The following is a 72,089-nucleotide window of genomic DNA, read 5'->3' as shown; positions in this document are numbered from 1 at the left end:
ATGAGGATTAGAGATTCTAGTAGTGAGCAGTCAAATGTTGTGGCAGGTACACCTCCATTGACTCAGCATTATGTCCATCCTGGTGTATCACCTACACCTATACCTACACCTACACCTACGCCATATGAGACATCTGCTCTAGCACCGGGACAGAGGGACAGAATTGACAGAGTCATAATTGAGCCAGATGGGTCATCGTAAGTTTGTTTCGTTATCTATTTGTTACTTTATTTTACTTATTTGAGCATCTTTAATATATTATTCATGAACTAACATGTTCATTATGTGTTTTCCAGGTGGTATCCTGCGAAGGATGTTGTCCGAGCTTTAAAAGACTCTGTGAGAAGGCTTTTTACACAGGCTTATCACTCTTGGAGTGAGATCCCAAACAGTATACGTCAGGCGATGTGTAATGAATTTACGTAAATAATTTTTTAGTTAAGTTTATTAATTTTAGTATCCTTTACTTTTTTTTTAATTATCTAATGTTATTCATTTTTTTCAGACTATATGTACTTGGGAACCGAGGTTTAATATGGTCATTGCGATCACATTTGAGAGGAGGGCATCTGTGAGACTGTCTAGCTGGCTGAAAAAAGCTCGGGATACCGATCAGTGTCCGGGTTGGATGTTGACTCATGTGTTTGATGAATTGCATCAATATTGGAACACAGATAAGTTCAAAGCAATGTCCAACAAGCCAAAAAGGCTAGAGGCAGTCTTAAGGGTGACTCATTGCACACTGGAGGTGCAAAGAGCGTTAGAACAATTACAAGAGAGATGGTAAGTTCTAATTCAAACTTTTAAATATATAATTAGTTGATTAATATCGTTATAATATAAATTTCATTTTTATTTATAGGAAAAAGAAATGGGGTGCACTCCCTTGTACCAGAGGTTTTCAAGAAGACTTATGTGAAGAAGAAAGAAAGTGAGTCAGATCTGGATGTGTGGATGGAGGAAAAGGCCGAACGAACTTTTTAAAGTTATTTAATATGAATAATATATATTAATAGTGAATATATTTATGATGTATATATATATATATATATATAAATATATTGATGTCAATTTTTATATTTAATATGCAGAATGAGTTTAATCAGTATGTCAATGAGAATCTAGATAGTTCAGTCCAAATGAAACCTCAACTGTCCAGCCAAATTTGGACAGAAAAAGTGATAAGGGGGACACACAAGGGTATAGTCTATGGTCGAGGATCTTAAAACGATGTAAGACGACTCCAGTTAGGCTTGCAAGGTATTGGATCGTCACGTGAAGCTGAGGCACTTGACGATGTTCAGATTGTTGATCCCAATTTATGTGGCACAAATAGAATTTCGAGAGTACTCACAATTTTTTATGTTGTTTAAATATTTTAAGTTACTAATTATTGTGATTTATAGTACTCTTTACATAATTTTTAAATAATATTGTTATTTTCTTTGTCTAATTTATGTGGCACTCGTAGAATTTTGAAAGTCAACCAAATTTTTATTTAATTTTTAAATATTTCAAGTTAATTATTATTATTTATAGTAATTTTGCGTAACTTTCAAACATATAATAGACCAAAATACATATGGCATATAAATTGAAACAGATAGGGTACTAATTTTTCAGAAATATCCTCAGCTAGAAGGCATGTCGATGAATTGTTTGCTTCCAGTCAGTAGTCGCCTCTATATAGTTAAATATTTTAAGTTATAAATTATTGTGATTAATAATAATTTTATGTACTATTCAAATATATGACATATCAAAAAGAAAAATAAAAATAAAGAAATTGAAATTGAGAAAATACTGAATTTTCAAAAAACCCTCAATTAAAAATAAGCATATCAACGAACAACTATATGCTCCCAACCGCTTTTATATTAATAGTAATGTGGAAGAAAATTTCACCTTTAACTAATACGTGAGTTCTACTTATAGTCACTGGTGATATTCTTTTTTCTTTTTCTTTTTTTTAAGAAGAAGATTTTATTCAAAATGCATATAGAACCACGTCTATTACAATATTTAACAATGCCCTCAATCTCCTTAGTCTCCCAGAAATGACAAATTGAGTCATGCTTGAAGATAGTGAAGGGCAGAACGCCACGTCTATTACAATAGTTCTTCTTCTCCTCCTCCTCCTACTACTGCTGCTTCTTCTTCTCCTCCTCCTGTTGCTGCTGCTTCTTCTACTTTTCCTCCTGCTTCCTTTTCTGATGAAGTCTCTTCTTGGATGGAAATACCTTCGATATTCTCTAAACAATAACATTCTTTATAATATCTTTGTTCCTTCTCATTTTCATTTTATTTTAGTTTACTTTATGACTTATTAACTATATTTTATTTTCTCCCTAAAATTACATCAATCGAGCATCTTTGTGATAAGTTCATTCTTTCAATTTTGGTGAATCTCCAACTTATCTAAGGTAAGAATCTCCTTAATTAATCGAATTGACTTGTGAAGTTTGTAAGCATCTATTGTTAATCGATTTGTCTTTTACACCATTTTAGCATAAAGTTAATATCTCAAAAGGTCACTCAACTTTGATAATTTATCTAGTAAAGTTATTGAACTTTATTTTGTATAAATAAAATCACTCAACCAAATTTATCATTTAAAAAGTTGACAAAGCAAAATAAATTATTTTTATGCCATATAAATATAAAATTTATAAATATATAAAATTAAAGAAAACTTATCAAATTTTTTTTTTTACTGATAAACTTAATTAGTGAAAACTATATTATGGTATTAGCAAAAATCCTCTGCCTTACCGTAGCAATATCGGGGAAATAACAGTAATTATTTTTCGATCAGATTCAATTTAAATTTTGATAGCTGAAAAGTGGAGGAAAGAAAACTGTCGATAATACGAAATTTGGACAGTTAGAGGCGTATCTAGAGGAGGTTTCGTGGGTTCACGTGAATCCATACTCCCCTCTCTAGATTATATATAGTAGTGTTATATTTTTTAAAAATATTTAAATATAAAGGTGTAAAGTCACGTTAAAAGTAACATATATAAATATGACGATGATTGGGTGCACCTCTCTAAGTACAGATAGAAATTTAAATCCTATATATCCATCTTATTTTTGTTAGTAACACCCCTCCAAGTGGTTATCAATAATACTTTTGGCATTTCAATCAATTTTTCTTTTGTTTTTTTGCTTTAATCTTTCAAAATTTTCAAGTGTGTAATATTGGAAATTCCTAAAAAAAAACTTAGCACGGTAAATTTTTTATATAATAAATCAAATGTGTATATTGAAATTTAAAACTAGTAGTATTATATATGTAAGACCTATAATATTTAAAATTTAATAGTTTAATGTTAAGAACGTAAATGTCAAACCGACCAAATTTATATATTAGATGCATCTTTTCATAGTAGTGCACCCATCCTTCTAAAATCCTAGATACGCATGTGCAACAAGTGTATCTTTAGTTCAATATCAATATCTTTTAGAGCAACAAGGTTTTCTTCGATTGAATTTCCATTGATGGTTTTGGGTGATGCTAACAAACATCTCGATTTATTTATGAATTCTCCTTAAAAAATCAATTTTTTTTACCCCTGAATATTAGTTTTAATTTTTCAAATATATTAAATGTTCATCCATTTTTGTTCTTTCTATTACTCAGCTGAACTGTAACTTCTTCTCCGAATTTGATAACGGTTTTGTATTATTTTTGTGATGGTTACAGTGATTCGGTGACTAAAACCTTGATTTAGAAGAGGAAATGGATGGTGATATATTTTTTAATAATAAATTAAGTTAAGTGATTTTATTGATATAAAAATTCAAGTTGAGTGAATTTATTGATACAAAATAAAATTTAATGATATTTAATGATTTAACTAGATAAATTATTAAAGTTGAGTGACTTTTTAAGATATTACCTCTTTTAGCATATAAATATATCTTTAAGGTCTACTCTTGACCTTTTGACTTTACTTCATTGTTGATAGGTTTAATATGAGAAAATTGAAAATAGTGAAACCACATTTTAAATATAAATTTGGTGTTTATTTGCGAAGCCGCATTTTAAATATATAGTTTTATAACCCTAACAAATCATTGTTGCGGTAGTTTTCTAAGTCCTACAGTTACATATATTGCGATCGATTTGCGGTGTTTTTTTGAAGAGAGTGGTTTTTAGGGTGGTTATAAACCTCTGTTAGTTAATTTATCAAATTCTTAATACATTCATTTTGTGACTGTTATAACCTCCGCAATTTTTTGACAAACAATTAGCATTTCGTTATTTATACAATTAGATTACAATTAATATGAATTTTATGATTAATAACTAAAACGTGTACATTCATATATAAGAAACAAAAAATTTATTCAATACATCTATAACAAAAAGAAACAAAATGTATTTTAAGGATCATAAATCTCTTGAAACACTTGAATGGAAAAAATATAACTCATGTAAATTAAAGTTGAAGTTAAAATGTATTTTAAGGATTGTAAATCTCTTGAAACACTTGAATGGAAAAAATGTAACTCATGCACCATCAAAATTGGAGTCAATATGTATTTTAAGAGCGCGTTTGGATTGGCTTAAAAAGTAGCTTATAAGTAAAAAAATAAAAAGTTAAACTTGAATGATTTTTAAGAAAAATAAATAATTGAGGGAGATCTATTTTTGGTTTTTGACTTATTTTAAGTCATTTTAAACTTATTTTAACTCATTTTTTACCTAGTCAAACACTTCCTAACTCATTTTAACTCATTTTTGACTTATTTTAAGTTATTTTTTATATTTTTTCAAACACTTTAAGAAGTCAAAAACCGACTTAAAAGTAGGTTTGACCAAATTTAAGCCAATCCAAACACTCTCTAAATCTCTTGAGACACTTCAATGGAAAAAAATGTTACTCATGTACAGTCAAAATTGGAGTCGAAATATATTTTAAGGATTGTAAATCTTTTGAAATACCTGAATGGAAAAAAAGTAACTCATGTACCATCAAAATTGGAGTCAAAATATATTTTAAGGAACGTAAATCTCTTGAAAAACTACATATTATGCAATTCATTTTTAGACTTAACTTAGCCACGAAGTAAAAAAATTTAATTATCGCCTATAAATTGTGCGACTCTCTTCTCTATGTTTTTCAAGCTTATTCAGTTAAACCAACTTTTTTCCAAAGTTTTTATAAGGACAAAAACTAAAATTATACGCCGACAAGATACCGAGACAATGATGACAGAGGCAACTTTCAAAATGGAAATGACAAATCTTGTCAAGAAATCACGTAAACAGTCAGTTATAACAGGAGAACAGGTTGTCATTCTTGCTTATTCCCCAAATGGTAAACAATTTTTTTATGATTCCTCTAAAAATTCTCACAAAACAGATAGGTCTCTAATTCAAAAAGTGAAGATGGTTGTTGCTGCTAAAAAATGATGTGAAGGATAGGTCATTGAGTCATTGGAGAAGAGTTTATCAAATCTTGTTTTATTTAATTTTGGTTTGTCGGTTAAGTCCATTTGTTTTGATATTTAAGTCTTATTATGGGTTGATTGTTGTCCTTTAATTTGTAGTCATTTTATGATGTATTTTTTCTTCTCTTAGGATATTTTAATAAAATGAACTCTTCTCTATTAAAGATTGTGACTTAAACTCATGAAATAAATAGTTTGATGCATTTCTTGAATATATCATTTTTTAAAATAATTGAGCTACTTAATTGTGTGAATACTTTATGAAGTGACAGATTCACTATTGCTTTAAAAAGAAATAAAAAGAGGATCATTTACGAAGAATTTACAAGGTAAAAAGTTCTATTTTTATTGGTATAGTTAAAAGTGGTTAATTTGCATCAGGTTTTCTTCACCCACTTCTAAGGATGTTCATGGAAAATTGTAAAACCACCAAACTAAAATTAAAATCAAATTAAAAATGACATTTTATTAGTTTGATTTGAATTTGAATTTTGAAAATCGATAATTTAGTTTAATTGTAATTCAAGTAAGTAATAAAAAAAATTGAACCAAATCACCCCCATCTGTCTCTCTCTCTTTATATATATATATATATATATATATATATATATGTTGCTCTTCGTGATGATAGAAATTTATATTTTAGACAATCTTTGATGGGTTCGATTGAGTCCACTGTGGCATATGGTCCTGTATATTTTAATACTCAACCTAATTTGCAATTATCTTTGACTGGTGTTAATATTCTTGATGCTTTAACTTTAAATGTTAAAACGTATGGTTATAATTATGCACCTGGATCTGAATTAATATGTTTATCATATAGAATTTATTTTAAATTGCTATCTACGTTAAACCTGAGATGTAAGTTATATGATACATCTGATCAGACTATTTTGGTAGAAACTAATTTTGTTAAATCTAAGGTCACTACTAGAAGACCTATAAAATGGGAAGAAATTAATTTTCCAACAACTTGGACACTGAATTCTGTTATTTCCCCTAGTCAGATGACAAATGCTGTCACTAATTCTGAGTATTCTAATATTACACAAAATCCTGATGATAGAATTTGCATTCAATTTGATGATAAAAGTGTTCCATATAGTAGACATTCATTTTCTGATAGAAGATTGCCTTCTATTCATCACATCTCCCCAATTGAACCTGTGTATGGTACAGCTCGTAATCGTGCTGCTTCTTTACATACCATACCTTCTACGGTTTCTTTTCCTATTATATATGCTGATCAAAATAATAAACTTGTTAATAAAATAAAGATTGTTCCTCAAACAAATATTGTTCAAGCTAATGCTAATTCTTTTGATATTTCTGATAAAGATATTCCTTCTGTATCCGAAATGGATTTTGATCCTAATAAAACTTAATGATGAATGTACACCAAATAGATTTTAGTCCAGGTTTACTGGTGTAACACCCCAAAATAATTTTGAGTTAAGACTTGAACCGTCTTTCATTGTGAGTAGGATTTTACTAAAGAAATTTAAAATTTCTTAAGTATTAAGGTCAGGTCACTAGATGTATCACCTTGAGTTCCAAAAAGAATCGAATTGGAAATAGCAAAAATCTAAAATTTTGCATGTTAAGCTAAGTATGAGTTATGAGTTGACTTCAAACGACCATAACTCCTAGCTCAGAATTATTTAGGTGTGCTACAAGATACCTTAGGAAAGATCTTTGAATTATATTTCCAACGCCACCGATTTTGCTAAGTTTCGAGTTTAGATGAGTGAGATATGGTCTTTTGAAGTTAGGCTGTCCAATTAAGGAAAGTTAGCCGAAAATAGTGAGGAGTATTTTGGTCTTTTCCTTACCCAATTAGATTTAATTTATTTTTAGTAAGGTTTTAAGGGTCTAATCCTATTAGGTACAGTTTTATAATCCTAAAATTAGCCTAGGGTTTTAGTTGAGAGTTCAAGAAGAGAAAAAAGGAGAAAAGAGGAGATGATCAAAGCGTTCGTCGAGAGTCTTGTGTTTTATTGTGGATTTTTACCATGGGTTTAATCCCTAAGAGGTATGTAAGCTTCCATAGTGTTGGGTTAGTTCACCCACATGCCAATCATGTTATTTTCAGTGAAATTTCGTTCTTGATATTGAAAGATTAAAGTTATTGATGAGTTCTTGATAGGTGTTCTGAAGTTCATTCTAAATATTGTTGTGTTGGTGTTTTGATGATTTCTCGAGATGAAATTTAGTAATTTGAGTGTTGTTTTGAGTATATTAGAGTGTACTTAAGTTAAGTAATCAAATCCAAGTGATTGGGGAAGAAACCGTTCGATTCTAGGCGAGTTAGGGTGAGAAAACGAGCAAGGAAAATTCATCGGATTTTCTGGGTTGGGGTCTGGCGCGATGCGCCAGCTAGAGCGCCCCAAACCCTCCTCTGAAATTTAAGGGTTGGCGCCCTGCGCCACCCATAGCGCCAGGGTCTCCTGCCCTATCCAGTTTGTCGTTATTTCCCCGTTTGAGTTCGTTTAAAGTGCACCTTCACTCCTTTTCGATTCTAACTACTCTAAGCTACTTCTAAACACGTAGAAATCATTCATAACATGATCATAATCTTGAATTCATAATTCAAATTCAAGGTAGAGCTAAGAGTTAAGTTTTGAGAGTTCTTTCGAACATTCTAAGAAAGTCCCTTTGAGTCTTTTTGTGGAGTCTTCTACAACTTCTAGTAACTTGTTTTAAGACTTGAGCAAGTGAGTGTGAGGATGAGGAGAATGTACTCATGAGTCTACTTTGTCATCATGAGATCTTTCATATCGTGAACCATAACTCTTGAATTCATAATTCACATTCAAGAGAGAGTTAAAAGTAGAGTTCAAGAAAGTCATTGAATTCAATTGTGAATCCTTTGAGATCAACCATCGATTTGAACTAAGTCTTGAGGTAGTAAGTAAGAGAATGAGAAGTTTCGTATACATGAGTTCCATGTAGGTTGTAGACCTTCTAGTCGAGTCGTTCATGCCCATAAATTCCGTATAGACTCCATAAATTGAGTATCATTGAGAGGGGTAATACCTTCAACTTCTAAGTCTTGAGTATTGAGTTCCCAATCCTCTTTGAGATTAAATTTCTAATCATGGGACTATTACATGCTACCCATGAAGTCCTTGAGTTGAATTGTTCATGCCCATAATTCTGCATGAACCTTATAAGTTGAACAATTTTGATATGAGAAGTATCTTTAAGTCCTTGAGTTGAGTAGTTCATGCTCATAATTCCGCATGAATCCTTTGAGTTGAGTATTCTTGCAATGAGTATTATCATTAAAGTTCTTGAGTTCTATCTATGATTATTAAAAACCTTGCATTGAGTCGTTCATGTCCATCATTCTGCATGAACCATATTTTAAGAAGTCTTTTACAAATGTTTAAACTTTGTTTTAAGACTTAAGCTTTGAAGTTGAGTAAAGTTTAAGAAGAGGTAAGTATATACTCAAAAAAGTATATCGGGACTATGTATTCCCAAATAGTAAATATTTTCACATTTAAACAAGAAAGGAAAGTGAGATTTCCAAAAGAGTTTTGAGTAAGAAAGGGAACATCGATTCCAAGAGAACTTTTAAGCTAAGTTTTGAGTAATTATCTCAAACCAAAGAAAGAAGTTGTTTTAAAACATATGAGCTAAGTATATTTTTGGGAGTAGTATTGAGCACTAATATGGGGATGCGAGTTCATATTAACTCAAGTCTCCATAAACCATGTAGCCATCATGGGTAGTAATGAGTCATACTTTTTAGATGATCACATAAGTTAAGCTAGTGGATCCACTAAGTTAAGCATACTATATGACGGCAAAGTATAGGACAATTCTGGTAGCGTGGGCAAGACGTTTTATCACCACTTAGGCTCATAATGGTGGTTGTCGGTTAGAGAAACTCCCACATAAACTATATTACTTTATTATATAAGTAAAGTTGAGTTTGTTATTTCATTTTCTTTAACGAACTAAGTTGTTTTTAGTGTTTTGTAAAGCTTTCCATATATTGCATATGTATTATTGCTTTATATTGAGTTGAGTATCCAGAGTTGAGTGCCCAGAGTGAATATCATATCTTGAGTTGAATATATAATCTCTGAGTTGAGTATCTTATCCTTGAGTACTTCTGAGTTGAGTAAGTTGTGTAGTTTTGAGTATCCTTGAGTATTCCTTGAGTTTAGAAAGTTTAAGAAGAGGTTAGTATGTTTCCTTTTTTTATCAAGTTTCAAGCTTATGTTTATGCTTTAGAATTCCTCTTACATGCTCGTACATTCCACGTACTAAGCCATTTGGCCTGCATCTTCTCATGATGCAAACACAGGTATTCAGGGTCATCAACAGGAGCTTCGTTGATACATCTGAAAGTTCAAGTTAGCTATTGTGAGCCTCCTTGTTTTCGAAGGATTTCATTTACTTTTCAGTTTAGTCAGGATGTCGCGGGTCTTGTCCTGACTTCCATATTTAACAGTTAGAGGCTTCATAGATAGTCAGTATAGTTGAGAAGTCTGTATTATTTATTTTATTAAATGGTTTAAAGACTTAAGTTGCCTATTTTATGGAGTTGAATAATTTATTTTTATTCAGTTTTCTTTTGAGTTCAAGCTTGTGTTTAAGTTTCATGAATTTTTTTTCAGTTTTTAAGCTTTGTATGCTTGAGTTATTCTTCCGCTTGAAGTCAGCCAGGATGAGGGTTTGCTTGGGGACCAACAATGATTCTTGAGTGTCGGCCACGTCCAGGGTGTAGGCTCGGGTCGTAACAACTGGCAAGAAAGTACATTCAGAAAGAATTTTCGAGTAATAAATGGAACCAGTTTAAAACATTTGTTTTTTGACACTTATAGTGCTAATGATTTGAATAATATTTCTCAAGAATTTTATGAAACTTTTGCTCCACATAATCAAATTATGTATTTTGTACCCTAGTTTATAACCACTTATTTACCTTTATACATCAATGTTCTTGAAATATCTTATAAAGATGGTTCTGGTAATATTATGAAGGTTGTCTATCCACCTCAGTCATCTTTTATTTTACCAAATAATATAGGTATCACCTTTACTGCCTTTCAAAAATTTGTTGAAGAAGATGTTGCGGCAATTAACATTAATGAAATAAACAATTTAATTTCCCAAAATAATTATTTGGGTCTTTATGTTAAAGTTTTGGGTGAACATATTAGTTCTCTTGATAAAAAGTTAGATGAATTAACTGATTTAGTAATCCAAATAAAAAATGATATAAAGACTTCTGATACGGCTTCTACTTCTAAAAGCAATTCAGAAGCTCAAATTGTTTCTACTCATGTGCAAAGTCCCCCTGAGATTCGGGATTTTAAATTTAAATCATTAAATATTTAGAAGAACTTTTTGATAGAAAATTGTCAGGTTTAAGTGCAAAGCCTATTGATTTGTCAGACAATTTTGCAGATGAAATGAAAAAAACTTTTGATTTTAAAAATCATGTTTCTTTAGAATTTAATAAGCTTCGTGGTTATCCTAAAAAGAATAATAATACTAAGTATGCCCATAAACCAAACATGCATACCTATTATTATTCTAGACCAACTCCTCAAGATGTATTAATAGAGAAACAAGATTGGAATCAGACTAATACCTCTTATAGTGGGTCTGAAATTTACGAATGGAATCTTGATGGTTTGACTGATAGACAATTAACTTTTCTTGTTCACAGAATGCTTATGTATGCATCTATTTGTAAAAGTGTTAAAAACACAGATAGAAATATTTGCAAAATGATTATTGCAGGTTTTACTACCCAACTCAGAGGTTGGTGGGATAATTATATGAGTATTGAGAAAAAAACAGCACTGATAAATGTTATTGTTGATAATGAAGGTGTTGATAACTTAGGCATGGCTCTAGTAAAAAATAGATAAGACGATGTTTATACTTTAGTCTTAACCATTTTAGAACATTTTAATGGTAGATTTACCAATCAGTATAAGTCTGTTCGTACCTTATTAAATGGTCTACATTGTAGAACCTTAGGTGAATTTAGATGGTATAAAGATACTTACATGTGTAGGGTGATGGAATTGCCCGAAAATAGTTATGAGCATTGAAAAGCTAAGTTTATAAACGGCCTTCCAACTTTATTTGCCGAAAGAGTTAGAAAAGCTCTGAGAACTAATCATGGTGAAATTCCATATAAGGATTATACTTATGGTAAGTTGATAGAAATTTGCACTCAAGAAAGGAATAAATTTGTGCAATGAATTAAAATTATCTAGACAGCTTAAGATGGATAAGCTTAAACAAAGATCTTAGTTAGGAGACTTTTGTGCCCAGTTCGGTTTACCTGTTAATTCTGTTGATAGCAAGAAGAAAAAATATAGGGATTCTAACTCTGATAAACCTTATAGGAAAAAGAGGTGTAGATATAGATCTAAGGAAGAGCGCTACGCTAGAAAAGTTTTTTGTAAGTCTAATAGATTTACCAAAAATAGGTCTAAGCGTGATCTCGCTAAAATTAAGTGCTATAGATGTGGAAATTTTGGTCACATACCACCAAATTGTAAGCTTGAAAAGTTGAAATCCTTAGAACTTGATGAAGGAGCTAATGATAAAATTTATAGTTTGTTATATACTTCTGGTTCTGAGTCTGATTATTATTCTGATTCTGAAAAAGATATTGATTTGCTTGATATAGCTGACAGTAATCAGCATGATAAAACGAATACTTGCAATACCTATCATGATGATATATGTTCTTGTGAAAATGATGAATTTTATAAATTGCAATCTCAATTTCAAGATTTAAATGTAAATATTGTTACATCTGATAATGTGATAGAACTTTTGAAAGAAGTCACTGATAATGATCTTCGAGAAAAAATTATTCATTTAGCTGCAAATAATAATGCTAGTTCAAGTTCCTCAAAAAATTCAGAAAAATAAAAGAATGATTTTGAATTTGATTATGCAACACCTTATTCGTTGTCTAAAATTAATAACAGACTTAATAAACAGACTACTCATACTAGAGATGTAACATCTCGCAAATTGAAAGAACTAGAAAGAGCTAGAATTAGAAAGAGTGATTTTTGGAAATAATAAAAAATCTTGAAAATTGGTTAAGTTAAGTTAAGTTTGAGTTTTTGGTCAACTTCAAATGACCATAACTCCTAGCTCAAGATGAGTTAGGTGTGTTTTCAGAAAACGTAGGAAAGATCTTGGAATAATCTTTCCAACGCCGCTGAGTTTGCACGATTCCGAGTTTGTATGAGTGAGTTATCCCCATTGGAAGTTGGGTTGTTCAAATAAGGAAAGTCCAATCCGGAATTTAGAAGGGTATTATGGTCTTTTCACCACCCAATTGATTCATTACGGTTTTGGTAATTAAGTTGGGGTCTAAATTGATTGGATTCAGTTTACGCTTTTGAGAAACAAGCTAGGGTTTTGAGAGAAGAGAAAAGAAGAGGAGAAAAGAAGAGAAGGAGCAAGGAATCGTTAAGTTCTTGAAGATAGGCGCCAAGCATGCTTATTTTCAGCGAAGTTTGTTCTAGAAAGTTGAAAGTTGATGAATCTTGAATGGTGTTCTTGAAATTGGCCTTCGTTCTTGAGTTAGGTTGAGATTGAGGAGTTCCTTGAGGTTAAAATGTTGTTTCCTTGAGTTGTTTGATTTAGATTCTTGTGTATACATACTGGGTATCTGAATCTAAAGAGAACTTGAGAATAGTAGTCGAGTTTAGGCGAATTGGAGCTGGAAAACGAAGAAGGAAAAAGTCGGACAAGGAACAGGTAGCACGTCCACGTCGCGAACCTGTTCCTTTAGATTTGACAGAATTGCTTTTGCGGAGCGGAGCGATCACGAACCGTTCTGCCTCAAAAGTTATTTCGCGACCAAATATTTTAATTCACCTCCACGTCGCGGAGTAGTTCCCTAGCAGTGATTTCTTGATCGTTTTTCATGATTAACTATCTAAAATCATTCCTAAATATCATGAGATCTTTCCTATCACAAATCACGATCCTTGAATCCATAATTCAATTCAAGGAAAGTTAAGAGTCAAGTCAAGAGAAGTTAAGAGTCAAGTCAAGAGAAATTAAGAGTCAAGTCAAGAGAAGTCAAGAGTCAAGTTAAGAGAAGTTCATAAAGTTTTCCAAAAGTCTTTTACAAATGTTTTAACTTTGTTTTAAGACTTGAGTTTTGAGTTGAGTAGAGATAAAAGTGCATTTCTTCAAAAGAGTATATCGGGACTATGTATTCCCAAAGAGTAATTGTTTTGATATTTAAACAAAAAAGGAAACTGAGATTTCCAAAAGAGTCTTTGAGCTAGTTTTCAGTAAAGAGTAAGAGTAAAGTTCATTCTTCAAAGATTATTCGGGAACTAAGTATTCACAAGAGTTAAATTTTTCACATTTGAGCAAGAAAGGAAACTGAGATTTCCAAGAGAGCTTTTAAGCTAAGTTTTTGAGTAATTATCTCAAACCAAAGAAAAAGTTTTGTTTTTACAAACATATGAGCTAAGGTATATTTTGGGAGTAGTATTGAGCACCGATATGGGGACGAGCTTGAGTTCAAATAACTCACGTCTCCATAAACCATGTAGCCATCATGGGTAGTAAAGGATCATACTTTTTAAATGACTCCTTAAGATACTTTTAGCATAAGCTAGTGGATCCACTAAGTTAAGTAGTTCTATATGACGGCAAAGTATAGGACAGTTCTGGCAGTTTGGGCAAGACGTTGTATCACCACTTAGGCTCATAGTGGTGGTTGTCGGTTAGAGAATCTCCCACAGAAACTATATTACTTTATTATATGAGTAAAGTTGAGTTTGTTATTGCATTTTTCTTTAACGAACTAAGTTGTTTTCCACTGTTTTACAAGATTTCTATATATTGCATATGTTTATTGCTTTATATTGAGTTAAGTTATTCAGGAATTGAGTAAAGCCAATGTAAGTGTTCCTTTCAGATCCTTTTCAAGCTTAAGTTGTGTTTAGCTTTCCAACTCGCATACTCGTACATTCAATGTACTGATGCCAGTTGGCCTACATCGTCTTATGATGCAGACGCAGGTAACCAGGATCAGCATCCAGCGCCTTGTTGATCAGGTTGAGCACTCAGAGTCCTTGCATTCCGGAGGACTCTTTTATCATTTGCTTTCTAGTTTTTAGTTGTTAGGATGATCGGGGGTCCTGTCCCGACATCCCTCTTTGTTTTAGAGGCTTCATTGACAGACAGTTAGTAGTTCAATTGTCTTTACATTATCATTTCATATGTTAAGACTTGAGGTGTCATTTTGGCCAAGTTGAATGTTTGAATTTTTAAGCATTCTCAATAGTTTATTATTCAAGTGAGTATAATGTTATTGATCATTATAAATATGCATAGAGTCTTCCGCTGAATAAGTAAGCCAGGACAAGGGTTCGCTTGGGGCCGACAATGGTTCTTGAGTGTCGGCCAAGTCCGGGGTATAGGCTCGGGGCATGACAAACTTGGTATCAGAGCACAGAGTTCAAGATTCCTAGGGAGTCTATGAAACCGTGTCTGTAGAGTCCTAGTTATCGGTGTGAAGCGCACCACATCTATAATTAGGAGGGTGCAACATTTAGGAATTCTTTCACTTCTTTCATACTCACTTTGTGCGATAGAGCGTATCTCTATAAAAGTCTCTTTCTAACTCGTGCTTACACGTAATCGATTTTGAGCTAGCCTATGGTCGAGAGTGCCTTCATGAGGCGTTCCTTTTCTCGTGAGCTAAGAGAAGCAAAGAGATGGTTGCTGACATGAGGAGCAGGATGAGTTTATTCGTAGTTGGGTTGACTCGTCTGTCATGTAAGGAAAGTAAGGCAGTCATGTTACTAGCTGACATGGGCATAGCAAGGCTGATGATCCATGTGCAACAAGTTGAGGAGGACAAGATGAAGGATAGAGAAGGGTTTAAGAATAAGAGGGCTAAGGCATCAGGGAATGAATCCGGGTTGCAAAAAAGTAATGTGAACTGGTCTTCTTTCCAACATAAGCAGAAATGACCTGCTCCATCATCTGCTAGTGCACCTGCACCAAGGAATAAATGTGAGTACAATAGTCAAAAATCTCAGAACTTCAGAGTTAGACCTGCATATTCGCAAGGTAGTAAGGCACAAGGGGATACTAAGACTCCTACATGTGCTAAGTGTGGTAAGATCACTCAGGGATATGTTGTGATGGCTCCACTGGTTGTTTCAAGTGTGGTTAGAATGGGAATGTTATGAGAGAGTGTCTTAAGAGCAGATAGAGTAATGGTAATGGGGGCAATAGAGCCCAGTCTTCTTCAGTTGCTCTACCAGATAGAGCTGCATCTAGATGAGCTACTTCAAGGGTAGGCGGAGAAGGAAACTATCTTTATGCTATCGCTAGTCACCGAGAGCAAGAGGATTCGCCAGATGTTGTCACTGGTATGATCCAAGTCTTCAATTTTGATGTTCTTCCTGAGCAACTTCTTAAGCCTTCAGTGTTTCTACACCTGATTGTGAGTCTATTCTAGCAGAAAGAGTCTATCGTGATTGTTTTGTTTCCGTAAATCACAAGAGTACCATGGCTGATTTAGTTGAGTTAGACATGGTAGAGTTTGATGTCATTCTAGGTATGGACTGGCTTCATGCTTGTTATGCATCAATAGATTGTAGAACTCGAGTAGTCAAGTTCCAGTTTCCAGTGAGTCAGTTATAGAGTGGAAGAGCAGTTCAGCAGTGCCTACGGGTCGTCTTATTTCGTACCTTAAGGAAAGAAAGTTAGTTCCCTAGGGGTATGTCTATCACTTAGTCCGAGTTAATGACTCTAGTGTTGAGATACCTCTTATTCAGTCAGTTTTAGTAGTAAAAGAGTTTCCAGAAGTCATTCCAGATGATCTTCCCGGTGTCCCTCATGAGATAGAAATAAACTTTGGTATAGATACTATTCATGACACTCGTCCTATATCTATTCCACTATACAGAATGGCACCAACAGAGTTAAAAGAGTTGAAGGAGCAGTTAAAAGATCTCCTTGATAAGGGTTTCATTCGACCAAGTGTCTCATCTTGGGGTGCTCCGGTCTTATTTGTGAGAAAGAAAGATGGTTCCCTTAGGATATGTATAGATTACTGTCAGTTGAACAAGGTTACAATCAAGAATAAGTATCATCTTCCGAGAATTGATGATCTGTTCGATCAGCTTCAGGGTGCTTCTTGTTTTTCTAAGATAGACCTCAGATCTGGCTACCATCAGTTGATAGTAAGGGAATGTGATATTCCCAAGACAACATTCAGGACCCGTTATGGTCACTATGAGTTTCGAGTCATGTTGTTCAGTTTAACCAATGCACCTGCATCGTTCATAGACCTTATGAATAAAGTATTCAAACTTTACTTAGATATGTTTGTTATCGTATTCATTGATGACATTCTCAGAATAGTTCTCCAGACTTTAAATGATAAAGAATTATATGCCAAGTTCTCTAAGTGTGAGTTTTGGCTTGAGTCTGTGGCATTCTTGGGCCACATAGTTTTCGGTGATGGAATTAAAGTTGATACTCAAAAAATAGAAGTAGTGCAGAATTGGCCTAGACCCACATCTCCAACTGCAATTAGGAGTTTCTTGGGTTGGCTGGATATTATATAAGGTTTGTCGAGGGATTTTCATCTATTTCATCTCCTTTGACCAAGCTGACTCAGAAAACAATGAAGTTTCAATGGTCTGAAGCTTGTGAGAAAAGCTTTCAGGAATTAAAAAGAGGTTGACTACTGCCCAGTTTTGACATTACTAGAAGGTACGCAAGGCTTTGTTGTATATTGTGATGCGTCTAGAGTTGGTTTTGGTTGTGTACTTATGCAGAATGGCAAAGTTATAGCTTATGCCTCCACACAGTTGAAGATTCATGAGAAGAATTACCCAACCCATGACTTAGAGTTGGCTGCTGTAGTATTTGCTTTGAAAATATGGAGTCATTATCTTTACGGTGTTCATGTGGATGTGTTCACCGATCACAAGAGCCTTCAGTATGTGTTTAATCAGAAAGAGCTTAATCTCAGACAAAGGAGGTGGTTAGAATTACTCGAGGATTATGACATGAGTATTCTTTATCACCCATGTAAGGCTAATGTTGGTGTTGATGCCTTGAGTAGATTATCTATGGGTAGTACCGCCTATTTTGAGGAAGATAAGAAAGAGTTAGCAAAAGAGGTGCATAGACTTGCACGGCTGGGAGTTCGACTAATGGATTCCATGGAAAGAGGATTAGTGGTAATGAATGGGGCTGAATCATCATAAGTGTCAGAAGTAAAAGATTAGCAAGACCAAGATCCTTTATTGCTTGAATTAAAGGTAAGTATTCATAAGCAAAAAATGATGGCTTTTGAACAAGGGGGAGATGGTGTTTTGAGGTATCAATTTTAAAAGGAGTGGGAACAATTACTTTGTAACTGTTCCAATGTATACTGTTTTTCCCTTTTAAAATAGGGGTTGAACACTTTTCAGAGAATGTGAGTGAAGAACACAAAACAGAAAAATAAAGGAAGAAAAAAAAAAGAAATAGAAATCTTCTTCACTAATATTAACTAAAAATTTAACATTCAGTTTTTGGAAACATAACTTTGATTCCTTGAGACTCAAAGTTAGACTTGGAGCAACCTTTCACAAGACTTCATTATCATTCTGCTGTTGTTAACAGGTACACATTCTCGTTCCTGTTACAAAATTCTTACAATGGCATCAGAGCCTAGTTAATTGCATTATATTCAAATAATATAATTGTTCACGGCTTGAACTCACATGTTTGTTGTTTGAAAGTGTTAGTATCTAATGTAGATCTAATACTCCTTCAATTTTTTGGGAATCAAATCTGTTGTTATAAATTGGTTGTTTGAACGTGGAGAAAATATACTAAATTTTTTGTTCAAAAGAATGAACAGATATGGTGAAGAAGAAGAAGAAATAGAAATAGCCTAATTTCTACGGGATATAAATTAAAATGACTTTGCTAAAAATAAAGAAGTGACTAGTCATTTATATAAATAAATAAATAAAAAGGTTGTCCTTTACCAATCAGAATTCTCCTTTTTTTTGGTTGTAGTACTATAGTAGTACAACTCTTCCTTTTTTAAAGAAAAAAAAGAGGAAGAAACATGTAGGGCCACTATGAAAAAAATAAAATAATTGATTATGTTGTACTTGTTATGAGAAAGAAATAGTACTCCTTTTTTGTTGACTGAGTCAACGTGAATTTTTATTATTATTATAATTTAATTGATTTTGTTGTACTTGTTCTGAAAAGGTAGTAGTATTCTCTAATTTTTGTTTGTTGAATGAGTCAACATGGGATTTAATTATTATTTTTTAAAATAATTATTATATTTTTTTAAAAGGATTAATACATTACTAAAAATGGTTGGTACTTTATAAATAACCATATGTTCATATATGTGTGGAAATATATTATGGTTTTGAAAAATAATTAAATTGATCATGTAATAATTCTCATAGAAGTAATTTCTTTTTTATATATATAAATCTTTTTGTCTTCTACCAGAAATTTGTGACATATGTTGTCACATTAAATGGTATTTAACCATATTCCTGATTTTTTATTTCCATTTCAGATATGGCTGAACGGAAACATGCTCAAATTACTCCAAGTGGGAGTGGTATTAATAGAGGAGAAAAAGAAATGGTAGAAGGATGCGACACAAAAGGATCAAAATAGAAAATGATTCAGATTCAGAGTCAGAAGTCATAAGAAATGACTCAAGGTGTAACGACCTTCCCGTCGTTATAGAAAAACCAACGAGGGAAAATTTTGGGCCAGAAAACTTTTTGTAATAACTTGGAATTTCCCAACCTAGTCCAGATTTGGATGAAATCAGAGTCAGTAAGGTCTAGGAATATTTGGTAACAATTGAGTGGTCTAATTATGATTCTGATCAGATGAGTGGATAGCTAAGACGTTAAGGAACCCGTACGACTTTATGGAATTGAATTCCGGCGAGTAAAACTTCTGGAATTGATCTTGGCTTTTACCGGTAGTTTCTGAGTATCATGGGATGAAGGTGTGTTGTGAAATGGGAGTTTGGAATTCTCAAATCGACTCACTGGTTCCGTGCAAGCTGCCGTGGAGGAATTATTCCCGCCAGGGTGGGGCCGCTGTAGCGGGGTGAGGACCATTGTGGCGGGACAGTCGCGATTTAAGTAAAAAATAAACCCCAAAACCATTTTATTCTGCAAGTTTCGACCTTGAGAGCTAGGAGACGACCCAGGTGCTTTCTTGACAGTTTTCCACCATTCTTGAGGCTAAAGGTTTTAACTCCCCGAATCCATTTTCTATCTGAATAATGTAAATTCGTGCGTGATTATCGATGAGAGAGAGTTTTAATCTAGAAAATATGGTGAAAAAAGCCCTAATCTGGATATGGAGATCAAGGGTTTGATCTAGGGTTGATAATTATTAATTAGAATCCAAGTAATTGGGTCTTGTTTATTGATCCTCATATTATTATGATTGTTTGTAGACCAAGAACAAGCAGAAAGAATCCGTAAAGGGAAGAATCAAGTTTCTTAGGGGATTCAAGCTTTGTTCGAGGTAGGTGATGGTTGTGATATCATGTTGTGTGATGTATGTTTGTTCTTGCTTCATTATAATACGTGTATGTATGTGAATGTTGCATTATTGATCACACTATTCATAAATGAGGATGATTGAATAATTGTTTGCCATGAAATCATGACTTGATTGTATGATTATGAGAAAATACTTGTGATTGTGATTGTGACCTGTTGAATGTATCGGGTGTGGCATTCCGACACATTAACTTGGATCGATTGCCACGTTCCGGCATAAATATGTGATCGGTTGCCATGTTTCGGGATAAACATTGGATCGGGTACCATGAACTGGTATACTAATAGTTTGGGTTTGGGTTTGGGTTCCATGAGAGAACCATTGACTTGAAATAATTGTATATCTTGAAAATTGTGAAATGCTTTGTTGTTCGTAAGTGATGTTGATATTGTATATGTTCGGTGTATGCATGTTATTATTATGTTATAATAGCTTATGTATGTTGCAGTTAGTGGGATAGCCGTGTGATCCTACCAGTACACAGTGGTTGTGTACTGATACTGCACCTGCTCTTTCTTTGTTGAGTACAGGGCATCTTTCGGCGGCTATTGACATACCTCATTTAGAAGATCAATCACCGTTTTGACGATTCGAATTGGTATCTAATCTCTTTCACTCTTTTTTCTAAAGATGGTTAACACTAGGTTCAACGGCGTCAAGACAGTAGCTCCCGTCTATGCTCCAGCTGAGGAATCTGCAATAAGAGGTAACGGTCGAGGCAGGGGTAGATGAAGAGCTTGGGGTAGAGGCCGAGGAAGAGTGGCACCTAATAGGGTTGGAGCACCGGTTGGAGATGCTCCCATAAATGAATCCCCTCATGCGCACCATAAAGAGGTAGAGGAGAATGTTGGACAAGAGGAAGAGGTACATGCTGATACTACAGGTATTCCTCCCTTAGACCAAGTGTTAGCTCAATAGATCATGCCATTCTTGAAAGGATTGGTTGGTCCTGGAGTGTTTTCCTTTGTTCAAGTAACTCAAGCTTCCGCCAATCCCCCTATTGCTATCACTGTCCCCAAGGTGGATGGAACTGTAGGTAATGATGCTTTCTTCCGTCCTTTGTTGGGTCCTGTTATGACTGATAATGAGCACGAGATGTTGACTAAGTTCTTGAAGTTGAAACCGCATGTGTTCCATGGTTTTGAGAGTGAGAACGCATATGAGTTCATTTTATATTGCTATGAGAGGCTTTATAATTTGGGAATTGTCTATCAGCATGGAGTTGAGTTTGTGACTTTTCAACTTCAATGAGAGGCTAGGTAGTGGTGGAGAGCTTATGTGGAATGTAGATCTTCAAATTTTCCTCCACTCACTTGGACCCAATTTCATGCACTGTTCTTGGAGAAGTATGTGCCTCGAACTTTGAGAGATCGTAAGAAGGATGAGTTCATGGCTTTGGAGCAAGGTGGTATGTCTGTGGCTGCTTATGAGGCCAAGTTCCATGCCTTGTCTATATATGCTACGCAATTGGTGACTACTGAGAAAGAGAGGATCCGTCTATTTGTTAAGGGATGAAACTCTGAGTTATAAGTATTGTATGTTCACATGACCTTTGCAGGAAAAAGCTTCAATAAGGTAACGGATTTTCTAAAGAAAGTATAGGGGCTGAAGCGAGACGATCAGGCTAAGACATTGGCTAAGAAAGCCAAGACTTCAAGCAACTTTCAGGGTTCTTACTCTAGAGGTTCGAGAAGGCCGACTTTGGCAACCTGACTAATTTATTCTGTTATGCCCGCTTCTACAGGTAATTACTCCAGAACTCCACCTTAGAATTTGATTCAAGATAGCCAGGGAGCCGCACCTTCGGTGGGTATCATGTCATCTTTTGATCGTACATGTTACAACTGTGGAAAAACTGGGTATATGAAGAGAGATTGTCCCCACCCGCACATGTTGGATTTATGCAGTAGTAGTCTAGAGCAGTGGTACCTGCGGGAAATGGTAATAATTGTCAAGGGCGTCCACAAGGTGGGCGAGGAGGAAATCAGCAAGGCCACAGAGGTAGGGGAAATGGTAACGCAGGCAGAGGTGCAATACAGCCAAGCAGGGAAGTCGCCCGTCATGATGACAAGGCTTAATTTTATGCCTTTTCAAGCAAGACCGAGGCAGAGGCGTTTGACGCACTGATCACATGTACTATTCTTGTTAGTGACCGGATGGCTAATGTGTTATTTGATTCGGGTTCTACTTATTCTTATGTATCCGTGCGATTTGCCTCAAAATTTGCTATGATTTGTGATATACTTGATGCCCCCATCTATGTTTCTACCCCAGTTGGAGAGTTTGTCATAGTCACCCATGTCTATCGTGTTTGTCCTATCTTGTTTATGGGTTTTTAGACTTGGGCTGATTTGGTGATTTTGGATACGATTGACTTTGATATAATCTTAGGCATGACTTGGTTGTCCCCCTATTATGTTGTGCTTAATTGTAATACTAAGTATGTGACTCTAGAAATTTCGGGAAGGGAAAAGTTAGAGTGGGAAGGGGTGTACAAGCCTAAGCAAGCTCAGATCATATCCTCCATTCATTCTAGGAAACTGGTAGGGCGGGGTTATTTTGCTTATTTGGCTCATATTCGGGATGTTGATGTTGAGTCTCCATCTATTGAGTCTATTCCTGTGGTGTCAAAATTTAGAGAAGTGTTTCCTACTGATTTGTCTGGTATGCCTCCGGATAGAGATATAGATTTCTACATATATTTGGAACCTGGTACCCGCCCCATTTCTATCCCTCCATATCGTATGGCTCCGGCGGAATTAAGAGAGCTTAAGTCTCAAATCCAAGAACTTCTTGATAAAGGTTTTATCCGTCCTAGTGCTTCATCATGGAGTGCCCCAGTTTTGTTTGTTAAGAAAAAAAATTGTAGTATGAGGATGTGTATAGATTATCAAAAATTGAATAGGGTCACCATCGGAATAAGTATCCATTGCCTCGAATATATGATCTTTTTGACCAATTGCAAGGTGCGTCAGTCTTCTCTAAGATTGATTTAAGGTCTGGTTACCATCAATTGAAAATTAGGCCTAAGGATGTGCCCAAGACAGTGTTTAGAACCCGATATGGGCACTATGAGTTTCTAGTTATGTCATTTGGATTGACAAATGCGCCTGCAACTTTCATGAGTTTGATGAATGGTGTGTTCAAACCATTTCTTGATTCATTTGTTATAGTCTTTATTGATGATATTTTGGTTTATTCGAAAAGTGAGAAAGAGCATGCCGACCATCTTCATATTTTTCTGGGTGTTCTTGGGAAACAAAAGTTGTATGCGAAATTTTCTAAGTGTGAATTTTGGTTGATTCAGTTGCCTTTTTGGGGCATGTAGTTTTGGAAGAAGAGGTAATGGTAGATCCTCAAAAGATTGAAGCGGTTAAGAATTGGGTTCAACCTAGCTCTGTGACTGAAGTTAGGAGTTTGTGCAGGACGCTAGCTACTATCGTCGATTTGTGAAGAACTTTACTTCTATAGCCACGCACTTGACAAATTTGACCAAATAGGAGATACCATTTGAATGGACTGAAAAATGTGAGGAGAGCTTTCAGAAGCTCAAGACTCTTTTGACCACCGCACATATTCTAGCACTACCAGTTGAAGGTAAGGATTTTGTAGTTTATTGTGATGTTTCACATTTGGGTTTGGGTGCTGTGTTAATGCAGGATAAGAATGTTATAGCTTATGCATCGCGACAATTGAAGGTGCATAAGAGGAATTATTCAACGCATGATTTGGAGTTAGCAGCGGTAGTGTTTGCTCTTAAGATCTGGCGTCATTATCTTTATAGTGTCAAGTGTGAGATATTTAATGATCATCGCAGTATACAACATGTATTCACCCAAAAGGATTTGAACTTGAGACAGAGAAGGTGGATGGAGTTACTTAAGGATTATGATGTCATTATTCAACACCATCCGGAAAAGGCTAATGTGGTGGTAGACACTTTGAGTCAAAAAGTGGTGATTATGGGTAGTTTATCTCGCTTGAGTGTAACTAAGAGACCTTTGGCTAAGGAAATCCAGACCTTGGAGTCTAAATTCATGCAGTTGGGCATCTTAGAAAAAGGTGGGGTGTTAGCGAGCATTGAGGTTAGGGCCATATTCATTGAGGAGATCAAGGCCAAACAATTTGAGGATAAAAATTTAAATGAGATTAAAAAGAAGATTGTGATCGGTAAGACATAAGAGACCACTCTTGATGCGGAAGGTGTACTCAGTTTATAAGGAAGGGTATGTGTCCATCGAGTTGATGACTTGATCCAAAAATTATTAACAGAATCCCATGGTTCGCGATATTCCATTCATTCGGGTGTGACCAAGATGTACCGAGATTCGAAGCGAATTTATTGGTGGTCCGGCATGAAGAAAGATATAGCGGAGTTCGTGGGTAAGTGTCAAAATTGGCAACAAGTAAAGTATGAACATCAAAGGCCTGCAGGTTTGCTTCAGAGAATGCCAATTTCGAAATGAAAGTGGGAAATGATAGCCATGGATTTTGTGGTTGGTCTTCCCAAGACTTTGGGGAAGTTTGATTTTATTTGGGTAGTGGTTGACAGATTGACTAAGTCAGCCCATTTTATTCCGGTAAGAATAGATTATAATGCTGAACAATTGGCTAAGGTTTATGTGAAAGAGATAGTGAGGTTGCATGGGGCGCCCCTTTCTATCATCTCAGACCATGGTACTCAACTCACATCTAAGTTTTGGAGGAATTTACATGATGAATTGGGCACACACCTCACTTGGGCAGTCAGAGAGGACTATTCAAGTGTTAGAAGACATGTTGAGGGCATGTATGATTGATTTTGGAGGACATTGGGATAAGTTCCTACCGTTGTGTGAGTTCTCTTATAATAATAGTTATCACTCCAACATTGATATGGCACCATTTGAGGCACTTTATGGGAGGGGATATAGATCACCCATAGGATGGGTTGAGGTTGGTTATGTGAAACCTTTGGGGGTTGATTTAGTGAAGGATGCTCAAGATAAAGTGAAGAGCATCCAAGCTAAACTTTTAGCGGCCCAGAGTAGACAAAAAAGAGTATGCAGATCATAAGATATAAGATATGACATTTCAGACTAGTGAGAAAGTTCTTCTTAAAGTATCACCCATGAAAGGAGTGATGAGATTTGGCAAGAAGGGCAAGCTTAGTCCTCGTTACATTGGTCCCTTTGAGGTTCTTGATTTTGTAGGGCCAGTGGCTTATAGATTGGCCTTACCTCCCAACCTATCGGGAGCCCATCCAGTATTTCATGTATCCATGTTGAAGAGATATCACAGTGACGGGGATTACATCATAAAATGGGACTCAGTTGTGTTAGACAAAGACCTCCAGTATGAGGAGGAACCAGTTGCAATTCTTGATCATGATGTGTGTAAGCTAAGGACCAAGGATATTAAGTCCGTGAAAGTTCAGTGGAAGCATCGTCCAGTTGAGGAAGCTACTTGGGAAACCGAGAAGGACATGCAAGAGAAGTATCCCAGTTGTTCGTCGATTCAGGTACTACTCCACTCTTACTTTAGCCTATTTTTCCTAAGTTTGTCACTCGAGGACGAGTGATGGGTAAATTGGTATCTATTGTAATGACATGTTCCCGTCGTTATAGAAAAACAAACAGGGAAAAATTTTGGGCCGCAAAACTTTTTCGTATTAACTTCGAATTTCCCAACCTAGTCTAGATTTGGATGAAATCGGAGTCAGTAAGGTCTAGGGAAATCTGGTAACAATTAGGTGGTCTAATTATGATTCTGATCACATGAGTGGATAGCTAAGGCGTTAAGAACCCGTATGACTTTACAGAATTAAATTCGGGCAAGTAGAACTTCTGGAATTGATCTTGGCGTGAATGGGTAGTTTCTGAGTGTCATGGGATGAAGGTGTGTTCTGAAATGGGAGTTTGGAATTCTCAAATCAACTCACTGGTTCCGTGCGAGCTGCCGTGGCAGAATTATTCCCGCTAAGGTGGGGCCGCTGTAGTGGGGTGAGGATTGTTGTGGCGGGACAGTCACGATTTAAGTCGGAAATAAACCCTAAAATCATTTCATTCTGCAAGTTTCGACCTTGAGATCTAGGAGACGACCCCAGGTACTTTCTTGACAGTTTTCCACCATTCTTGAGGCTAAAAGTAAGGATTTAACTCCCTGAATCTATTTTTTGATCTGTAGAATGTAAATTCATGTGTGATTATCGATGGGGGGGTTTTAATCTGGAAATTATGGTGGAAAAAGCCCTAATCTGAGTATGGGGATCAAGGGTTTGATCTAGGGTTGATAATTATTGATTAGAATCCGAGTAATTGGGTCTTTTTTATTGATCCTCGTATTATTATGATTGTTTGTAGACCACGAACAAGCGGAAAGAATCCAGAAAAGGAAGAATCTAGCTTCCTACGTGATTCAAGTTTTGTTCGAGGTCGGTAATGGTTGTGATTTCATGTTGTGTGATGTATGTTTGTTCTTGCTTCATTATAATACATGTATGTATGCAAATGTTGCATTATTGATCACACTATTCATAAATGAGGATGATTGAATAATTGTTTGCCATGAAATCATGACTTGATTGTGTGATTATCAGAAAATACTTGTGATTGTGATTGTGACCTGTTGAATGTATCGGGTGTTGCATTCCGACACATTAACTTGGATCGGTTGCCACGTTTCGGCATAAATATGTGATCGGTTGCCATGTTTCGGGATAAACATTGGATCGGGTACCACAAACTGTTACACTAACAGTTTGGGTTTGGGTTCCATGAGAGGACCATTGACTTGACATAATTGTATATCTTGAAAATTGTGAAATGCTTTGTTGTTCATAAGTGATGTTGATATTGTATATGTTCAGTGTATGCATGTTATTATTATGTTATAATAGCTTATGTATGTTGCACTTAGTGGGATAGCCGTGTGATCCTACCAGTATACTGTGGTTGTGTACTGATAATGTACTTGCTCTTTCTTTGTTGAGTATAGGGCATCTTCCGGTGGCTATTGACAGACCTCGTTTAGAAGATCAGTGACCGTTTCGAACTCAAGGGTGAGCTAGTTCTTCCCGGATGCCATGAGTTCTCTTTCGTTTAAGTCCACATTTTCGGACTTAAACTTTCTAGTTAGTTATTCCTGTATTAGTTTGGGGATTGTACCTCTTCTTGTTTAGACTTATGGTTGAACTTTAGATGATTTGGTACATTGACTTTCAGGTTCTAGATGTTATTCCACATTTGTTTTGATTAAACTTTTGATTTGGAGTTTATGGGAACTCCCTATTTCTTTTCATTAACATCTAAACCTGCTTCTGTATCTTTAAATGTCTTAGTTTTTTGTTAAGTTGCTTAGTTTGGGTTTTAGTAGTGTGGGTGTCAATCACGATGGTCTGGGTCATCACACAAGGATACTGCAAAATTTGAACATAGATAAAAGAGCATGTAAAAGAGAAAGAAAAAGATTATTTGAAGAGTTCAAAAATATCAAAATGAATTTGTTTGACCAATTACCTTCTTTCCTCGAGAGATTTTGGATGAAAATTAATCAAAGTTATGACTATTACATCTATGCTGAGGACTACGTTGGATTAGATATTCTGTATAATTCCTTAACAGATTATTGGCAGAAGGAACTAGCAAACATCTATTATGATTTTGGTCTTAACGAACCATTATGGAGGTTCACAGTGAATCTTGAAGCTAGATGGCCAGCGTGATCACATAGAATCATAGTCTAGTATACCAATATTTATTTTGATTTTGCATATTATGTGATGAACACCTTTGTTTATGTTTTAATATGAAAATATATGTTTTATCCTATTCTGGATTAGGTGTGTTGTTATTATTTTATGCATTATCATATGGTGTTAATTATTAGATATGTAAATCCTTGCAATTATGGCCTAAAATATATTAGGATACACATTAAGAAATTAATGTCAAATTTTGATTAAACATTTAATTTGTAGATGGTGATTGGATGTTTACGTGTCTTTTCGATTTTACATTAAATATGAAACCTTTATGAGAATTAATTTGCTTAAATGTGTATGTCACATGCAAAATTGATTTAGAATTCTCGCCTGATTATATCTCAATACAGACATGGCATCAAAAAGTATCATTGTTGACTTAAACAAAGGTGAAAAACTTAACGGTGACAATTACGACATCTGGAGTTGTAAAATATGGTATGTACTGGAATAGCAAAATGCTCTGAAAGGTATAAATCATGTTTTGAATCAACCAGAAAAGGGTAATATTGCACAACACATAAGGGAACTTGAAGCTTACAAAGCTTGGAAAAAGGCTAACTCCACTGCACGTGGAATAATAGTTAGTTCTGTAGTTGATGACCTCATACGTGAATGTGAGGAAGTTCTTAATGCTCATGCTATGTGGTCACATATGCGAGGAACGTATGGGGGTACGTTTGTAACCCGCCTCCAATAGTTGACTATCAAATTAGACACTTACAAAAAGCATCATGATCAGAATATCAAACAACACCTGAGGGTGATGTCAAACATGATAGCTCAACTCAAGAGTGCTCGTCATGTTCTTTCAGATGAGCAATAAGTTCAGGCAATGATTCGATCTCTTCCCAATAATTGGGAACATTTAAAGGTTAACTTGACCCATAATGATAGCATCAAAACTTTTTCCGATGTTGCACGCCATATTGAACTTGAAGATGAGCGCCTTGGTGCTGCTAAAGCTTCTTCTAATGACTTTGTGTCAGAGTCAAGTGGTACAAAATCTTCAGGCTTCAAGCGCAAGAAAAATTAGAAAAGAAATGGGAAAGACAAAGAGACTAGGGAAGGACCCTCTAAGAAAAAGAAGAAGCCAAACTCCAAAAAAAGGAAAACGGTTTTTCAAAAAGAGAGACAAGAGTAAAATGAAGTGCTACAATTGCCAAAAATCGGGGAATTTTGCTCGTGAATGTACCGAGCCCAAAAAGGTAGCATTTCTAAACACATCTCTAAGTGTTGTATATGTTTCTAGCACTTCGTTACTAATTGAATCTTATACTATGTGGATTGTAGACTCAGGATCCACCGACCACGTGAGTTAAGATAGAGAGGCGTTTGTGGAGTTTCATCTAAATCAAGGTGGATCTACGTAGGAAATAATGATAGGCTTGAATTCAAAGGTATAGGCACTTGCAAAGTGGACTTGTATGGTGGTCATTGATGAGTCTACGATTTGGACTGATTTAGGGCTTTATTTGGATAGATTTTGTGTCCTCAAATGCTTGTTTTGTGCCAATAACTGATATAAAACCCTTGATTACCAGGTATTTGAATTGAGGAACAAAGCATGGACACTAACTTGCAAAAAAGGAACGAAACAAGCTGAAAGAGCGAAGAAATGAAGGCCTGGTGATCGCCAAGTCCCTTTGGCGAGTTGCCTAATGACCTTTGACCGCCTAAAGTTCAGTGTACTAAGCCTTGAAGGAGAAAATCAATTTGGCGATAGAAAGGAGAAGTCGGCGTGTCGCCGAGTGGTTATGCGATGCAGTGTTAGATCACCCAAAGTTACAGAACTTGAGGATGCTGAAGGCCAAAGCAGAAAGGCGATGAACTTGGCCAAAGGGCGGATCACCAAGTTGATCAACGATCCCGACTTATTGCGCTGAATGGTCCTTCGCAACATATTTTTGGCTACTATAAATACATTTTCAAACATTAATCTTAGGACCTTTTATCATAATCTTAGAAAAAAACTAGAATTTCAGTTTTGAACTCTGAGTATTGAGACTAAATTTTTCCTTATCTTTGAAGAATTGAAGTTTTCCATTTTTGAGAAATTGGAAGTGGGTATTTGAGATTCTTCAACTTGGACCTTTGTAAAGATGAAATTAATCTTACCAAATTGATGGAAACACAATTTGGCAATGATTTCTATATTTTTATGATGTCTAGATAAAACCTCAATTCTTGGGATGTGATTATGGGTTGATTTAGCTTGTGGGTATTGCTAATTGTTAGTTTAAATGTTGTTTAGAAGTGATTTTATTCAGTAATTATGGTTTAATTTAAAGGGTTGTAGTTGCAAATGCAACTCTACCTGCGTATTTTTGGCTTTCTCGAGAGAGAGGTTTTAAAACCAAGATTATTGAATTGATGGTCTGCGGGTATTGGGTTGTCATGGGTTCAGCTTGAGAGAGTGAATCATAAACCTTTTTCCACACATTCAGCTCGAGAAAGTGAATGGACTAAAGTGAAGGTTGTTCTTATTTGCATGCTTGTTAGTTTTCGAGAGAAACCAACTTGATTTGGGGTAATTTGTTTCAGAGAAAGTTTATCCCCACTAAAGTGTAGCTTATTCATTGATTTACAACTATTTACTAAGAGTTGCAATCACCTATTTATATATATTAGCCTATAATCCAATCACATCCCAAGAACCCATCTCATTATTTGTTAATTCGTGTTATTTGTTGTTGTTGTAGCTGATAGTTAAAACCAAAACCCCCTTATTTGACATTCGTGTCACCCCATAATTTGAATTATGTTTTTACTCATAAATGTCTATTCCTATGATTGACTTGAGCATATTCATACTTTACTATTGAATCTTAAACATGTACCACTCCCGGTGGGATTCGAACCCAACTCATTTAGTTGGGTTATAATACTGACTAGCGATCGTTGACAGTTAGAATTGGATGAAGTATCCTTGATACGTCCAATCAACCGTTCCTTGATGTTGCATGACACCCTCTATGCTCTAGAGATTTGACGAAACTTAGTATATGTGTCTGTTTTTTAAGACATTGGTTTTGATTTGTTTTTTTAGTCGTAATGGTGTTAGAATAACTCTAGATAATGTTTTATATGGTTTTGGACTACGTTATGATCGTTTTATCATTTTAGATTGTAATCCTTCGACTTATGACTATTATGTTGACCATTGTGTAATTGCTTGTTATTCTAGTAACAATGGTATTGATGTTATTACATGGCATGCAAGATTAGGTCACATAGGGCAAGATCGAATGAATAAGTTGGCAAAAGAAGGGCATTTAGGTTCTTTCACCAAAATTGAGATGCCAACTTGTGAAAATTGTCTTGCTGTAAAGATTACACGTAAACCATTTGTGAAGGCTAAGAGAGTTGAGTTCCCACTTCAATTAATTCATTCTTATATTTGTGGTCCAATGAATGTAAGGGCAAGGTCTGGTGCTACATACTTCATTACATTTATTGATGATTTTACGCGCTTTGGTTATGTCTATTTGATTTCTCATAAATCTGAAGCACTTGAGTGCTTTAAAAGATATATGAATGAAGTTGAAAATCAATTAGATAAAGGCATAAAAGCTTTAGAAATCGATTGAATACGTGAATATTTTTCAAAACAATTTGAAGAATTATGTACTGAAAAGGGTATTATCATATAGTTTACTCCTTATACACCTCAACAAAATGGTGTAGCTGAAATAAGGAATAGAACATTATTAGACATGACAAGATCAATGATACCGCAGGCAAATCTGTCTATCTCTTTTTGGTGAGATGCATTATTGACTGCGGCTTACATAGTGAACAAAGTGTCTTCTAAATCAGTGTCTTCCACTCCTTATGAACTTTGGACTGGTCATAAAATAAATCTAAATGATCTACGACTGTAGGGTTGTGCAGCATACATTAAAGATCATTTTGGTGAGTTTGGTAAACTAAGTCCAAAAGGAAAGAAATGTATTTTTATAAGGTACTCTGAACTCTCCAAAGGGTATGTGTTCATCGATGAACTGGAGGATGGAAGTATTATTGAAATTGTATCACGAGATGTCAGATTTTTGGAAAATGATTTTCCCAAAAAGGGTGAAATAGATGAAGTTGAGCCTCTGTACAAAATGTTGAATTCAGAAGATCAGATAATGTTGTCAAACATACTTGATAATTCAATGGATTAAGAAATGATTCCTGGTCCAAGTGGGAGTTATGAATCCCAAAATCCTATAGAGGAATCTGAACTTCAAATACGTAATAGTACAAGAAAAGGTGTACCTAAATGATCTTATGAGATTGAAGATTGTGTTTTCTTGGATGAACCTAATTCTGTAACTGAGGCCTTATTGAGCCCCGAAAGGGATGAATGGTTAAAAGCGATGAAAGAAGAATTAGAGTCCATGAAAACCAACAAAGTCTAGGATCTAGTTGACTTTCCTAAGGAACGTAAAGCTATTGGAAATAAATGAATTCTTAAAGTTAAACGTAAATCTGATGGGTCAATAGAAAGACACAAAGCACGATTGGTGGTAAAAAGTTTTACTCAAGAAGTTGGAATAGACTACGAGGAAACTTTTCACCAGTTGTGAAGTTTACATCCATATGATTACTTTTAGCTATTGTTGCAAGTTTAGATCTAGAAGTACACCAAATGGATGTGAAGACCGTTTTTCTCAATGGAGAATTAAACGAGGAAATCTACATGTAACAACAATTAGGTTTCGTTGTTAAAGGTCAACAAAATAAAGTATGTAAATTAAAAAGATCAATTTATGTCCTAAAGCAATCTTCATGGCAGCGGTATCTGAGATTTCATAAGAAGGTGATGTCATCTGATTTCACCATGATCGATGAAGACCATTGTGTCTATGTGAAAAATTCCAGTGGAAATTTTGTAATTCTTTCTCTTTTATGAATATCAAACATTGAATAAGAAATAAAGAAAAAATGAACAAAGAGAGTATCAAAGAAGGAAGTGGGAGCAGAGGAACTAAAGAGTCCAACTGCATCAATCGAATTCAATAACTTTTATTTAAATTAATTTTATCTAAAAAACTTATTGAATATTTCCATATTATTAATTTAAAATCTAATAATTCTAAAAAATCAAATACTATAAAATTTTAAATTCTAACCCCACCAAATAAGTGAACCAAAAAGAATAGGGTAAACCCCATCCTTAAAAACTGGTTTTATTCCTTTGTGCTTTTTTTTTTTTTGGATGGAGAAAAGAGAAGAATTTACTTATGCACATGTCACGTGCTATATTTTTGCTTGTTAATTAGACACTAATAAAACTCACTATTCTTGTTGCGCTTAATTAATTGCTTTAATTTACTTATTAAATCTTCATACTTATTCACTTACTATCTGTGTTTTCTCATGGATTCGCCAACAAGGCATTAAACATTTTCAATGAGATTCATAGAGCAATTCTTAGTATTTTTCATGTTTTAATCTGTGTGAACCTTTATTGATCGAGTATAAAATGGTGTGCCTTAATTATTCATCTAGTTTTTGTCAAAGTGCCTGAAATTTTATCCTTAGTAATATTTAAAATATAATCTTTCATTATTAAATATTTAATTTATTTGTATATCATTTCACCATAATTAAAGTATTTGTAATTTTTAAAAATAAATATTACTGAAAATATTTATTTTTATTTTGAGTTTTTGAAATAAATAATTTAACCAATTATTTTTAAAAATAATGGAGTAATTTGTAAACAGAGGAATCATATATATATATATATATATATATATAAAGGAGAATGTTAGACTTGCTGATGTGGCATGTTTCTAAGGGTTGGATTCTTATTCATCTTTTTTGTGATTTTTTTTTTTAATCTTTTTCTTCATTTTAAAATACACAAAATATTATTTAAAGTTTTGCAGAATATTAAAGCATAGGAGTTAACTCTCTCCTCATTAAAGCATAAACATATAAAAGCTTCAGTTACCAATTCTTATCATCATAGAGTTTTCCCTTATTTATAAAATTTAAGAGGATTTATTTCTTATCATTTAATTTTAGAATTTGAAAAAAAAAAATCACAAGTTATTATTCCTTATAAGTTAACTAGTGTACTTGTCCGCGCTTCGCGCGGTTCTAAAAAAAATATAATATATGAATTAGTATTAATTAATATTATGATTTTATAAAAAGATAATAATTATAATGAAACGCCTCTTCATGATTTTACTATATTTTTAGATAATAGATATATATCTTTTATTGAATAAATATATGTGAGACATTAACACCGTATATGAAATTATTTATTCAAATTAATGTATAATATTAAGTTAAATAACGTATTGGGAAAAAAATGATGAAGAAATTTGATAATGTATATATCTAAGAGACAATCTAAGAGCATGTGTGGCATGACTGTTGGGAGGCCAAAAATGTTTTTTTTTGTGAAAAACACTTTTTAAAAAATAAATATAAGTGTTTGATAAATTCTTAAAATTGCTTTAAATGGAAGCAGTAGCAGTTTTTTTGCTGTTGGGAAAAAACTAAAAAATTTTGCTTCTTACAAAAAACAAAAGCAGAAGTAGAAAATTATTTTTCTTCAAGACTAAAATATCCCTCTCATATATACATATTTACAAATATATCCATTATTAATTAATTAACATATCTCATAAGTTTGATTAAGTTTCATACAAAAAAAATTATTTTTATATAATAATTTTTATTTTATTTATGTTTATCAATTATTATTACTTTACATTTTATATATTATTTTACAAAATCAGAATTAAATGTAACAACAACATTTTTGTAGGATTAAAAATATGAATGACTTTATTTTATTTTTGTGGTGAATTTATCATATATAGTGGTTTAATTTGTCAAATGGTTTTTAAATTTATTTTTCTTGAAATTTTGAATTATATTTAAGTCATCATGTTAATATTTAATTAATTAATTTATATATAATATTGATTGAAAACTTGAACATGTATATTTTTAATTTAATTAAGAAAAAATTTAATTAAAAATTTTCTAATAAATATTTAAAATAGTTTCACTCTATAAAATAATCTTAATATTAAAAGTACATTGATACTTGACATTTTTCGTAATTTGACTCTCAAAGGAACTTTTAAAAAAAGATTAGTCAAACGTGATTTGCTTATCAAAACCACTTTTCAAATGAATTAGTCAAACACAATTTTTTTTTTCAAAAGTACTTTTTAAAAAGTCATTTTTAAAAAGTGCTTCTAGAAATAAGCATTTTTTAGCAGTAATATCAAATAGGCTATATAACTTTATTTAATCTTTAATAAACAATCTAATATGATTTTAAGATGTAAAAATAAAATAAAATTAGAATATTGAAAATGTAAATATACCCTAATTACCAGTTAACATGTGGAATGGGAAGTTACCATATTAGTTAAATTATGAAATACTTAATGAATTTAGATATTATTATTTTTTGAACTTTTGATTAAGAACTTTTAGGAGTACTAAGTAAGGATAAAGTTAAAACAACTAAAATCTCATAATTTGTATTTATAGCTATTAATGACTATCATACAAATAAAAACATTCCAATTAAATTTTACGTCGCATATATTATTAAGAAGTGGTATATGAATTAAAAAAATTGTCTTTCAAGCGAAAATCAAACTTCTAAAATGTAAAAGTAATGAAAATAAATGATATTTTCAATTAATTTTGTAGACATTTTGTTTCGACGTTTCTGTTCTTGCATATAGTTCATAACATCTCTAATAACATCTATCTAAACAAAATAAATAATTATTTAGGGGAAAGATAGAATATCAATAGGCAGAGGCAGAAATTATTAGTGATTAATTATTTTAAAAAAAATTGATGCACATTAAAAATCTTCCTTGGATTGATGCTAAGGAACAACTTTTCACTTCTTCTTTAGGAGTTGTTGCACAAAGATGAACAAACTTATGGAGAGGAATTTTCTTGTGGATTGACTATTGTCAAAGAAATATTTAATTTATTAAACTAATTAGTTGATATTTTTTTTATAATTAAAGTAATTTGATGTGAATTATATATTATTAATTAATTAAGAGTAAAAGCTACGGAGAATGAAGATGAATTTTTAAAACAAAATAATTAAAAATAATAATAAACAAAGGATCAATAAATGTTTAAGGCAGAAAAAAGGTGTTACATCACTTTTCTTTTATATATATACAGAGAGAGAGAGAGATTATTTGCAGATGAAAGAAATACCCACAGTTTATGAGGATGTGATTTGTTTTGGGAACATGTACAAAATCAACCAAAATTCAATATGAAATTGATATAATTATTCTTGAAATTACAATAGAAAATTTAACCCATAAAAGATAATATTATTACATTTAAATCTACATTTATAATTATGTACAAACTTGTAACAAATAATACTTGTAACAAAATTTGATATATTGCTGATAATGACTATTTTTTCAAGCTTGAATTTGGACAAATACTTTTCACCAGGAAAACCATATGTCAATTCTTCGTTATTTCCTAATAACAAAAAATTGCATCAGAATAGTCCGTAAAATCAATAATTGTGCCAAAATCAAAACAAAGGACAAACTTCTTTCTTTTTTTTTTTTTCTGAAAAAAGAGTTTCAAATGAAAAAAGAGCAAATTAACACTAATGAAAGCAATGGAAATGAAAGTAAGAATGTTATACACTGGAAATAATTTTCTTTAGTATTTATAGTAACGTAAGAGAAGTCCAACGAATTTGAGTATAATTATAAGTAAATGAATATTAAGTACATTAATAGTGCCTAATTACATTTGTACAGTAAAGGGGTTTAAATTGGTATTAAAGTGCCTCAACGTGGGCTGCATTCATTTGGACATTTTCTGGAATCCCATATTTATAATTGGGTGTTATGAAGTTTTTATTAATAGTCCTTTAATTAATTAATAGAAGAAATCAACCAAAAATGTAATTAAAAATCAGAAAAATGGCAAAAAAATGAGAATAAATATAAATCTAAAAGCTGGCCATAGAGAGGTGCCACGTCACCGTTTCTATATCCAGCTTTATATTAATATATAGATTGTAGAATTTGAAAAGTTTTTTCACAAGTTGTACAAGTTTAATCATATATATATATATATATATATAAATAAAGTAGAGTAGCTACAAGAGACAGTATCTCGTGAAGATATTGAAGATGTTGTTTTAGACATCTTTTTTTTTTTAATTATTTTCTTTCATGTCTTTATCTTTTTAATTTGGCAGGAACATTAAACAAGTTTCATTGAACATACACATATCAGTGAGAGGAAAAACTCAACAACACACTAAAACAATAAACAAATCATGAAGGAGAGAAACATACCAAGCAACAAAAAAAGAATCACAAAAACGACAAAGCTCTCTGAAAGCTAATTTAGAGATGAGGAGTAGAGATCTCATAATGAAAAAAAAAATTGCCGACTCCTTCACTCTGTCTCATTTTCTAATGATGATGGAATGTTATTTCTTCATGAAAATAGAAAGAGGCAGTATCTCAAGATCCTTTTGAAGATATTGATCTAAGAAGAAAAATCATGTAATAATCATTTTTCTTTAAAATAAACGACTTTTGAAAGGATTTTGCACTATAATTCCTTCTACAAGAAAATATATATTAAGAATAAAAAAATCATTTTGATTGAGAAATTTATAGAAAGAATGATAAGTGGTTCAAGGGTAAGAAGAATTATTTAGAGAGAGAATCAATTTATTTATGGAATTCCTATTAAATAAGGAGAAAATAAGGAAATGTATATTCTAATTCTCTTTTTTTTCCCCTTAAAAAACGTTTTTTTAATCCCCCCACCTCCCCCATAAAAACGTTTTTTTTTTTAATTTTTTCTTATTTATCTTTAATTAAAGTTTGTTTTATTTTCTTTTATCTATTTTCAAATGAAGTTTTTTATTTTCTTTTATATATGTTTAATTAAGGTTTATTTCTTAGAATAATTAATATATATATATATATATATATATATATATATATATATATATATATGTGTGTGTGTGTGTGTGTGAGAGAGAGAGAGAGACATATTTTAGGCCTAAAATTTTATTTATATTTTTGTAGTTTTTTTTAAAAAAAATTATATATATTTTTTTAATTTTAAAAGACTGAAAATTTTACTTTCAAATTTTGTTGAATATCAAAGTTGACCATATTTAGCATTAATCATCAATCATTCTATTTTCTTTTACTTCCTTACCTTAATTTGATCATTACTCTCATTTATATCATTTCCTAAAATCACTTTCTTTTTTTTTACTTTTTTATTTTTTAATTTATTTATTTACTACAAGAAATTAGTTATTATAACTTGGTAAAAATTGTATATATATTTTTACGAAATTTGATTATTAATTTTTTGAATTTAGATCATTTCTTTTGCTATAAGTTATAATAAAGTTAAAATTTGAAAAGGATGACACCCTTTTTACTTTAGATATTTATTTATTTTTATCAGATTTTTTTTTTTACATTTTTTTTTATATTTTCTTAAAATAATTACTAAAAATTGTGTCTGGAGGTTTATCTATTTATTTATTTTTCTAATTTTTTTTGGATGTTTTCTAATTCTTAAAAGACAGAAAATCTTACATAATATCAATCATGACCATATTTAAATCCTTGGTATTAATTTTTTAAATTTACTTTCCTTAATATCATCATTAATGTTATTTATATCATTTCCTTAAATCACTTCTTTCCTTTCTTTGTTTATGTACTTTTTATTTATTTCAATAATTAATTGTTATAGCTTTATAAGAATTTCATGTTTTATATATAAATAGAATTTGATTTGCCATTTATTTCTAATTCCGTTTTTTTTTCTTTAAAATATTTTTCCTTATCTATCTTTAATTAAAGTTTTGTTTTATTTTCTTTTATATATCTTTATTTGAAGTTTGTTTTAATTTTTTTAATATATCTTTAATTAAAGTTTATATTCTTAGAATAATTATATACTATATGTATGACGTGACATTTTCTAAGGCTTAAGATTTATTTATTTATTTATTTGTAGTTTTTTTTTAAGAGAAATAAAGTATGCATGAAATGTTTCAGTTTTAAATTATTTGTTTTATTTTCATCAGAGTAGAGTCTAAGAAAATGATTTTAAAATTGCTCATTTTCAATGTTCATTATTTTATGTGAATAAAATGCATATGCAACGCTTCTTCTTTCTTTTATTGATGGTTATAGTGCACTGTACATAACCTGAAACCCTTCACTTTTGTCATGATATTTATTTTCGACTTCTTTCACATACACAAATAGGGTGTTCTATTAAACTCTTAAATACGTAAATACTACGTCTTATCAGTATGGTCTTTTAGATTATTTGCTATTAAATTTTCTATTTTTACTAATTAATTAATATTTTATTTTGTTGGATGGTCCACTTTTTTGATGAATATTATATTATTGTGCAGGTTTTTTTTTACAAAACATGTTTGTTTGTTTTTTAATATTTTCTTGATTTATTAGCATAGTAAATTTATGAAATGAAAACTTTATTTACAGTTGTTGATATGTACAATATTAGATTAAAAAGTGACCTTGCAATTAGATTAAATGAATGTCAAAAAAGATATATAGAACAACAAATCAATTAATTCGATTTTGATAAGTCATTTATTTGATATGAACAAATTAATATCAATATCGTTATTAGTCGAATATATGGTCAATTTTATTTTCATTTTTCAATGAAAGTTGATGACTTATATAATTAAAGCTTTATTCATATTATATTACAAATTTAAAAGTACTTAGATTGCTAAATTATTTGTGATTCACTAATTTTCTATTTTGCTAACATCAGATATTTAAAATATTAATTTTGTTCTTATTTCTTATTATCAGCATACTATTATAATTTATGATTTTAAGGGTTTCGACCAAACGGAAAAGATCATATAAATTTGAAGTATTGTAAATTATATTTCATGAAGAAATAATTTATAAAAAAAATATTTAAAATTATTATTATACCGCGCAAAGCGCGAACAAATTTTCTAGTTATTTACATAAAGCAGGTGGAGTAGTTGCTATCAGTATTTGTTTTTTGTGGTTACGGGATTTGTTTATCAAGTTGGTTAATCCTCATGGACTTCATATGAGTTGTTCAACGTAACATTCATTGCTTTCCTTTATCGAGTTATATACATTTATAAAAATAATTTTAAATAAAATGTATACATGTAAAAAAGTTAATATACTCCTTATGTCTCTAATTACTTATCTATTTTTGAATTGACACACCTGTTAAGAAAATAATTATTGACATAGTGAGTTTACATTTTACCCATTAATTATGAAGTGGATGAATTAAAAACTCAAGATTTTCAAAAAATTCTATCTTTTTTCAAAGCAATTAATTGAGGGTATAATAGGTTAAAAAAATGTCCTTTCTTGATTTGTCAAAATGAACAGTAATTAGGGATAACTAAAAAAAGGAAAAGTGAACGAGTAATTAGGGACAGAGGAAATATTTGTTCAATTTTATATTGGGTTGCAAATATTAGTATAAAGTGAGCAGAGTTATGTATTATTATTAATATTGCTTAAAGTGCATACAATGTAGGGGTGAATTGTGAAGATGTTGTGTTGGAAGGTGGGAGGACAAGACACAATCAATATGAAACGTTATTGTGAATGTAACTTATTTTCCTTACTTTCATTAATAAAGTCATTTTTCAGTCATTTTTTCTGATTATATCTCTCATTCTATATTTATTTTAAATGCTAATTGTTTAATTGAATGATTAGTTATAATAACTAATGAGACATTCCTCTAAGGAATTTGATTTTCTAAAAAATAAATATTTTAAAAAGTATTTCATTCATCGAATACCAAAAAAAATTGATAAACCACTCAAAATAATACTTAATTTGTGGGTTTTATTTTTTTACAAATTGATTAAATTGCAGTGAGCCAGTGACTAAGCTATCATCAACAAATTTGATAAAACTTCCGGAGCTTTTAACTCCCGCAATATAATTATTCAAAGAAATTTAATTTGGCGTATCTTTTTTTTCCCCCTCATTTCTCTTCCATTCTAGTAATGTTTCTTCTCTCATTATTTTCCTCTAGACCCAGCAAAACCCTAATTCTTCTTACAAATCCTCTTAGCCGATAGACATGACAATGGGCGGTGCGGGGTGGGGTGAGGCGGGTTGAACTTAATTCGTAAAATTTCTAATCCGACTTACTCCGCCTCGCATAGCAATTTTTTTTTATTTTCAACCCGCCTCACCCTGTCCCGCATAATGTTTTTAATATTGTCTTTTTCTAGTTAAATTCGTTACTAAAAATAAAATTTATAAAAATAAATTCATTTTTTCATTAAGTTGTATAAATTTAATAGAAAATGACTTAACAAATTATTTTTATAAGTCAATTAGGAAACATGTAAGAGATTTTATTTATTTTTATTAAACCATTTTCATTTACTATCTTGAATATTTGTAGTTACTTTAAAGAAATCATTTTAATAAATAATGTCTATCACTCTGATAACATGTTAAAAATTAAAATTAAATTTGAACCCACATAAAATTGCATATACCCGGACCCCGCCCCACATTAATTTTAACAAAACCCACTCCAACCCGCCCCACATCCCTTCCACCCCGCCCCGCATAGCCTTAAACCCACTCCACCCCGCATCCGGCCCTCCCCATTACCATCCCTAATAGCTGACACACCTTAACACCTCAAATTTATAAGTCTTATTTATTGAAAAATATTCATCGATTTATCGAATTTCGTCGATTGATTGACGAAATTTGATTTTTTGAAGTTGACATTAGGAATTTGAAAACCGTTGTGACAATGATTTTTGGGGGTTACGAAACATTTAGTAATTTTAAACCTCACTAATTGATAATTTTTTTGTAGTGAATATTTTGTAAAAAATATTTTCTTCGTATCAAACACACCCTAAATTTTATCCTCTTGTTATACTTAGGCGTAAAAACAAAGAGAAAATAACAAATGATCCCTTATATTTGAGGATGAGTTCAAAATAGTCCTCAAGTATTCATCAAATAACTTTAGTAATTTAATTTTGTCAAAAGTTAACATTTTTCAGTATTTGATTAAATATTTATTTATGTTTGGCAAAAACCATGATTTTTTTAATCATTAAACACAAAGAGAGTCTCATTACTTTGAATGTTACTAATATTTGTATAAATTTTATGATTACTTTAGGTAAAAAATTAGCGGTTAATTTATTTCATAGCAAAAATGTAATATTATTTAATCAATATCATTTAAAATTTATCAATATTAATATTTATCAATTATTTATTTTACACTTAATGAGATAATTTAATATCATTTAATTAATACCAGTTAGAAAGTAAATTTTAAATAGATATTGAACCCTGCACAATATGATTTTTTCGTACCTACTATTATATAGATGGTAAATTTCATTAATATAAAGAAAATAAAAAGGTTTTAAAAAAATAAAAAATTCCATGCCATTCTTTTCATGTGTAAATGTGTATTGATATTTTATAGATAGTTATGTAATGTATCGATATTGAATAAATGATGTATAAGTGTGTGTCAATATTATATAAATAGTATACAAATGTGTATTGATATTGTATAAATAGGTGTGTAATGTATCGACATTGTATAAATGGTGTATACTCATCTATCGATATTATATGAATAATTATATAATGTATCAATATCAATATTTATTTGACTCTATGATGCATTTTCACCTTAATAAATAAAAGGATAAACAAACAAAAAAAGGACATAAATATTATTTTTTACCGAAAAAAGGTGAAAAAATTAGAAAAAGAAAATAGCTTTTTTTATTTTTTTTAAAAAAGAGTAACAAAAAAAATTAAATAACGATTTTATTTATTTATTTTTAAATAGCACAACAGAAAAAAAAAACAATCAGAAAGAAAGTGGCCAAATGGCCTATATTTGGTACAAACAATGGACGATTGGTCATTTTTAGTAAAAAAAGAAAAAAGAAAAAGAGAAGATAATAATAACAAAGTGAATCATTTTTTGTGTAAAAAGTTTAACCCAATGAATATTTTGCATTTTTTTCCCTTATATAGAACAGCGACAAATGCATAATGTGGGATCCGGCTCCTCTTCATTTCTCTTCTCTTCATTTTCCCTAAGTTCCTATTTAGAGTAGTGATACATAACATATATTAAATTGAATGATTAAGATTTAATTCCTAGAGTAAATTTCTAACCATGATTTAAATAATAAATATATTATATATTTATTTTTAAAAATTACTATAACCCCACAATTTTCATCTTGTTCATAAATTTAGAGGAAAAAGAGTTCTCTTCCTAAATTTTTTTTAAAAAAAAATTAAACATTGGGCATAGCCCATTTATTATAAAAAAAAAAAAAGGAAAGTCTGACATTGGGCTCAAAGGGCCCACGTCCAATTCTACTCTAAAAAATGAGAAAAACAAATACAAAAACATAAACATCATCCGACAATATCAGTTCCTTAAAGCTCCAGCAGATATGCCATTTCACCATTTCTGAAACGATGAAGCTTTCAGATGGTCTTCTTCGTCCCAACAACTAAGTAACTTCAAGGAGCTTGAGGGATATCCACTTGGGCATTTAAAACTCTCACAAATGCCATGGATGCATCCTCAATGAAGACTTCTTCCACTCCAAGGTGTACTGTTGTCGCTGTTCCCAAGGTAAGGCTTCCGATTTAGCTCTTCAAACAGATCAGATCAATAAGTTGAACATTAACCCATTTCCTTTGTCTTGTGCAGGTTGAGTTCCAAATGGAACTAATACCACTGCCTCAATACATGGATTTGGGTGTAATGCTCCTCTTTTTAGCTCGCCCAGGTATATATTCTTGGTCAACTCGTTCTTCAACCGAATTGCTTATGTGCTATTTCTGGTGCTTCGATTGCTCTTCGGATACATCTTACTTTGTACTAATTTTGACCCATCTGTAGAATCTTGAATCTGTTATGGTTTATCTTCCTGTTAGGATCTTTGGTGTGTGATAAGGTTGTTGAAATTGTTGTGCTGCACCTTTTTTGTCCTAATATTTGGTATGCTTGCTTTGTCCATGTTTAGAATTGTTTTAGCATTTATTGGTAACTCCTGGAAATTATTAAAGTGAATCAGCTGCTCACCTGCAAAATTAGAAGCTAGATTAGTTAAAAAATCAGCTAGTTGGTTTCCTTCTCTATAGGTGTGCACCACAGTAACATCTTTATTCTCCAGCTCTCTCTTCATAGCCCTTGTCTCTTCTGAGATTACCCATGGTACTTCCCATATGCCATCCAAGATCTTCTTAATCACCAAAGAGTCTGTCTCCATAATAAGGGGAGTATAATTTTGATTCAAACAATAGAGGAGCCCTTCTTTAAAAGCCTGAACTTCTGCCTCTAAGGCTACGCATAGATCTAACCTCTTGCTTGTGCTACAACCAAGTCACCCCTGTCATCCCTTACACAGAAAGCTGTAGTGCTGATGTTCAAGTTACCTTTAGAGGATCTATCTGTATTGCATTTATAGCTACCCACTACAGGGCATATCCACCTTACAATTATGTTGTGGATTAGAGGTGTGTAGGCTTCCAGAAATTGAACTATAAGAGGCCAATAATTAGGCATGCCTACAAGCCAAGGATACCTGTATTTAGCCATCAGAGATAAGTTTTTGTTGACCTCCATTATCATAGAGTATTGAGACATCTTGCCTCCATGTCTTATCACATTTCTCCTCTTCCAAAGTTGCCATAAAATGAAGGCAGGAATTGCCTTATACAAGGGTCTTAACTTGGGGACACATTCCCCTTCCCACCATTTATATATGGTCTGTCTTAGCTGAACAAATGGACCATGTAGCCCTGCTGCACCTGCAAACCACTGCCATAGGAATTTAGCATTAGGGCATGAGAAAAATAGATGGTTGAAGGATTCTGAAGCATTATCATCACAACAACAATAGATCATTGAGTCAGTAATCCTATTCTTTACAAGGACCTCTCCAATAGGAATTCTCTGCAACCAAACTCTCCACAACAGGAAAGAGACTTTGAAGGGTATTCCTTTTTCCCAAATATTCAGTATGCCTTCTTGAGGTTCTTTTCTGGTTCTCATAATCTCCCAAGCTGTGCCAACAGTAAACTTCCCTTTAGGATTAGGCATCCACCATGGAAAATCTCTCTCTTCTGATACTTTATAATTACCCAACACCTTTAGCACCTTGTGACAGATTTCCTCATTAAGCAGTTCCTTTAATAAATTAATATTCCATCTTCCATTTAGTGTAATTTGATTGATCTCTTCCAGATTGTTATCAAGACCATTACTGATAGGTAGAATATAGTACAAAGCACCCAATTGGGTCCAATTATCATACCATAAGCTTGACTGGCCACACCTAGGTTCCCACCAGATCTCTTGATCAATGCTATCCCTGGCCTGCAACATTCTCTTCCAAACCTGTGACCCTCCCTTCCATTCCACAATTTGAGGTCTATGCCTCTTACACTATTTATTCCATAAGAAGTTGGACCACAAGGAATTCTTAGTTCTAAAATTCCACCACAGTTTAGCATATAATGCTTTGGAAACATCAAATAGGGACCTGAAGCCAAGACCACCTTCCTCCTTTGGCAAACAAATATCTTCCCAAGCCACCCAATGTTTTGTTCGTCCTTCATCTTTATAACTCCATAGGAATTTTACAAAGATTCTATGAATCTCTTTAATAACACATATAGGAGGGACAATAATAGATAGAAGATACACATGTATACTTTGTAAAACATGAGAGATTAGAGCTGCTTTTCCCCCAAAGGATAATAATTTTCCTTTCCACAGTTGTAACCTATTTTGAACTTTTTTAATTAGCTCCTTGAAGGGAATTCACCTTTAGTCAAACCCGTAGCTTCCTCAACCACTTGAGTATGATTGTTTACTGTCTTGCTCTACATATAGAATAAACTCTTATCCATGTTAATCTTCTGCCCAGATTGACATTCATAGTCTTTCAATAATCCCATAATCAAAAGTAAAGACTCTTTCTCAGCTGCAGCAAAAATAATAGTATCATCTGCATAAGCAAGATGATTTAGGTTGTCACTCCACTTAGGCATTCCATAGCCTTTGAACTCAGGATTATAGAATAAATGATTCAAGGCTCTCGATAGCACCTCAGCAACTATAATGAATAAAGCAGGGGATAACGGATCTCCTTGTTTTACCCCTATGGTAGAGTGAAAAAACCCATGAGCTTTACCATTAATGAGGATAGAGTACCAATTATTTGCAACAAGTCTCCATATCAAATCCACCACATTAGCATCATAGCCCATCTTCTCTAATACTCTCACCAGAAACCTCCAATTAACTCTATCATAAGCTTTTGCCATGTCCAGCTTAATCACAACATTAGCAGGTTTTCCCCTTTTTCCAATATCACCTATTATTTCTTGTGCAAGAAGAACATTTTCAGAGATATTCCTACCTTTCACAAATCCAGACTAGTTTTGAGAAATCAGTCTTGGCAGAATACCTTATAATCTATTATGTAGAGTTCTTGAGATCACCTTGTTAATGAAGTTGCTCAAACTAATTGGTCTCAAGTATGAACAGGTTTGAATCTGCTCTTTTTTGGGTATTAAAACCAAATTAGTATGGGTGATGGATTTTGGTAAGGTATTACACCTAAAAAAAGCTTGCACCATACCTATAAGGTCTTCTCCAACAATCTCCCAACAAGTTTGATAGAAATAACCTGTGAATCCATCTGGACCGCTAGTACTATCTCCATTCAATTCAAACACCACTTTCTTTATTTCTTCAGCATCAGGAATGGCATTTAGAAAGCCATTAGCTTCAGCATCTATCAGGGGCTGAATGTGCTGCAGTAAGGAGAAGTCAGAATCATTACCACTATCTGCAAACTAGTTCTGAAAGAAAGTTAGAGTCTCAGAAACAATGTCTTCTTCATTTTCAACCCATTCCCCATCTTCATTGAGTAACCTTGTCAGTGCTAATCTCTTCCTTCTTCCCTTTACTAAATAGTGGAAAAATCTAGTGTTCTTGTCCCCTTCTGTAAACCACTGAATACTTGCTTTTTGCCTCTAGAATTTCTCTTCATAGTGAAGATATTTTCTATACTCAGCTTGTGCTAGCTGAAGTACAGATCTATTAGCTATGGACGAATTTAGTTCAAACAGGTCCTCCTTCATCTTCATAATTTCCTCTCTAATTTTCAACTGCTTGAATATATCCCCAAACATGTCTCTACTCCATTTAGTAAGAGCCTGTTTAGTCTTCTTTTGTCTCGGTTTCCATTGAACCATAATATCAGAAGGATACTCAACCAACCAAGATCAAATGTTTTGTATGGTTGGTAGCTAAGAGGGCTTGTCTGACACAGGAGGTACTGCAGAGGAAAGGTGTACAACTAGTACCAAGGTGTTTTCTATGCAATGAGACAAATGAGACCAACAACCATCTTTTTCTACACTGTAGAGTCACAGGTCAACTATGGTCTCTGTTTTTGAGGCTCACTGGTAACAGCTGGACGATGCCAGAACATACTGCTGACCTGTTGAGTTGCTGGATCAGGAGAGGAGGCAGTAAAAGCCAAAAAAAATGGTGGAGAATTATTCCAGCTTGCATATGGTGGTCAGTATGGAAGGAAAGAAATGGAAGATGCTATAAGAACAAATCAAACTCCATACAGAAAGTCAAAGAAAATTGCATTGCATATTTGTATTTTTGGTGTAAACAGGAATGTATAGAGGAGGTAGAGCAACTAGTAGATATGTTAGGATCTTTGTAATTAGCCTTCCTAGCCCCTCTATGTACGAATTTTTGGAGGTCACCAGCATAGCCTTAATGCTGAGGAATACGACATTACTAATTTCAAAAAAAAAAAAAAAAACTCAACATTCCAGTTATCCTTCACCACTTCTTTACAATCATCTCTGCTGGTCCAAAACTTTAAAAACCTAAATGGTTTTATGGAGTTTTGAATAGTCCCCTTACAAGTAAAAAAGAGGGGTGCATGGTCAGATCCAGTCCTAGTAAGGTGTTGTATGTCCAGGTTGCCCATCAATTCCTGAAAAGCTTGGTTTGATACCACCTTGTCTAATCTTTTGAATATACACTCTTCATCAACTCTTCCATTCCACCAAGTAAAAAGACTCCCAGTAAAACTTATATCATCCAATTCACATGAGTTAACACAAAATGCAAAAGCTTCATATTCTTGAGGAAATACAGCTAATCCTCCTATCTTCTCTTCCTCACTCAAGATAACATTGAAGTCACCCCCTACCATCCATGGCATGGAAAAATTGGAATTAATGGTATATAGAGAGTCCCATAATTCCAATCTTTCTTCAGCAGAGCATTTAGCATATATCACTGTTGTGAGAAACTGTTTGCCATCTTCCAAAGTTAGTTGTAATGTTATTTGCTGGTCAGTATCAGAGATCACTCCCACCTGAGTATGTTCTTTTACAAATACCCAAATTTTGCCATTAGCATTGTAATTGACATAATTCATTCCCAGTATCATCTTGTAAGTCTGAATTTGACTAGTGTCTTGAAAGGGTTCCATTAAAGCAATGAGAAAAAACGTGTGATGTCTGTGAAGCATTTGAACTCTATGAAAGGCATTTTGAATTCTCACAGATCTAATATTCCAAAAGAGAGCCGTAATCATTTAGAACATATCTTCCCCACCCTCTTAGCTTGTATCCTTGTAGGTTTAAGATCTGCCTCCCTTTTACCTTTCCCTTTTTTAGACTTGGAAACAACTTGAGGGGATAAGCTAGCTGCCCTAGTGACCTTCTTCATTCATATCACTATTAACTTCTTCTTTGTCTTCTTGTAAAGATGAATTACCTTTATCTCCTTGGATTATTTGTGGCCTCTCCTCCTGTGCCTGGTGTGAGACCAGAGCATGCGACCTCTCCATAGGTGGAGATTTTAGTCCCCTGTTAACCAATGTTTTGGATTCTGCTGCTGTTATAGTTAATAATTCTTGTGTTGCATCACTGATAGATGGGTAGTGCCCCTCAAGCATGTCACCAGTATCAATTTGAAGTGGGATGTGGTACTCAGCTTCTGCCAGTTCTTTCATCAAGAGGAGGTCTGTTTCTTCATCCTTATTTGCTGATACCCCCAGAGATGAACCACCTTCCACTTCATTTTTCCCCTTTCTTCATGCTCAGTTGGATTTATCATGTCTTCTGTTTTAGCATATTCTATAGTAGATTTGCACATATCTTCCTTCTCCCCTGTACTTCTATCATCTGGCTGTTGTTGGTGCTGATTTAAATTGGTCTTATAAATAAATTTCTCCATCTCCATGTTATTATTATGCTTCCCTTCATGTATCTCCATCTGATTCTTTCTATCTTCATTATTCACTGGTGTTGCTATTGATGTGCTGTGATCCCTTGTAGCCACTTCATTTAATTGTTGTTGTTGAGAACAATCTTTCAACACCTTGTTCAATTTCCCTTCCCCTTCCTCCCTAGTATTTGTATAATGTTTTTGAGATCCATTCCTTTGTTGAGGAGTATTGTTGATCCCCTTTTCTATTAGATTTGTGTATGTCATGATGTATCTTCTCCTTTTCAGCTCCTGTCCCCTCTTCACCTTGTTCCTTATTGGCAGCATCAAGTGCTGCATAAGCATTGACAAATGTAACCTCTGCTGCATCAGTTTGAATGTGAATATGTGAGCGTTCCACAGTATGGCCATCGCTGGTAAACCTCCTGTTGGTAGGATTCCAGTAGCTACGAATTACCCTTCTTTTCCTTGTTGTATCAAGATTGGTATTTTCTGCCGTTTCCTTAGCACTTGCTGTACTAAGTATTTCAGTTACATCAACTTTCTTTAGTTCTGGATGTAGGACTCTACATTCATCTTCCACATGACCCTGAACTTTACACCTCATACAGTACTTAGGCAACATATCATATTGAACTTTCACCTGCTCCATTCTTGATTTTTTTGTATGCTCATTGATAATCTCCATCTCCACGTGCTTCGGAAAATTGAACAAAAGGTCAACTTGTACTTTGACCCTAGCACAACTAGGTCTAGTTTTGTTGATTGTAGCCATGTCAAGTTGGAGTGGCTTTCCCACCACTGAGGCAATAGAAAATAGTGCTTCTTGCACAAAAAACGTTGGCTTAAGATCAGGAAAGGAAATCCATGCCATAGCTTGCGTTGTTTCTTCATCCACTCTAAACTTAGCATCATAGATTAGAGGCCTCATAGGATAAGAGTATCTGTCCTTAGCCAATATGTAATAGATGCTTTTCGACATTAGATTGATAAAATCTTCCTGTTGATCAAGACGAATAAGTATATGCCTATTTCTTAATAGTCCGATCTTGCTGTCTCCTTTGATGTTGCATTGTCTAGGAATTAGTGATCTAAGTTCCTCTAGTATGGGCCACCCATACGAAAATTTCCCAATCACAGCAAATTGTAGGTTTTCAATCGTATTCATACGATCGACTTCATCCTCCGTCCACACTATTCTAGGTATCCCATTAGTATATGATACAGATTTCATTGGAATAGGCTCCACCCAGCAGGAATCGAAGACTTAATGGTTTGCCCTTTGAGTACATTAGCATAATTGACACTTGCAGGGGGAATTTCCGTAGGCAAATCAGTAGGCACGACAGGTAATCTCGAGGTATGATCTGTAGGCAATTTATTGGGGTTTAACGGTGGAAAATTTGAATCTTGTAGCAATGTCGTCTGATCAGCCCCAAGAGCAGTCTGACCAGTGGCCAGAATTGCCATGGTCGGAGATTATGGTAGCAAAATTAGTAGGCACGACAGGTAATTTTTATTGCATTTTTTTCCTTGAATTTTTCTTTTTAAGCATTAGCTATTGAAGAGTTTATTATTTTTCCTATTTTATTTCACCATTTTTTTCTATTTCCTTCAAAATTAACATTAGTTATTATTTGGCGGTAGGTCAATGTTTGTATAATCGGTAACATCTTTTCTTTTCTTTTCTTTTTTAAATAAAATATAAGCTTAAAAGTTTTTCTTTCTTATTGAGTTATCGATTTAGTAACGATTTAAGTTATTTTCTTAACGACTGAATCGATAATTTAGTAGTAATTTATTTAATTACAATTCTACTTTTAGTTAGCTTAGGCTTCAGTTCATTTCTCAATTCTGTTTTTTCATAGAGAAAGTTTCAAACAAAGATTACGATAAAAAAGATTCTATAAAAGAAAATAAAAAAAAGATTCTACTAAAAAAAATTAGGAAGAAAACTTTTTTTTCCTATATTTATGGACAAGATAATATGTTGCTAAGATTGTGAGATTATAATAATTTTTAATACTAAATATATATTGTATTTATTAGTTAAATCATGGTTAGAGATTTACTTTGGAAAATTAAATCTTAGCCATTTATTTTAACCTATGCCATGTGTCATTAATCCAAATAGAAACTTCAGGAAAATGGAGAGGAGCCGGGTAGCATGATATGTTCAGAAATGTTGTCTGAACAATTTCAATATAATTTGAACCCTAAAGTAAAATATAAGTAACAAGATAATTATACACACTAAAAAGAAAAAAATAATAAGCAACCCAAGATTTCAAAAAGATAATATACACTGAATATGTTTTGTAAATAGATATGAAAATTTACATATACATAAATCATAAATGCATTATAATTTTTAATTATGTATTTATATAGCTGTTTTAATGGCAGTAGTGGATGCAGATCTCTGGAGTTGATGATTAAAGTTCTGGGCAACTACGAAAAAGTCTCAGGACCAGAGGTTAACAAGATGAAATCTAGTGTGTCACTTTCTAGCAAAGAACAATCTCAATCTAAACAAATGATTCAGGAGATCACTGGTATGACTTACAAAAGTCTACCAATCAAGTACTTGGGTTGCCCACTATATGAAGGGAGGAAGAACAATGCTTTATTCTCTGGAATGATGAGCAAAATACTTCACAAGATCGGGGGTTGGCAAACTAAATTTCTTTCAATAGGAGGAAGAAGTGTTTTGATTAATCATATACTGCTCTCGATTCCAGTATACACCCTAGCAGCAATCCATCCTCCTATTGGTGTGCTAAACCAAATGGAAAAAATGTTTAACATATATCTTTGAGGTTGTTCGAGTGAGAAAAATAAAATGCACTGGGCCTCTTGGAACTCGATGTGCTACCCATATGATGAAGGAGGTGTCTCATTCAGAAGACTTCAAGACATTTGTAAAGCTTTTACTACCAAACAATGGTGGACCGTAAGGGCAACTAACTCTTTATGGAAGGAGTTTCTAATGGCTAAGTATTGCCAAAGGATTCATCCTGTGATTAAGAGGTGGTACTCGGGAAACTCTCACTCTTGGAATGCTATGTGCAAAATCAAAAGTACTATGGATCAATATATACTGTGGAAAATAGGCAGATGAGATGTCTCAGTATGGCAAGATAATTGGATAGGATTTGGAGCTCTCTGGCAATTTTTCCCTGATGATAGAAAACCAAGATAGCAAAAAATTTCTGATATCTACGTCAATGGACAATGGCATTGGGGAGGCTGGGACATTTTCATACGTAATCATGTGATGGAGCATATTCATAGTATGAATGTAGATTTGAACTTGAATATCGATGATAGGCCTATTTGGACTCCAACGCAAAATGGTTCCTTCACAATGGCCTCGACTTGGGAAATTCAGAGGCAGAAGAATGATAAGAGCTGGTTTGATTCCAACACCTGGTGTAAGAAAGTGCCCCTCAAGATGAATTTCATCCTATGGAGAGTAGTGAGAGATAGAATCCCTACAGATTCTAGACTCACAAAGATGGGAATTGCTATATCGTCAAGATGTTGCTACTGCAGATCACCTCAGGAGGAAGATGTTGACCATTTCAGTTGCTTTGGGGAATTTGCAAAAAAGATTTGGTCAATTCTTTGTGGACCACTGGGGATTCCTTTCGATAACATTCCCATCAGAATGTTAATCAAGTTCTGGTGGACTTGGAAAACAAAGAATCCAGTCTTGAACATTCTAATGAAATGTCTCCCTGCTATCACCTTGTGGGAATTGTGGAAAGCAAGATGTGGGGCTAAATACGGTAAGGACAATTACAACACAAGGAAAACTATTAACAATATCTCTACATCGTTAGTCCTGATTCTTAAAGGACAATTTGAGAAGATTAAGGTTGACCTTGACTGGGAATCAGTCCGTTACTTGCTAATAAGCAACATCTCCGACAAAAGAATTGTTCAGGTTAAATGGCTGAAGCCCTCTAATAACTTTGTGAAGATTAATTCTGATGGAAATTGTAAAGATGGTTATTGTGGAGGCGGAGGGGTGATTCGAGACCACCGTGGGCATCTTATTTTTGCGTATTCACTAAATCTTGGACATGGTACCAACAATTGGGCAGAGGCTAAAACATTGTTGTATGGAGTTGAATGGTGTGTAAGGAATGAACATGATTATATTTTAGTGGAAAGTGACTCCAAGGTCTTGGTGGATTGTGTGAATGACATCAACTCTATACCATGGAGAATTTATGATGAAGTGAGAGAATTGAAGGCTCATAAGGAGACTACTGGCTTCATTTTAAGCCACTGCTACAGAGAGGCAAATAAAGTTGCGGATCATATGACATTTCTTAGTTACGATAATCCTAACAACATGGCATATGATGTTTTTGTAGAACTACCGACTAGAGTAAAAGGACTAATGAACATGGATAGGTGGAAGATGACAAACTTTAGAACCATGAAGAAGAAGAGGAATGATTTGATTTGGGAACCTCCTTGATAGCAATTTGTGTACTGGCAAATAGATAATATAGATTTTGTTATATTGGCACACTTTGGTTAACATAGCCAAATGTAAAAGCCACCTCTTGCATTTTCTTCATCTCAAATAGGATAGCTTGATATCCTCTTCTCTTATTAGGGAGTAGTAATTCACTAAGTGTAATAGGGAGTAGTAATTCACTAAGTGTAATCTCCCTCAGATCATATGTAACTTTTGCTGGAGGATGAATAAAATGCTATTTTGAAAATAAATAAATAAAATATATAGCTGTTTTGGTTCAATTCTTTTATTACTTTTTACTTAAATCATATTTAAATAAAAAATTATCGATTGTCAAAATTAAAAACCAAATCAAAATGTCATTTTTATTTATTTTATTAGAATTTAGGTTTGGCGATTTTATATTTTCCCGTTCAATGATCTTAGAAGTGGGAAAAGAAAACCTAACACACAAACTTACCAACTTTTAGCTATACTATTTTAAAAAGAGTTTTTACATTGTAAATCCTTTGTAATTATTATTTTTCATTCTTTTAATCAATAGTGAATTTAACGCTTCATAGACTTTTCACACAATTTAGTATCTCAATTAGAAGAGTGATGTCATTGACTAATGAATAAAACATTTATTTCACGAGTTGAAGTCAGATCCATTAACATAGAAGAATTTGTTTTATTAGGATACCCTTATAAGGAAGAAGAAAAAAATACATCATAAGACCTTATACTTCATAGTTTAAGATTATGTAGGATTGAAGACGCGACACCAATTATTAAAGGACAACAATCGACCCATAGAAAAACTCACATACTCAAACAAACAAACTTCACCAATAATCAAAAAGTAAATAAAACAAGATGGACAAACTCTTCTCTAATGATAGTAAAATCTATCACCCCTTTAATGATAGAAGTATTCACGTCATTGAGGTACTCAGCTTTGTGCTAAAGTTGTTAGAGGAATCATAAAAATATGATTTTCCACTTGGGAATAAGCAATAATTGCAACATCTTATCCTGTTGTAATCGCAAGTTTGTGTACTTTATTGACAAGAATTGTCCATCACTTTTTGAAAGCTAAAATGCATCTTGCTTTAGACTCTAGCATCTTGATTTCAGTCTTTTGCCGGCGTATACCTTTCGTGCTATTACAAAAGTGTTAGGGAAAATTAAAGAAGGTGGGGTTTGACTGAATAAGCTTGAAAAACTTTGAGAAGAAAGTTGCATGATTTATAGGCAATAATTTTTTTATTTCTTGGTTAAGTTAAGTTTATAAATGTAACGACCTGACCTGGTCATTATGATGGGTAGGTCCATAGGAAAAGAATTTGGGTCAGAAATTTTTTTGGGTTGTAACTTAAAATTTCTCGGTTAGGCCAGCCTCATATGAAGTCTGGGTTACGTGAGGTCTAGGGCCATCCGAAAGAGTGTGAGATATTTTGTTGAAATTTGACTGATATAAACTTGTAGCCAAGACACTAAGGAGTCCATAAGAACTTTCAAAATCGAATTCGGGTAAGAAGAACTCCTTGAATTGAACTTCACTTAAAATGTATGTGTCAGGACATTAAGGGGAGAAGTTGTATTGTAAAAATGGCCTATTTTCGAATGTTGATTTGCATATCCTTTGCGGATCTGGTTATAGCGGATGACATCTCGCTATAGCATCAGTTCGACCGTTGTAACAAGGTAAGTTGTCGCTATAGGTGAGACAAGGGTTGCTATAGTGATGTAATTAGGATATTATGCAGAAAACTGTCCAAAACCCCTATGTTCTGCACTTTGAGTTCTTGAAAATGAGAGGAGCAATTTTGGGTAGTCTACACTAGTTTTCTCATGAAATTCATCGGTAAAGGTAAGAATTCGACTCTGCAATCTTGTAAACTGTTTCTTAAGCCTTAGAAACTAGGTTGTTATATTTGGGGGGAAGTTTTTGGCGTGATTTCATGGTGGGAAATAGCCCTAAGTTGGGGAAGATGATCACATTTAGGACATGATTAGAATTTATTAATAATTTGTGCAAATTAATAGGCCATTATTAATTGATTATTGTTAACATTGCTTATTTTAAACCACAAACAAGTCGAGGCACTTCACAAGAGGAAAGCTCGGATTATTTAAAATTTTTAAGAAGCTTGATTCGAGGTAGTGATGGTTGTATATTTCCAGTTATCTGTGTATGCATGTCTACTACTTTATAGTATTAATTGTACAATGCGTGGTAAGAAGCATATGAAATGAACTTGCGATTGTGACTTGTGGTTTGCAAGTGGTCTTGTTCATTGTACGTGATTGTGCATGCTTGTTGTGTTGGTTGGTTTGGGTACCATGCCAGTACATGATTTTGTTGGTTGGCTCGGATATCATGTCTCATATAATTATACATGGTTGGCCTGGATACCATGCCTAATATATCACTGACAATTAAATTTGGGTTTCGTGAGAGGATCAGATATGTGTTTGGGGTTCCATGAGAGGACCGGATGTTCATGTATTATTGTTTCATGACATGTGATATACCCTGAGCTTACAATATTTGTGATAGATTTCAATTAAGAGTTGTGTGTGTCTGGGGCCATTTTGTATTAGAAATAATGTGTTATTTGTATGTTTGCAAAATATAGGACTGGACGTGGTTGAGTGAGATGACAACTGAAAATATGTAGAAGGAGCCACTCACGAAACTGATCCATGGACCGTAGGTCCTTTGAAGGCCCGTCGATGGGTAGGCGTAGATGGAGTATCAGGGAAGTCTGTCCATGTATGGAACTACAGAGCGACTGACGAACCATAGGTCGACCTACGGGCTAACCTGCACATCCGTCCAATGTGTTCAGAGAGTTGAAGTTCCAGTACCTGAAAATCCTAAGTGTGGAGCCACAGAAGAGGACCCCCAGATCGTAGGTCGACCTACAATCCATCCTGCACGTCCGTCGTTGATGATCTGAGAGTGAAGGTTCTAGCCTCTACTGAAAAAGTTCTAAGTGTTGACCAACGGAGGGGACCTACAGACCGTAGGTCGACCCACGGTCCGTAGGTCGAGTTGTCGATTGATGTCGCGTTCTAGAAGTTTATTTCCTTATTTTGTTTCCTTTTTGTTTAGGACATGTTTTTCTATAAATAAGGTATGTAAACCTCATTTTTGGGGGTTAGACATTATTGTTTACTTTTAGTTCTTGGTATTTTCTTTGGGAATTGACTTTCAACTTTAGCAATTTGATTTCCAAATTTCGGTTTATAAGATTTGGCTTTGCAATTCAATTGGAGATGTTAGATTTCTTCTACTCTAATCATAAATTCATGAATTGTTTTTGCCAAAGTATGAATTGTGTTCTTTCAAGCATGAGTAACTAAATCCACAACTAGGGTTATGGGGACCATGAGCAATTAGCAACGTATGAATAATAATTAAGTAATTCTTGAATAATGTTTATGCATGTATTGGTAATTCTTTCGCTTAGAAGTTTTTTAACGAGTGCATGCGTTAGAACTCACCTCGTTGCTACTTGTCGGACCAAGGAGGTAGTTAATGAGAAAAGAATTATCAACAGAGATTTACTGGGATGCTATCTAATAGTCTAACGTCAATTGGTGCGAGGGTGAAAACTAAGTCATACATTGATATGATGTTTAGTCTGAGGTAAAGGTAAGAGTTAGTAAAATATATACACGTAGCCGGTCCAAGGTGCGGGGTGAAATTTCTTATTTGGAGGGCCAATCACTTGGGGATATCTATCTTACCAACTTTGCATGTAAAACACTAGGAAATGATTACTATTATTAGGATTACCGCATTAAGAGCTTATGGGGGAACACATTCACCCTAGTTTCTCTCTCATATTGATAACTCGAAGTTTGAATTGCTCAGTTGTTACTTAATCAACAAACTGTTATTTCCTTACACAAAACCCCCCCTTTATTTACTTGTCTCGAAAATATTTTGACTAAACGGATATAATAGTGAGTTAAGTTTAAGTCTGAACCATATTCCTCGTGGGATCAACCCCAACCTACTAGTTGGGTTCTTTATTTGACGACGACCGCTTATACTTCTTTAATAGAGGTGTAATTTGAGCGTATCAAATTTTGGCACCGCTGCCGGGTAATAAGGCTTTTGGATTAAGTTTAACTACATTATTGAACTTTAGTAAATTATTTCCTAATTTTACATTTTCTTTTGTTTTTGTTTTCTAGAGTTTTCTATTCTAGTGTATGCCAAGTACACGGAGTCGAGGCGAACCATTGACCCTATACGACCCTGAATTAAGTAAGACTTTGAGAAAAATGGCAAATCAAGGGGGCAATAATAATCCAATCATAGAGAAACATGAGAATGAGGTGAATATTGAGAATGCTCAGGTTCCTGATGGTAATCTACTCGGAGATGCATTGAGGGTGCAGAATCCGCCAGAACCAAGGCTGCGAGATAATTACAGGGTCGACTTTAATACAGTTGAATCAAAAGGACCTATTGTTCTTCCTCCTCTACCCCCAGGGCATACATTTGTGGGACCAACAGTCTGATGCAAATGCTTACAGCAAGGGGGTTGTTTTCTGGTATGGCTTCGGAAGATCCGCATGGGGACATCGCCAAGTTAAGGAGTGTCTGCAAGAGTTGTGAGGAACGACCGAAGTTGGACATGAATGTCATAGGTTTGAGAGTCTTCCCTCTATCGTTGACCGGTGATGTCGCGGTGTGGTTTTCTGAGCTTCCATATAACTCAATTCATACATGGGACCAATTGCATAAGGTGTTCATTGCAAAGTATTTCCCATTGTCCAAGAAACTGAACCACAAAGAGAAACTAAAAAAATTTGTGGCACTACCTGGATAGTTTATGAGCAGTTTGTGGGATAGGTTCACTGCATTCATAAAAAGTGTTCCAAATCACTGCATTGATGATGAGTCATTGAAGGAGTACTTCTAGAGAGGTCAGGATGACAATGGTAAGGTTGTGCTGGATACTATTGCTGGAGGATCATATGGTGAGTGCGCTTTTGAGGATATCGCTGAGAAATTGGAGAAGATTTTCTGAAATAATAAAGCATGGAGCATTAGAAAGTCAGACACTGGAAGGAGCACATTTGCAGTTCAAGCTGCACCCAGTCAATCTGCTGATGACATTCGTGAGGAGATGACTCAGATGAGGACAAAACTTGGGTTGGTATTGAAACATGTGAGTGGAGGCGCAGAAATGGTGATTGCGGTAAATTACTTAACTAGAACTCCACCACCACTAGTTAAGGAATGCTACTATGAGGAATATGTGTATTTGGTGAATGATCAGACGGGGGGTTTCCGAGCCAACGCCCAAGGTTCCAACTCGAATAATTGGCGCCAAGGTCTAAACTATGGTAACTACAATCAAGAGGGTCATTATGTCTGGGATGGGAACAACAATTACGACAATAACTACAACCGGAACAACTATGGCAACAGAAATGAGAAAGTTGGGCCTTATGTTCCACCTGCAAATAGGGAATCTGGCAATAGAGAAGTTGGGGGGTAGTTTGTCACGCATTGAGGAGATGATGAAGAGGTTTGATACGACTGATGAGAATGTGAAAGAATTGCCGAATGACTTGTCTGAAATTGGTCAAAAAGTTGATACCCATACAGTGTCGATAAAGCAACTTGAGCAGTAGTTCAATCAGTTGTCCACAACTGTAAACCCACGTCAGCCTGGCACACTTCCTAGCAAGACCATTCAGAATCTGAACAATGATAGGCATTGTATGGCAGTCACTACTCGAGGAGGTAAACAGATCATTGATCCCCCTATGTCGTCTGAGGTTGAAATTGTGGTAGAAAGAGATGATGATGAGATCGAGGTTACTGGAGTCTAAGAATGCTACAGAGAAGGAAGCGGAGGTGACCCAAAAAGTTGTTCCCATGCCTAGACCTTCACTCCCATTCCCACAGAGATTGGTGAAGAAGACCGAAGAAGACAAATACCGCAAGTTCATTACTATGTTGAAACAACTTTCCATCAATGTTCCGTTGATATAAGCTTTGGAGAAAATGCCTGGGTATGCAAAGTTTATGAAGTATTTGGTGACCAAAAAGAGGGCTTGTCAGTGTTGAGAATGATGAGAGCTTGCAACATTGCAATGTTATTGCTACTAGGTCATTTGTGCAGAAGAAAAAGGATCCTGGTGCTTTCACTATTCCTTGTACCATTGGGTTGTTGCATTTTGCAAAGGCATTGTGTGATTTGGGTGCTAGCATTACTCTGATGCCATTGTTTGTCTACAAGAAGTTGGGTTTAGGGGCTCCAAAATTGACTGCGATGCGACTACTCATGTTCCATAGAACTGTGAAGAATCCCATAGGTGTTCTCCAAGATGTCCTTGTGAAAATGGAGTCGTTCATTTTTCTGGTGGATTTTGTGATACTTTTTTGTGAGGTTGATTTTGAGGTTCCCATTATCTTAAGGAGACCATTCCTTGCTACTGGGTGTGCCTTGGTCGATATGGAGAGAGGGAAAATGAAGTTCTGATTGAATAATGAAGAGGTAACTTTCAATATATGTAGGTCTATGAAGCAGGAAAGTGATCTCAAGTCAGTATCAGTGGTGAATCATATTGTGGAGCGAGGTTTTGATGTGTCTATTGAAGAGAGGTTGGGTGTTGATGCACTGACAGCGGTAATGATGAATTTTGAGGGTGATGGTATTGAAGACTATAATGAGTTAGTTGCCGCACTTGATAGGTTCGAATCGTCTTCCAAGCCAAAGAAATTGGAGCTAGATATGAAGAATCGCGACTCTCCACCCGCAAAACCGTCTGTGGAAGAAGCTCCAAAATTGGAGCTCAAGGTTCTACCGTGACACTTGAGGTATGTATTCTTGGGAAGATATTGTACTTTACTGGTTATTATTGTGGCCGATTTGAGTGAGGTACAAGTTAAGTCATTGGTTTCTGTGTTGAAGAGGTTCAAGCGGGCTATTGGATGGACTATTGCGGACATTATCGGGATTCCTCCTGGCATTTGTTCTCATAAAATCCAACTCATGCCGGATAGCAAGCCTAGTATCGAGCACCAAAGGAGACTAAATCCTCCTATGCAAGGGATAGTGAAAAAGGAAATCATCAAATGGTTGGATGTTGGAGTCATATAGCCCATCACAGATAGTAGTTGGGTCTATCGTATTCAGTGTGTACCTAAGAAAGGTGGGATTACTGTGGTTCCTAATGCAAAAAAATGAGCTTGTTCCGATACGGCCAGTGACTATGACTGGATGGAGAGTATGCATGAACTACCATAAATTGAATGCTTGGACAAAAAAAGATTACTTCTCTATGTCGTTCATGGATCAGATGCTGGATCACCTTGCTGGTTAGGGTTGGTATTGCTTTGTTGATGGGTATTTGGGCTATAATTAGATCTCCATTGCTTCGAAAGACCAAGAGAAGACCACCTTCACTTGTCCATATGGGACTTTCGCCTTCAAAAGGATGCCATTTGGGTTGTGTAATGCTCCAACGACCTTCCAGCGTTGCATGATGTCGATATTTTCAGATATGGTGGAGGACACTATTGAGGTATTTATGGATGATTTCTCTGTGGTAGGTGACTCATTTGATGGTTGTTTGATGCATTTGGCCGAGGTACTAAAATGGTGTGAAGAGTGCAATGTTATGCTCAATTGGGAAAAATGCCACTTCATGGTGAAAGATGGGATAGTTCTGGGTCATCGAATTTCTGAGAAGGGTATTGGGGTTGATAAAGCTAAAGTTAAGGTAATAGAAAAGCTTCCACCACCTAAAGTTGAGGTAATAGAAAATCTTCCATCACCTATCTCTGTTAAAGGGGTTAGAAGTTTTCTTGGGCATGTAGGTTTTTATCGGAGTTCATCAAGGATTTCTCTAAAATTGTACACCCATTGTGAAAACTGCTCGAAAAGGAGTGTAAGTTTGATTTTGATGATGCTTGTTTGAGAGCATTTGGAGAGTTGAAAGTAAGGCTAGTTTCCGCACCTATCATTATTTCACTAGATTGGGGGCAGCCGTTTGAAGTGATGTGTGATGTTAGTGGAGTGACGCTTGGTGTGGTATTAGGACAGAGACGAGAGAAGATTCTTCATTCGATTTACTATGCCAGCAAAGCTCTGAATGTGGCTCAAAAGAACTATACGGTGACAGAACAGGAACTCCTTGCGGTGGTTTCCACATTCGAGAAATTTCGATCCTGCTTGCTTGGTACTAAGGTCATAGTGCATACTAACCATTCTAAATTGAGGTATCTGATGACTAAAAAAGATGCAAAACCAAGGTTGATCAGATGAGTATTGTTGTTGCAAGAGTCCGACTTTGAGGTGAAAGACAGAAAGGGGACAGAGAATCAGGTTGCTGACCATTTGTCAAGATTAGAGGAGGAAGCTATGCTCAAGCTAGGAGATGGGGCTGAAATTAATGATGCATTCCCAAACGAACAGGTATTGGCTGCTTCTTGTGATCTTATTCCTTGGTTCACAAATTTTGCTAACTACTTGGCAAGTGATTTGGTTCCATTGGATTTGTCATTTCACCAAAGGAAAAAGTTTATGCTTGATGTGAAGAAGTTTTTTTGGGATGAGCCGTACTTGTTTTGTATTTGTGATGATGGGATTATTCGTCGTTGTGTGCCCGAGGTTGAGATGATGAGTTTACTAGAGGCGTGTCATTTATCGCCTGTTGGTGGGCATCATAGTGGTATTCAAACTGCTCATAAAATCTTGCACTGTGGGTATTACTGGCCTACCATCCACTAAGATGATGCTCATAAAATCTACTGTGGGTATTATTGGCCTACCATCCACCATGATGCTCATGATTTCGCCAAGTTTTGTGATTGCTGTCAAAAAGAAGGAGGAATTTCAAAGAGGCAAGAGCTACCTATGAATCTGATATTGGTGATTAAGTTATTTGATGTTTGGGGTCTTGACTTCATCGGTCCATTTGTGAGTTCACAAGGGATGAAGTATATTCTTGTTGCGGTTGATTATGTATTGAATTGGGTGGAAGCAATTGCACTTTCAAACAATGACGGTAAGAGTGTCACCGCATTCCTGAAAAAGAATATCTTCTCCAGATTTGGTACACCTAGGGCGATTATTAGTGATGGAGGTTTCCACTTTTGTAATAAGTTGTTCAAGACGTTGCTAAAGAACTATGGAGTTCGTCACAATGTAGCTACTTCTTACCATCCACAGTCTAGTGGGCAAGTTGAAGTATCAAACATAGAGATAAAGCAAATTCTTGCAAAGATTGTGAACGCCAACAAAACTGATTGGTCAAGAAGGCTTGATGATGCTCTATGGGCCTATCGCACCGCATTCAAGACTCCCATAGGTATGTCCCCCTATCAACTTGTATGTGGGAAGTCATGCCATTTGCCGAGCTAGAGAATAAAGCCATGTGAGCACTAAAGAAGTTGAATTTGGATTGGGGCACCGTATCGAGTCAAAGAGGGAATGATATGAATGATCTTGATGAGTTTCACCTAAAAGCTTATGAAAGTTCAGCCTTGTACAAAGAGAAGATAAAGAAGTATCATGATCAAAGGATTGAAAAGCGTGAATTTGTTGTGGGTGATCTGGTGCTTCTATTCAACTCAAGGTTGAGGCTATTTCTTGGCAAGCTCAAGTCCAAGTGGACCGGTCCATTCAAAGTCACTCAAGTATTTACACATGGAGCGGTCGAGCTCGAGAACAAGGAGGGAACAAGGTTCAAAGTGAACGGGCAAAGAATCAAGGTCTACATGGGAAATCAGAGTGTTCAGGAAGTGATTAAAGCCTACTATGTTGACGAAGTCTGAGTAATCAAGGTGTCTGCGTCGTGCCGCGACGTTAAATCAAGCGCTGCTTGGGAGGCAACCCAAGATGTATCATCTAGCCAACTATAGGTTTTTCTTTTCGATTTAGGAGTTTTCTTCTTTTATTTAATTTTTGTAACTCTTTAGATAAGTGCTTTATTTTTGTAATAGTGGTTGCTAGATATAGAATAGGGTTCGTATCTAAAAAGTGTCCAAAAATGTAAAAAGAAAGTCCTAATGGTTGCTACGTGTGCAGGGACGAAAAGCAAAATCTGCAAAAAAAGGTTGTGCAGTGGTCTACGGACCCCCATCAATAGTCCGTTGGTCCATCCACGACCGTGAATGGCGTCCGTAGATCCCAGGTAAGTGCTCTAAATTTTTCTAAGTGTCAGAGTCATCTACGGCCAGGCCTATGGTCCGTAGGTCAACCCACAGACCGTAGATGGGGTCTCGTGGGTCCAAAACTAGGGTTTGCCTGACCGACCCGGACCCATTATAAAATAAAACCTTTCATTTTAAATTCATTCCCCCACGTTCAAAACTCCCTCCCAACTGTTTTCCAACCCTCCAAATACCCAAAATCACTCTCATAACTCCCATACCATCACCCAATTCATTCCCCCAAATCCCATAGCCATCCTTTTCTCTCCCAAATCACCCATCTTCTTCCCCCAAAGATTCCAAGTCCGGGTTCGGTGTCAAAGGGAAAGCAAAGGTCTAAAGAGTTTATTGCATCATCACACTCACCCACTTCGATTACTTCTAAGGTAAACAACTTCACCCTAACATTGAATTCATTGTTCATTGTTTGTATCATGAAGTCACGAAGTTGGAACTTGACCTTGGGTTGTTAGTTTTATGTTTGAATGTTAAATTGTATGCTATAAACACCCTTGGTATGATGGTATGTGAGTGTGTAGTTAAGTAAATCAAAATAATTCAAGTTAATAGGCCGAATTGGAAGTTTTGACTTAGGGTTCATAGGTTTCGGTGTGATAATCTATAATTTTTTGTGAAAATGGAACCCTAAGGATGATTAACTACCAAATCACTTGTTGAAATGCATGTGTAGGCCTAAGCTGGTTGTAATTGTTGAAAGAAAAAGCATGAAAAATTGAACCATCTGAAACCTGGCACAAACTGACCCATGAGACCCCGTCAACGGACCATAGGTCATTTTATGGACGGTAGGTCGGGTCTATGGGCCAGAAACACACCAAGTTTTTTTAAAGTGTCGAACCTCGGCGTGGACTACGGTCCGTCGTTCCATTGATAGATCGTTCTGCATATCCGTGGTTCCCACATAAGAGACCTAAATTTGGGCACTCTGACCTACGAAGGGGACCCACAGACTGTCGTTCCATTGACGAACCGTCAGTACCCACCATGGGTCGATAGTTCAGCTACTGTCCAAGATTTTTTTAATTTTTTGTTTTGGTCCAACACTTGTTCTAAAATTCATTCATGAGTATTATTGCACTATTTTGGTACTAACTAAGCTTCCACAGGTACCATGTCCCCAAAGCAAGCTCCGACCTACGCCGCAAAGGGAAAATCAAAATCCGTTGTTCCCTCTTTCAGGCTGCTTGATGAGGATACGAATGGGAATTACGTTCCACCTCCCATTAGGACCTCCCCAATTGCTCCATGCACTACACAAAACCAAGCCCGACAGGTGAGCTTCGACATGGTCACTGGCCCCCATTCTGAAGAGAGGGTATACTGTTCGAATCACCGGCTGGCTCAGAGTCTCCATCTGGCTCCGGCTCTAGCCCCAGCGTCAGCACCACCTCATCATACGAGTCTGATAGTACATGAGATACCATAGTACCCCCCGTACTGAGCCACCATTGGTTGCTACAGAGCCTAACAAGTGGTGTGTGGAGGGCCAGTTTCAAATTTACACGGATGCTGGCATGATGAATGAGCACGATAGAATGGCCAGATTTGTCACAGAGGAGCGCCGGATTCTCACAGGTAGCCTCCACACTGCTCCAGCCATCCATGATCTTTTTTGGAGGCACAGATGTGAGTGGATGGCACAGAACCCAGGGTCCTATAGCATGGAGATAATCATGGAGTTCTACGCTTCCTATACCTCCACCATCAGAGGGTCCATCTCTAAGGAGGCAAAACCCGCAGCTCAGCCTCCAGTTGAGACCACACTCGTATGGAGGTTCACAACCGACATCTCCGAGACCACCCTCCACAGGTTTATCTGCGGCCCAGACCACACTCTGCTCATCAATACAACAGAGTTCGACTATCGGATGTGTATCATCCAGAGTGGGGCATTTAAGAGGAATGTCGATCAAAGGGAGTCACTACTGAGGTGGATAGCACGTCACATTGCTACGAATAGAGAGCGCGCATAGTGGTTCTGGACTCCGAGCTTGGGTATCAAGAAGGCGATGCTGAGTTTTGCTGCAAAAATCTTCTGGTTGCTGGTACGGAACCGTGAGTCTCCTACTCAGGCGGATAATATGCTCACATGGGCCGAGCGGTGATGGTCCCTTGCCTCATCTTCCAGCTATGCAGGGATGCGTCTGTACCAGTATGATATTGTGACCGGTTGCTTCAGGCAACCAAGACTCTAAATATTAGCCTTATTCGGGATGAGGCCAATGTAGCTGCACCTCACAGGGAGCCACATGTTGAGGTGCCACCCTTGGGAGATGACCTTGTAGAAGATGTGGAGCATACGCAGGATGATGACACTGCCCCTCCAACTACTACAACATATGCCCAGGTTCCTCCATCTTCGGCTGCCAATTAGGCCTCTAGCTCATCCAGAACCACTCATTCTTCAAGTTCCACCACCATCCCTCTATCCCGAGTCTAGAGGCTGAAGGCGCAGATGGCCACTCTGCTTTAGCATGTGAAGCCATGGATGCAACGGTGTGTAGCGGAGTTCGAGGTGAGGGTTGAGCAGAAGATGGAGTAGATGATGGATCAGAAGGTCCAAGTCGTTCATAAGCGCCTAGATGCCTTTGAGTTGTGAGTCCTGGAGAGGCTGGCCCGGACCGTTGATGTGACCACCCTCAAGAATGAGATAGAGAGCCTCCGTGCGGATGTTGCTGCACTTTTCGCTCCCCCTGAGACTGAGCTAGAGTCTGCCCCTACGGCACCAGTTGATGAGGTGGTGATGAATGCCCTATTCGGCGATGATATGCCGCCACCAGATTCTTCCTGTGCTGCTGGGAAGCGGCCTCGCTCCGGTCGTACTTCTAATGATGCTGAGGCCCAGAGATTAAAGAAGAAGGACCACCAGCAGTTAGAGGAGGCCACAAGGGTATCGATACTAGATGAGGAGTTGCGACAACAACGGGCTAGGGAGATAGGTTTTGGCCCATATGGCAGTGTGAACACTATTGCCGGTGTGGTGAGAGTTGATGAGAGCACTACTGAGAGTGCTGGGATAGTAAATGAGAGTGGTACTGATGGCGTTCCAAGTGTTGATCCAGCGGGCTCTAGTAAACCCGACCCACCCACTTCTTGAGTGATCTTCGGTACAAATGCGCCACAGGTTTGCTTCACCTAACCCCGTTATTTTTTATTTTTTTGAGCACGGGGGACAATTGCACTCTATTTTGTTTGGGGTGGGGTAAATGGATTGTGAGTCATAGGGTGAAGTCTAAGTAATCCAACTCAGAATCCTCTCTTGAGGTTTTCTTGCCTGTGTTCTTTTTGCCCCTAAGAGGTTGTTTTAATTTCTATTGAACCGTCATTTTTAGGAATGTATGTGTAGGAGTAAGTAGAAAAATGAAAGCATGAAAAAAATGATTCCCGTCCAAAAAGATTAAAATGTGCTAGATCTTTAGGCTTGATAGGTTGAATATGCTGGATCTTAATATGACATGATAAAGAACCGATTTGACCGCATGACTTAATCTGAAACTTGAAATGGGTAATCTGATAATCTGATAATGAAATAATGTGCCAAGTGTGAGTGAGAAAAGTTTGAATGTTCAGGCAGTATTGTGCCTATCTAGAACTTGCCTCGTTGGTCCTGCTAAGATAATCTAGGCTAGGAGATAGGAAATGATCATAGACGCTTGTTATGATAAGTCCACTAATTCCTAAAATGATCCAACCAAATGAAATAAATGTTCCCTTTGATCCAAATATTTGAGCCTAACATAGACTATTTCTTTCAATTCACCTAACTCACCTTCCCTAAAATAATTGTTTTGGCCCCGATCTTTCCTTGGACATGTGCACCTTGACTTAGGCCAAAAGCCTAAGTTGAGGGTGGCTATTCAAAAACTTACCTTGATCTTGGCCCTGATCTAACATCATATATTATGCACCTCAACTCATGCCAAACACATAAGTTGAGGGTGGCTGTGAAAAAGGCAATCGAAAGAAAAAGGGTATGAAAAGAGTTTTGTGTTGAAGAGAGAAGCAGAAAAGAAAATGATGTGACTTTGTGCAAAAGAAGCAAAAAGCTAACAAAAGTGCTGAAAAAAAATAAAGAAAAATAAAGTGAAAGAAAAAGACAGCTATAAAGTCAAAAGTCACATCTTTGTTGAAAGGGGTCAAGGGAAAGAAAAGAAAATAAAAAGATGTCAAGAAGTGGTTGAGAAAAGAGGTAAAAAGCCAATGTAATGTCAAGGAGGCCAGAAAGTCACTAAAAAGTACCCAAATGTACCACACTTGACCCTGAGCCTATGTTACAAGCTAAGAAAGTCCTATAGTGATCCTAGTGACTAATTTGGAGAGTCTATGTAGTGAAAATAAAGGAAAGCATATGGTATTGAGCACTAACTCTACTTGAATTCACTTCTGAGCGTGAGTGGTGAATGAATCCTAAAACTCAAAATTCATATCTAAAAAAGGATTTCGTTTAAAGTGAGGGCACTAGTTACATTGTTGGAGAGTTGGTACCTTGATGATATTGAAAATTGTATGTTGTGTCTATTGGTCGATTTATGTCATATCTCGATCCGCATGAGTTAGCTTGTTGAGTCTAAATGAAAAGATTTGCACTATTGTGATGGAATTAAGTTAGTAAGCCATGTGATTGCTTGAGTTTGAATGTATGCTCCTTCACAAGTGTCGTTTAGGGTTTTAATTTGTCGCTTGAGGACAAACAACATGTTTAAGTTGAGGATGTTGATATACCATTAGTTTACGGTATTTTTGATACATTTCACTTAAGAGTTGTGTGTGTCTAGGGTCATTTTTGTATTAAAAATAATGTGTTATGTGTATGTTTGCAGGAAATAGGCTTGGACGTGGTTGAGTGAGATGAGAGCTGAAAATATGCAGAAGGATCCACCCACGGAAGTGATCCACGGACCGTAGGTCCTTTGACGGTCCATTGATGGGTAATCATAGATGGAGCATCAGGGAAGTCTGACCAAGTGTGGAACTACGAAGTGACTGACGGACCATAGGTCGACCCATGGGTCGTCCTGCACATCCATCGAATGTGCTCAGAGAGTTGAAGTTCCAGTACCTGATGAAAATCCTAAGTGTGGAGCCATGAAAGAGGACCCACAGACCGTAGGTCGACCTACAGTCCATCATGCACGTCTGTCGTTGATGATCTGAGAGTGAAGGTTCTAACCTCTGAAAAAGTTCTAAGTGTTGACCTACGGAGGGGACCTACGGTCTGTAGGTCGAGTCGTCGATTGATGCCGCGTTCCAGAAGTTTATTTCCTTATTTTGTTTCCTTTTTGCTTAGGACATGTTTTTCTAGAAATAGGGTATGTAAACCTCATTTTTGGGGGTTAGACATTATTGTTTACTTTTAGTTCTTGGTATTTTCTTTGGGAATTAACTTGCAACTTTAGCAATTTGATTTCCGGATTTCGGTTTATAAGATTTTGTCTTTCCAATTCAATTGGAGATTTCAGATTTCTTCTACTCTAATCGTAAGTTCATGAATTCTTTTTACCAAAGTATGAATTGTGTTCTTTCAAGCATGAGTAACTAAATCCACAACTAGGGTTGTGGGAACCATGAGCAATTAAAAATGTATGAATAATAATTAAGTAATTCTTGAATAGTATTTATGCATTTATTGGTAATTCTTTTGCTTAGAAGTCTTTTTAACGAGTGCATGTGTTAGAAATCGCCTCGTTTCTACTTGCCGAACCAAGGAGGTAGTTAATGAGAAAAGAATTATTAACAGAGATTTAGTGGGATGCTATCTAATAGTGTAATGCCAATTGGTGCGAGGGTGAAAACTAAGCCATACATTGATGTGATGTCTAATCTGAGGTAAAGGTAAGGGTTAGTAAAGTATACACACGTAGCTGGACCAAGGTGCGGGGTGAAATTTCCTATTTGGAGTACCAATCACTTAGGGATATCTATCTTACCAACTTTGCATATAAAACACTAGGAAATGATTACTATTATTAGGATTATCACGTTAAGAGCTTATTGGGAGCACATACACCTTAGTTTCTCTCTCATATTGATAACTCAAAGTTTCAATCTTGCTCACTTGTTACTTAATCAACAAACTGTTATTTGCTTACACAAACCCCCCTCTCCCCCCTCCCTTTATTTACTTGTCTTGGAAATATTTTGACTAAACGGATATAATATTGAGTTAAGTTTAAGTCTGAACCATATTCCTCGTGGGATCGACCCCAACCTACAAGTTGGGTACTTTATTTGACGACGACCGCTGATACTTCTTTAATAGAGGTGTAATTTGAGCATATCAACTTGTGATTGAGAATCTATGTGTGGTTGATAATTGTCATTATACTATTCATTGTTCGGTGTTACTATTTGGTGGTGAATTGTCTACATTCATATCTTGGATTGTTAGAGTAATCCTACCAATACACGGTGATTTGTGTACTAATATTGCACTTGCTTTTTTTGTTGAGTGAAACGAATCCTCCAATGTCTTATTCGAGACCTCAAATGAGAGACACTTGAATTGAATTCAGGGATGAGCTACATCTTTCGAGCTGTCATGGGTTCTTCTCTATTTCTTGTTTAGTTTTTCAAACAAAGACATTAGTATTTTGTTTATGTTTTATTTTTGGGTTTGCATCCACAGTTTGACTGTTAAAGTTTTAGTATGGTGACTTTAAGTTCTTAGGGGTAATGTCTGTGTCTTAATTGTTTTAGCTATCGAGTTGAGTTTATGGGGAATCAATTGTGTAGTTACTAAACAAATTTTCTTATTTATTACTAAAGCTCGGTTTTTTTTGTCTGGTGTTGGGCTGGTTTTGGGCTAGACTTTAATTCTTCCACCAAGTTATTTAGTGTAGGTGCCACTCAAGATGGTCTAGTTCGTGATAATAAATGAATTGCTATTATGTAATCTTTTTAGAGATTACAACTTTAAAAATATATTTTGACTCCAATTTTAAAAGTACATGAGTTGCGTTTTTCCCATTCAAGTTACATCTTCTAATTTTCCTCTAATTTTAAAGGTAAATGATTTACGTTCTTTCCATCCAAGTTACATCATCTAATTTTCCTCTAGTTCTAAAGGTACATGATTTACATTTTCTCTATTCTAACACATTACTTCATATCGAAGAAGAGGACATAAAATTCTATAAATATTACTAAAATTGTACATATAATTCAAAAATGGAAAAAATTACGAATGTACCTACTCTAAATCAAATAAAGTTTGAAGAATATAATTAAATATAGACTATCTTTGAAGTGGAGTAATCTATTAAAGGAAAATTAGAAGATACTTGAATGGAAAAATGTAACTCATATACCTTTAAAATTAAAAAAATAAATTAAAAGATGTAACTTGAATGGAAAAAACGTAACTCATGAACCTTTAAAACTTGAGTCAAAATATATTTTAAGGACTGTAAATCTCTAAGAAAAATATATAATAAGCAATTCATTTATACACTAAAATGAACCACAAAATAAAAACAAATGTCATCATCTATAAATTGCACAATTTCCTTCACAAAGTTTCTCAAGCCTATTCTGTCAAGCCATCTTCTTTCACCAAACACTTTTGTAATGGCACAAATTAAGTATACACCGACAAAAGACTGAACAGAAAGAGATAATGTCTAAGGCAAAACGCGTTGTAGCTTTCAAAAAGCTATGGGCAAGTGTTGTTAAGGAAGCACACGAACTTTCTATTACAACATGAGCACATGTTGCTATTGTCTCTTATTCCCCTGGTGGCATACGATATGCTTATGATTCCTCCAACAACGTTGATACAATAGATAAGTTCCTCAATGATGCGAAGCCTTCTGCAATCAAAGGGGGTCATTGATTTTATTATCTTTAGAGAATGATTTATCCATTGTCATTTTATTTTTATTTTTTTATGTTTACTGATGTCAGTTTGTTTTAGTATGTCACGAGTCTTCTTTTGGCTCGATTGTTGTCCTTTGATTTTTAGTCACTTAATAATCTGTTGTCGCGTCTTTAGTCCTCCATGATGTTATACTATGAAGTATAAAGTCTTATGATGCATATTCTCTTTTCTTTTATATTCTAATAAAATAAATTCTTCTTTATTAAAGGATGTGATGTCAACTCATAAAATATATATTTTATGCATCAGTCAATTATATTACTCTTCTAAGTAATTGAGCTACAAAATTGTGTGAAAACTCTATGAAACGGAAGATTCACTATTGATTAAAAGAACTAAAAAA

The 72,089-nt window shown here is 34.8% G+C and overlaps 1 pseudogene; it reads left to right on the top strand.

Annotated features, from left to right (window-relative positions):
- The first annotated feature begins 15,299 nt into the window (after positions 1-15,299).
- LOC125833803 (uncharacterized) lies at positions 15,300-28,838 on the top strand (annotated as a pseudogene).
- Positions 28,839-72,089: the final 43,251 nt, after the last annotated feature.

This window comes from Solanum verrucosum, unplaced genomic scaffold, assembly GCF_900185275.1.
Source record: "Solanum verrucosum unplaced genomic scaffold, falcon-dt-bn FXZP01000107.1, whole genome shotgun sequence".
NCBI classification, from domain to species: domain Eukaryota; kingdom Viridiplantae; phylum Streptophyta; class Magnoliopsida; order Solanales; family Solanaceae; genus Solanum; species Solanum verrucosum.
Note: the sequence above shows the minus strand (reverse complement) of the source record. Positions and strands in the feature narration are given on the sequence as shown.